Genomic DNA, 72089 nt, shown 5'->3' with positions numbered 1-72089 from the left:
AGAGCAATTCCCAAACCAGATGGTAATATTTCCGGACAAGATGCTTTCCACAGCCGCTCTGGAGGATCCTCGGAGACACTCTGAATTTCCTCAATTGCCTGAGGTGGTAAAGGCGCTGCCTTGCCTTACTCACGAGTGCTGCGGCGTGTGATGTCCATGTCATATCCTCAGAGATGTGGACTCCCAGATATTTAAAACAGCTCACCCTATCCACAGTATCCCCATTTATCCTCAATGGTGTGTACGATCTCGGATGATGTGCCCTCCTAAAGTCCCTGGGCCATTAGAACTCTAAATTCCTCAACTATCCACACAATATGAGAATGCTGTCATCCATACCACTGTAAAACAGACCACTCAGTTAATATTTCCTTTTTTTTTAAATCCTTTAAAGTATTTACCAAATTTAAAGTGTAATATTCTCCCAGTGCAAAATAACGTATTGAATGTATTGGATGTGACTTTGTCTTGTTTGGACTTGTTTTGGTTGCACTGATCAGAAGTAGCATTCCTAATTTTGTTGTATTTCTAAGTACAATGACAATATAGGCTTATTATTATTAAAATACTTTCAAACTATCCAGCAACTTAATTAAACGATTTGATTAGAGGTAGTTAAGTAAAAAAGCACATAGATTTCATATTCAACATTTATTTCCTGGGATTTCTGCATTGTATTCTACGATGTTGTGGATAATCATCAGGAAAATATGGTAAATTGTTAAATTTGTAACTTTTCTTTGAGTTCTCAATGAAATAAAAACTTTCGAATTCCTTCTCTTTGTTTTATAGATTTGAGAGATATGTGAGTAATAAAAAATGTAGTTTTTAGTTTAGAGATCAACAGTGTAGAAACAGGTCCTTCGGTCAACTGTCCGCTCTGATCAACAATCACCCCATCCTACATTCTAGGGACAATTTAAAGAAGCCATCAAACCGCAGAAAACCCACATGGTCACAGGGAGAATATACAAACTCCATATAGACAGGACCTCATAATCAGGATCAAACCCAGGCTTCTGGTGATTCAGACAATGATGAGAGGGCCTACCGGGAGGAGGTGGCTGATCTAGCACTTTGGTGCCAGGAGAACAGCCTCCTCTTGAACATCAAAAAAACGAAGGAGCTGATCATGGACTTTAGGAGGGCACATCATCCGAGGACGTACACTCCATTGAGTATAAATGGGGATCCTGTGGATAGGGTGAACTGTTTTAAATATCTGGGAGTCCACATCTCTGAGGATTTGACATGGTCATCACACGCCTCAGCACTGGTGAGTAAGGCAAGGCAGCGCCTTTACCACCTCAGGCAATTGAGGAAATTCAGAGTGTCTCCGAGGATCCTCCAGTGCTTCTACGCAGCGGCGGTGGAAAGCATCTTGTCCGGGAACATTACCATTTGGTTCGGGAATTGCTCTGCCAAGGACAAGAAGGCTCTGCAGAGAGTAGTGCGTTCAGCCGAACGCACTATGGGAACTTCACATACCCCCCTGCAGGAACTATACAACAGGAGGTGCAACTCCAAAGCAAACAAAATCATGAGAGACCTCTTCCACCCCTGCAACGGACTGTTCCAGCCGCTACGGTCAGGCAAACGCCTCCGTTGCCATGCAGTGAGAACGGAGAGGTTGAGAAGGAGTTTCTTCCCAGAGGCAATTCGGACTGTAAACGCCTTTCTCACCAGGGACTAACTGTACAGAACGTTTTTCCTTCTATTATTTAATATGTAAAATAATATGTGTGTTATGATTGTGTTAATAATTTGTTTGGTTGTTTTGTTGTTCCGCGAGCATTGCCACTTTCATTTCACTGCACATCTCGTATGTGTATGTGACAAATAAACTTGACTTGACTTGACTTGGTGCTGTAAACCAGTAGCTCCACCACTGTACTACTGTGCAATCATTTACAATTTTACAACAAATACCTGGCAATGATAACCTTTATCAAACTTCACAGGGACAATGTGTAGAATTACATTATTGGAAAAGAAATCATTCATCTGATGTACTTCATGAAAACCAAGTAACAAGTTTGGCCTTAAAATTGCAGCAACTCTTTAAATTAGATATCAAATTAATTTAAATTGACTGAATATTTCCAGTAGCATTTTGTCACTCATTGCTACATGCGTAGTAGTATTTTTTAAGTTTCTAACAGTCATTAACCTTTCAAAGTAATTTCCTCTGAAACGTCACTGCTTTTTTCCAGACCAATTGCATTTACAGCTGCCACAATGAACTGGAATGCACCCTTCACATACTCGTCTTGCCAGGTGCAGAGCTGGTCTACAGAACTCATTCCACACCACTTCCCACGGCTATGCTGCACTCATATTTCTCTGAGAGCCTTTCACTACATCAAACTACCTGTGGATTGATTGTAAAAACAAGTGAGATAGAATCTTTCAGCCTCAGTTTAACATGCTTTGTGCAATTAGGAAGTTTTGTCCCAAGGTCAAAAAGATGAGTGGAAAGGACTGAATATCCCCCAGATTTCACTCATTCATCAATCGTAAATTGACAATGCAAATCGATGTAAAAATTGGTATTGATTAATAGTATCTACACTTTCCAATACAATTCAAACCAGCCATTCAAAATACTTGGATGCTTTGTAAAAGCTAGTAATGTTTTCCAACGTCCTTTTCAAAGGATGTTGCAAGCTTTGTCTCCATGTGCTAGTACTTGTACTGAAAGTAAAAGTACAGTGTTAAATTAGGTGGAATGTGATCATCTGGATAGGGGGAAACTTTTTATACATTGTAAATCTAAGTGACCGTCATGTTAAAAGAAAATCAGAATACTTACAATATGAAATTTACAAATAGGTTGTAAGAAAATAATACTTTCCTCAAGCAGTTTTGTTACAATTGAATTAGCCTCATCATCTTTCTTTGTATTGATGGCATTTCTTCTTACAATTTTACATTAGACTTTTATCCACATAAAGCAACCCAAAATTAAGCCTTACCAAACCCAACTTGTCTCTGAGAATCAGAGAGATGTTAGAACGGGCAAACAGAGCCTTCGGCACAGTCAGGTTTCCTTTCTTTCAGAGCAGAGGTTTTTTAAACAGTCTTAAAGAATAATAATAATAATAATAATAATAATAATAATAATAAATAATAATAATAATAATAACTTTATTGATCCCCTCAGGGAAATTCAGATATCCAGAAGCCCCCAACCAACAAACCCACAAATTCAAAAAAACGACGGGAAAAAAAGACGACAAAACGAAACGGGAAAGAGAACACTGAACGCTGAACGCTGAGACCACACCCTGCTTGAAGTGGTCGGAATCTGCACTTGAATTTGGTGCCCTTGCACCCTGCTTGAAGTGGTCGGAATCTGCACTTGAATTCGGTGCCCTTGCAGCCTGCTTGAAATGGTAGGAAACTGCACCACTTGAATTTGGTGGCCTTGCACCCTGCTTTAAATGGAATTTCAAGGAATAGCCTTGAGTCACTGCCAGCCCACCAGCCGTGAGTGAGTGAGCTGCCAGGACATCAGGCTTGAGTGACTGAGCTGCCACCCCAAGAATCCATTTGGCCCACAATGTCCATACTAGCCCTCTGGAAACCAGTCCCTTCAGCCCACAACACCCATACTGGTGCTCCAGAAAGGCCCCTCCTCATAAACTGCTTTGCAAATTTAAAGTTTTCAGCAGTAACACTACTTGTGATTAGGATTTACAATCACATTGAGAGCGGGAATATTTTCCATATCATGTTACGTCAGTTGTTGGCAAGTGAGTGAGGTGGTGTAAGTCAGGCATTAAGTGACACCTTCAGCATTGAAACAGCATTACCTGCAGCCAAACAAGGAAAATGCAGAAGGTGTCATACCTTCTGCAAATAGGATTTCACTCAAGAACTTTACAGAGAAATTCATATTTGTGAACATCATCTGTAGAATTTAGTACATAACAGGTCAGATTTTGCAATCAGTGGCTAGCAAAATTGACTCACTGCTGGCGTTGTTTAAAAAACACCAACTCTCATTTGGCAGAGCTTGCAGAAACTGCTAAGAGAATTCTCCATGGTCATGTCCTAAACATTATAAGGGTCTTTCACATGAGATGCTCAAAATGCACTGCACATAACATTGGGGGGGGGGGGGGTGCATTGTCAATTAACTACACAATATCCGCAGGCATTAAGCACAAAAAAACACATTTTAACAAACAGTCTTCAAATTTTCTTGAGAAATTTAAAGAGTATTTTGAAAGTTACATAGAAACATAGAAAACAGGTGCAGGAGTAGGCCATTTGGCCCTTCAAGCCAGCACCGCTATTCAATATGATCATGGCTGATCATCCACAATCAGTACCATGTTTGAGCTTTTTCCCCATATCCCTTGATTCCCTTAGCCCTAAGAGCTGAATCTAAGTCTCTCTTGAAAACATCCAGTGAATTGGTCTCCACTGCCTTCTGTGGCAGAGAATTCCACAGATTCACAACTCTAGGTGAAAAAGTTTTTCCTCATCTCAGTACTAAATGGCCTATCACTTATTCTGAAACTGTGACCCCTGGTTCTGGATACCCCCAACATCGGGGACATTTTTCCTGCATCTACCCTGTCCAATCCTCTAAGAATTGTATATGTTTCTATAAGATACCCTCTCATCCTTATGAATTCCAGAGAATACAAGCCCAGTCAACCCATTCTTTCATCAATAGTCAGTCCCGCCATCCTGGGAATTAACCTGGTGAACCTACGCTGTACTCCCTCAATAGCAATAATGTCCTTCCTCAAATTAGGAGATCAAAACTGCACACAATACTCCAGGTGCGGTCTCACCAGGGCCCTGTACATCTGCAGTAGGACCTCCATGTTCTTCAACTCAAATCCTCTCGCAATGAAGGCCAGCATGCCATTAGCTTTCTTCACTGCCTGCTGTTCCTGCATACTTTCAGTGACTGATGTACAAGCACACCCAGGTCTCGTTGTACCTCCCCTTCTCCTCGTCTGACACCATTCAGATAATAATCTGCCTTCCTGCTCTTACCACCAAAGTGGATAACCTCACATTTATTCACATTATACTGCATCTGCCATGTTTCTGCCCACTCACCCAATCTATCTAAGTCTCCTTGCAGCCCCATAGCATCCTCCTCGCAGCTCCCACTGCCACCCATCTTTGTGTCATCTGCAAACTTAGAGATGTTAGAGGAAGTTGTTAAGCTCTCAGTCTCAGGCTGGAGGGAGGAAAGTTGGATAAAAGTGAAGTGGGAAACTGAGTGTGTGGAAAGGAACAAGCTTTACATTGGATTAAGCTGGTACTCACATGAAAGGCACAGCACTGCCAATGATATCAAGGAATACAATTCTTTTTATCAAAGATCTATTTTTTTTTCACTTAAGTATTAATTAATTTTTAAGAGATATTTCCAAAACAGTGCAACACCATCACCATAAATAAAACAAAGTAAGAAAAACAGCAATCAAAATTAAAAAAAAAAAGTAGATAGGGGAAAAAAAAGAAGTAAATAAATTTAAAAATTGGAATAAGACCGTGTGGTTCACTTACCAAATAAAAAAAATAAAAAACATTACATTGATTAGTTATCTGGAGATAATTCAATATTCATACAAACATACCATCTAGTTCTATATAACGCAATCTTCCCATATCTAGCTCGGCATTTATCTAGTTGGTGTCATGGCTCAAATAAACAGTCCATTTTTTCCCAGATCTTCTCAAATGAATTCTCCTTGACTCTCAAGGAATATGTCAATTTCTCCATATTAAAGATGTCTCGCACAATTTCTAACCACTGTTCCTGTTTGGGACTTTTTTCATTAAGCCACTGCCTGGTAATGGCCTTCTTACTTGCTGCAAGCAAAACTTTAATCAAATATGTATCTTCTATTTTTACGATATCTTTAATACGCCCCAGATACATGACAAGGCAGGTATTTGGGATTTTATAACCCAAGATATTTTTTACAGCTGCATTAACATTTCCCCAGTATGGTCTTATCTTTACACCCTTGCTTTTCGGCAGTTGAAGTGTTGTTAGTTTTATTCTTGGTTTTTTACTATTCCAAATGAATCTAGAGATCATTTTATCCCAGGCTATGAATTTATCTCGGGGGACATTCATTGGGAGAGATTGGAATAAACATAGTAGTTTAGGTAGGATATTCATTTTTACCGTTTGTATTCTGGCACTGAAGTCCAGAGGAAGGGTCGACCACCTTTCAACATACTTTTTGATGTTTTCTTCAATTTTGTTATAATTAGTTTCAAACAAGTTGAAAAGTGTTTTGGTTATAGTTACACCAAGATACTGCATCGTTTTAGAGTTCCATTTCAGATTATATGCATCTCTGATTTGTTGGGATGAAGAATAATTGAATGAAATAATTTGTGTTTTTGTTATATTCAGTTTATACCCTGAGTAGTATCAAAGATCTAATCAAGTTTTTACAACCTGGCTATTCAATTTATGTCTTTACCAGGTATGGACCCGTTGGGCATTGATTAATAGCTTATGCCTGGCAATTTTAAAAGCCAGCAAATTTTTGCAATATAGCCTGAAAGGTTAATAGCAACAATATTGACTTTCCATCCATCCCAACAAGCTTAAATTAAGGAATGTAATAATGTGTTAGAATTGAACGTTTCACTAAATATATTTTGTTCGTAGATAGATGCTGGAGGAAGCATCAGATCTATCTATCTATCTATCTATCTTTCTCTATCTATCTATCTATCTATCTATCTATCTATCTATCTATCTATCTATCTATCTATCTATCTGTCTGTCTGTCTGTCTGTCTATCTATCATATCTATATTACTAAAAGTCTGTTCTTGACCGGTTTTGGCCATCTGTGCTGCGATTTCCGAGAGAACGCCGCCACCTACGGCCGTCATTTTTGGCCACCTTGCTCAGAGCCCCCCTCCGCCACATGTGTGCCGAGGATTTTTCCCGTCGATTAAAAATGACAGAGATATTAATGTTTTTATAAAATTCCCCATTCTCTCTGCTGCCCCCGCTGGTGGCAGGGGGGAGGGACTATAAAACCAGGAAGTGGTGTGCCACACAGTCTCTTCAAGATGGAGGAAGTCAGAGGGTCACATTTCTCTGAGCTGTGAATAACACTGAACACATGTCTACTCAAATGTAAGTGCCCTTAGTGGTTCTAAAATGCTTGCAGAATGTGTCTATTGGTTCTAAAGCTTGCAAAAAAAAGCCTATTGGTTCTAAAGCTTGCAGAAAAATGCTTATTGGTTCTAAAGCTTGCAAAACAATGTCTATTGGTTCTAAAGCTTGCAAAAAATGTCTATTGGTTCCAAAGCTTGCAAAAAAATGACTATTAGTTCTAAAGCAGATTATTATCTAAACGGTGGCCGATTGGAAAAGGGGGAGATGCAGCGAGACCTGGGTGTTATGGTACACCAGTCATTGAAAGTAGGCATGCAGGTGCAGCAGGCAGTAAAGAAAGCGAATGGCATGTTGGCTTTCATAGCAAGAGGATTTGAGTATAGGAGCAGGGAGGTTCTACTGCAGTTGTATAGGGTCTTGGTGAGACCACACCTGGAGTATTGCGTGCAGTTTTGGTCTCCAAATCTGAGGAAGGACATTATTGCCATAGAGGGAGTGCAGAGAAGGTTCACCAGACTGATTCCTGGGATGTCAGGACTGTCTTATGAAGAAAGACTGGATAGACTTGGTTTATACTCTCTAGAGTTTAGGAGTTTGAGAGGGGATCTTATAGAAACTTACAAAATTCTTAAGGGGTTGGACAGGCTAGATGCAGGAAGATTGTTTCCGATGTTGGGGAAGTCCAGGACAAGGGGTCACAGCTTAAGGATAAGGGGGAAATCCTTTAAAACCGAGATGAGGAGAACTTTTTTCACACAGAGAGTGGTGAATCTCTGGAACTCTCTGCCACAGAGGGTAGTTGAGGCCAGTTCATTGGCTATATTTAAGAGGGAGTTAGATGTGGCCCTTGTGGCCAAGGGGATCAGAGGGTATGGAGAAAAGGCAGGTACGGGATACTGAGTTGGATGATCAGCCATGATCATATTAAATGGCGGTGCAGGCTCGAAGGGCCGAATGGCCTACTCCTGCACCTAATTTCTATGTTTCTATGTTTCTATGTTTCTAAAGCTTGCAAAAAAATGTATATTGGTTCTAAAGCTTACAAAAAAATGTCTATTGGTTTTCAAGCTTGCAAAGAAGGTTTATTGGTTCTAAAGCTTGCAAAAAAATGTCTATTTGTTCTAAAGCTTGCAAAAAGTGTCCCTATTGGTTCTCAAGCTTGCAAAAAAAAATGTTTATTGGTTCTAAAATGGTTCATACTAGCGCTCCAGAAAGCTCCCCCTCCCCTCCCCTGGTTGGCTTGGCTTGGGTGTGTCTTGAAATTGAAAGGCACTACTTACTGCAAATGATGGCATGAAGTTGAAAGGCACTACTTACTGCAAATGGTGGCTTGGTTGCTTTGGCTTGAAGTTGAAAGGCACTACTTACTGCAAATGGTGGCTTGAACTTGAAAGGCACTATTACTGCAAATGGTGGCTTGGTTGCTTTGGCTTGAAGTTGAAAGGCACTACTTACTGCAAATGGTGGCTTGGGTGTGGCTTGGCTGTGGCTTGAAGTTGAAAGACACCACACTGCAAATGGTGGCATGAAGTTGAAAGGCACTACTTACTGCAAATGGTGTATTGGTTGCTTTGGCTTGAAGTTGAAAGGCACTACTTACTGCAAATGGTGGCTTGGGTGTGGCTTGGTTGTGGCTTGAAGTTGAAAGACACCACTTACTGCAAATGGTGGCATGAAGTTGAAAGGCACTACTTACTGCAAATGGTGGCTTGGTTGCTTGGGCTTGAAGTTGAAAGGCACTACTTACTGCAAACGGTAGCTTGGGAGCTTCGACTTGAAGTTGAAAGGCACTACTTACTGCAAATGGTGGCGTGAGGTTGACAGGCACTACTTACTGCAAATGGTGGCTTGGGTGCATTGGTTTGAAGTTGAAAGACACCACTTACTGCAAATGGTGGCATGAAGTTGAAAGGCACTACTTACTGCAAATGGTGGCTTGGTTGCTTTGGCTTGAAGTTGAAAGGCACCTCTTACTGCTAATGGTGGCTTGGGTGTGGTTTGGGTGTGGTTTGAAGGTGAAAGCCACTACTTACTGCAAATGGTGGCTTGGATGTAATGGCTTGAAGTTAAAAGGCACTACTGTAAATGGTGGCTTGGGTGCATTGGCTTGAAGTTGAAAGGCACTACTTACTGCAAATGGTGGCTTGGGTGCATTGGCTTGAAGTTGAAAGGCACCACTTACTGCAAATGGTGGCTTGAAGTTGAAAGGTGCTACTTACTGCAAATGGTGGCTTGGGTGCTTTGGCTTGAAGTTAGAAGGCACTACTGTAAATGCACTTACTTCCTTTTGCTCTGTATATTGATTTTAAATAAAACTACCACTTACGGCTGTGATTTTTGGCCATCTCACTCAGTCCCCCTCCGCTGAGCAGGTGCTGAGAATTCTTCCCATCAATTAAAAATAAAAGTGTTCTTAGTTTTTAAAAAAATGTTGAGAATCTCTCTCCTGTCAATCACTCCATGAAAGCCACACATTTTCCGGTGGGGGGGGAGGGGGGAGGGGTTATAAAACCTGGAAATATGGGTGTGGCTCAGTCTCTGCAAGATGGAGGAGGGAGAGGTCACGACTCGCTGTCTTTAGTGGCTTTGCACCCTGCTAGAAGTGGTAAGAAACTGCACTTGAATTTGGTGGCCTTGCTCCCTGCTAGAAGTGGTAAGAAACTGCACTTGAATTTGGTGGCCTTATACCCTGCGTGAAATATAATTTCAAGGATTAGCCGTGAGTCAACTACCAGCCCACCAGCCGTGAGTTAGTGAGTTGCCGGCACAACAGGCTTGATTGACTGAGACGCCAGCCCAAGAATCCATTTGATGCACAATTTGCATACTAGCCCTCTGGAAACCAGTCCTTTCCACCCACAACACCCATACTGGTGCTCCAGAAAGCCCCCCCCCCCCCCCCCCCCCCCCCCCCCCCCCATTTGGTGGACTGGCCATCAATATTAGAATTGGTGGAGAGGTGGAATATTGCGTTGGATGACCAGCCCTCCTGTGTGATGCTGGGACCCAACGGGTCCCACTTAGTGTAGTACCTATTAAAACTCTGATCTTGTATGTGTGTTTTACATCTTGGCAAAAAAACTACGCGGTAACGATAAAATTTACATAGTCCAGTTGACATTTTTCTCCTCGGGTCCTCTCTGCCTCCCTCCTCCCTCTTTGCACCCCATCCCTCTCTGCCCCCCTCTCTCTGCCCACCCTCTATCTTCCCACCCCTCGCTCCCTGCCCCCCCCCCTTCCCTCCTCCCTCCCTGCCCCCACTCCCTCCCAGTACACCCTCCCTCCCTGCCCTCCGTCCTCCCTATCCCCCCCTCCCTCCCTGTCCCCCCCTCCCTCTCTGCCCCCCTCTCTGCCCCCTCTCCATCTCTCTTCCCCCCCCCTCCCTCTCTGCCCCCCACCCCCCTCTCTACCCCCTCCCCTCTACCCCCTCCCTCTATAGGGAGTGGTGAGTATTGGGACCTATGAGTGATTGATGGAGTATTGCGATTGGGAACCATCCCTCTACCGTGACGCTGCGTGCCCCACCCCCGTCCCTCTCCACCTCTCTACCCCTCTCCCTCTCTACCCACTCACCCTCTCTACCCCTCTCCCTCTCTACCACTCACCCTCTCTACCCCTCTCCCACTCCACCCCCCCCCCCCCCCCCTCACCCCCCCCCCCCCTCTCCCTCACAAGCCGCACCTGCGCAGTTGGGGGCTATGCATGAGTGGGTAGGGCGGGGGAAGGGGTAAAAGGAGCAAATGAATATATACATAACTAAAACTCTGTTCTTGTTATCTTCCAGTTTGGCGGTCTTTCTATTTGAGCAAAAACGGTTTGCGATAGCGCTACGATTTTTCACCGGTTCACTCACCGTTCTCCTGTGCTGCGAGAGCACCAACTTTTGTTCTGATTAGTTAAATGTCGTAAAAGTTAACGAGGTTTAAAAATCTTTAAAAACGCAGGTGCGCAGATCGAACTAACTAAATTGTAATTCAATTAACAATTCACAGAAGTTATTAAATGCAGTTTAATAACTGGATATTTAGTATTGATAAGCAATATTTGAATCCACATCTTAAATTGTGGTCAATTGAATTTTCATGAGAAGCAATCAGAAATATAATTGGGCTCAGCTTAAAATGAAAATAAAATATATTCATATGTCATGCCATTTGAATTGTAATTACATACCAGAATCTAAATGTCTACCACAAGGTGAAATAAATGTATCGGAAATGTAAAAAACATTGAAGAAGTTATTTTCACTCCCAAGTCAACAGTAAGTATTTGAGAAATATGGGGTAGAAAACCAGAGCACCCATGGGGAGGATTGAACCTGGGCCTCTGGTACTTTCAGGCTGCGGCACTACTGCCTGTAGCACCATACTTTTAAAGACGTGGTCAAAGTGGCACCTGTCTCTCTCTGAGAAGATGGGTGAACAAAGTACAGATGGCTTTGGAGATGGCTGAAAGATGGCAGTCATCCTGTAGAGGGTGCTATTGTACAGGCCACCACCGGGAGATCCTGTGACGTGTCAACTAACAAATAAAAACTCATATTGCATTTAAGAATTCTGATAGCTTTCTTTCAATTATGTGTTTATACAAAGGGAGGATGTCCAGTTCACATTTGTACTTTGAATGGAATCATAAGGAGGCTTTCTCATTGTAAAAAACATTTGCTTGTTTGTTCACTTAGCAAATAATGCTTCCAAATTTAATTAGTATTTCAATCTTGGAAAGAATTTCAGCCATCTATCTGCTAAATTCCAATTTTATAAATGTTTTGTGAAAACAACAAGCATATAAAAATTTGGGAAAGAATGGAAATTTTATATAACGTCTGAAGATGATGGCGAAGGTAGACACAAAATGCTGGAGTAACTCAGCGGGTGAAGCAGCATCTCTGGAGAGAAGGAATGGGTTAGGGGTCGAGACCCTTCTTCAGACTAATCGGCGATAATGGTGATATCCAAGAGGTCAGGTGGCATCTGTGACATTCTGGGGAGAAGCATGATTAATGTAATAGGGCAAAGGGTGGCACAGTGATGTAGCTACATGACCTGCTTCTTCGCAGCTCCAGCAACTTGGGTTCAATCTTGACTCCGCTCCATAGATGCTGCCGCACCCGCTGAGTTTCTCCAGCATTTTTGTCTACCTTTTGGCAGTCTGAAGAGCGACAACTGGGGTTTCCAACAGATCTTTATTCAAAAGTTCGATTTCCAGTATACAGGTTCTTTAGACATATCTGCCCACAACAGTAGTCATCGCTGAACTAACGCGCGCAAGCAAAAACTGCGCGAAACAAGCGGGCCCTCACGAGTCACATGACCGCGACTTCTGAACGCCAGGTTCGATCTCTGTGTACGCCAGCAGGCGCCGCTACAACCTTCGATTTTCCAGCATCTGCAGTTCCTTCTTGAACGCTTGACTAAGTAATATTATTTGTAATTATTTTCAATTCCTGTCTTTTCTTGTTGAGCTTTTTCAACATTTCCTGTTTTTGTTATGGTTTTCAGCATTTCAATATATATATATATTCTTACATAAAATGGAGACACAAGAAAGTGCAGATGCTGGAATCTTGAGTGAAAAGCTAAGTGTTGGAGGAACTCAGCAGGTCAGGCAACATCTGAGGAGGGAAATGATAATGTGATGTTTTGGAACGAGTCCCTTCTTCAAACTGAAACATCGTCTGTCTATTTCTCTTCACAAATGCTGTTCTTACAGCACTTTGTTTTTTTAATTCTTGTTTTCTGTGGTAGTCCTTCAGAAATTCAACGAGGAGATTTAATTTTCTATATTTCTATTGTGAATGGTGTTTAAGAAATTATGAGCCTTGGTTTCTTCTTCCCCCAATCTTGCTTTCCAAACGACGTGTGGTTTGAATAAATGTGCAATAATTCAATGGAATTGGAGCTAAATTTAGAATAGAATGTGAATACCATGAAGAAAGAGTAGTTGACTTGGAGGTGGGTCGATGATTCTAATCATGCAATTTGTTCTTGAAGTTCAGCGTTGCAGTGCATGAATCTACTTGAATGAAATATAAGGCCGATTCTTCATGCAATGTGACTCCATTGTACATTCTAATTCAGTTACTGAAAATTGAATGGAAAATGCATATTTCTCTAGCTTCTCTAATCTGTTGATTCTTATTAGTTATATTAATGTACTAAGAAGTTGGCAATGAATAAATTGTATTTATCTTGTTGCTGACATTCCCTCAGGAACCATAACTGCAGGTTCAACCCTTTCAAATGTTCTCTTTAACGTGAAGACTTGTAAGGCGTCCTTCAGCAAAGAAGGTCAAAAATGGAACAAACACAACAATAATATTGAACATGTAAACACGTTTTGGACAAAATGTATTTTTTTTTGCTTGGTGCCATCTGTGGTTTGGCTGGGAATTCTTCTGAACATTTTGAATATAATCACAAAAAAAGTGTGTACGCGTTCACAACTATTATTTTGAGCATTCGCTGTGCCTGTCATTTAAAAAATATTTTATAAATGAAACGATGGAGAACAGAGGTAGGTAATCACTGTTCTAAAGCTGCCAGATATCTCAAACCAATGCTGATTACTGTAGATTGATCTACAGAACTGAGATCTCTGCCATCACAGCATCTTATGTATATGTCATTCTACAATGCTAGAATCAGAGTGTAGCTACTAAAGGTAAGTTAATTAGATGCTGGCAAGTGAAATATAAGTACAGTTTGAGTCAAATCAGAAGATTTATAATGTTAAGGCATTTTCAACAGAAATTTAGATAAAGCAAGATCCCACCAAAGCCAGGAGATATGTTACCAAATAATCAGCATTCGTGGAGTTGATAGATGGATAAATAATAGTCAGATAGCATCTTATCCACCCTACTGAAAAGGTTGGCATTATATGGTAATCGGTACTCATCAAACATTGCCCAATATTTGAAACGTTTTCAAACTCCTTACATCTCCCCTAAATCCTCTTTAAGTTGTATTAAGTTAACCAAAGTATACTTGACCTACATTTTTAAGCATGCCAATGTTGGAGTCCAGTGTGCCAGTGATTTTAGAGGAAAACTATAGTCCCTCTGCGGGATCTGCTAGACCAATTGCTGCTTCAGAAAGTTCAGCTCACAATCCAAAACATTGAAAAATAGATATGAGCTATATTGCACCATTGTAGCATTTTTAGCTTCTTCTCTCTGTTGCGGTGAAGTGAGGCGAGTTATCAGAATAGAACTTACACCCATACATCCTTTATTAACAGTAAACAACAGTAGTTAATACAACAATGGATCACGTCATACTAAATGGTACACATTCTCAGTGCAGAAAAGGCAACCAACATATAGTAAGTATCCCATGTTATATCTGAAAAGATGACACTACTTGTAAGTTTCTCTCTCATAATTTGAAGTGTGTTATTTTAATGCATGGGTCCATTAATTGTAAAAAATAAACCGCCATTGAAAGCTTGCACAATATACTCAGTTTTGCTTTGTAGATGTTTGCATGACTGAATTACAAACACAAAATAATGTTTCAAAAATGGATCATGGAGAAGATCTTCACAGATAGTGAAGATGGTTGTGAAAGATTGCAGCGGGATCTTGATTGATTGGCCAGGTGGGCTGAGGAATGTGAGGTGTTGTATTTTGGGAAGTCTAACATGGGCAGGACCCACACAGTGAATGGTAGGTCTCTGGGAAATGTTGTAGAGCAGGTGGAGGGGGACTAACATCCTAGCGGGTAGGTTCAAACTAGATTGGCAGGGGGATGGGATCTCGTACAGGACAGTGTCACGGGAGAGGCTAGAAGTTGGTATGAAGGGTGGTAAGGGAAAGGTTAGTGGACAGAATAGGCAGGTGAAAGGTGGAGAGCGAGGAAGGAGGGTTGGTTTAAACTGCATGTATTTTAGTGCAAGATGTCTGACGGGAACGCAGATGAGCTTAGGGCATGGATAGGTACGAGTGTATGGGACGTTGTAGCCATGATTGAAAGCTGGTTAAGGGAGGGCAGGACTGGCAGCTCAATGTTCCGGGGTACAGGAGCTTCAGGAAATACAGGGGTGAGGGAAAAAGAGGAAGGTTAAGGAGGATTGTTGGTTAAGGAGGATGTCACAGCAGTGATCAGAGGTGACATTACGAACGGTTCATCTAATGGGGCTATATAGGTGGAACTGAGGCATAAGAAAGGGATGATCACCTTGTTGGGGCTGTACTACAGACCCCCGAATAGTCAATGGGGATTAGAAGATTGCTGACAGCTGCAGATCAAATAAGATTTTGCAGTAGGGGATATTAACTTTTCCAATATAGACTGGGGAAATCATAGTGTGAAGGGTTTAAATGAGGTGCAATCCCTCAAAAGTGTTCAGGAGGGTTTTCTTAAGCAGTATGTAGAACCCCCCACAGGTGAGATGGCAATGCTGGATCTAGTATTGGAAAATTGGGAGGGGCAAGTTAATAAAGTGTGTGTGGAGGAGCCTTTTGGGACCAGTGACCACAGTTCGATCAGGTTTAAGATAGTTATGGATAGGGACAGAGAGGGCCCACGTGTTAAAATGCTCAACTAGTGTAAGGCCAACTATGAGAGTATGAGAGAAGGTCTCGCTCAAGTTGACTGGAGCAGGTTATTTGAGGGGATAGGAACATTGGCCAAGTAGGATGTTTTTAAAAGTGTTCTGCCGACCGTTAGGGTGAAGGGCAAAGCAGGCAAATGTAAGGAAGATTGACTGATGAGGGAAATTGAGTCATTGGTCCAAAACAAGAAGGATGCTTGGGACAGGTATAGGCAGCTGGATCAAGTGCATCCCTGGAGGAGTTTTGGGAACTAAGGAGTAAACAAAATAAGGAAATCAGAAGGGCAAAAAGGGGCCAGGAGATAGCTCTGGCGGGTAACATTAAGGACAATCCCAAAAGATTTCATAAATACAAAAGGGGGAAAAGGGTTACTAGAGTGTGGGACCTCTCAGGAATCAAAGCGGTCACCTCTATGTGGAGCCACAGGAGATGGGCAAGGTCCTCAATTAAGGGGTTGTCCCACTTGGGCGACCTACGCTGCTAGTTTAGAAGAGTTTGCCCTGGACTCAAGCTCGCAGCATAGTCGACACGAGGTCCTAGGAGGTTGTATGGGGTGGCTGGAACTCTCCTTCATGCTCGAGGGAGGTTCCCACCTACTCGCGGCTTCAGCTAGATCGCGGAAAAATTTTCAGCATATTGAGTACCTTGGTTCAAATGTCACCAACAGTCTGTCCAGGAACAAACACATTCAGGCTCCAACCAAGAAAGCACACCAACGCCTGCACTTCCGCAGAAGATAAGAAAGTTTGGTATCTCCAATGACTCTCATTTCCCCTCTCCCACAGATGATACAAAAGCTTAAAACCACACATTACCACTTTCAAGAACAGCTTTTTCCACACTAATATCAAACTCTTGTGAAAATGTTCAGCGCACCTCCAGAGTCAGGGTTAATTTCTTCCCAGCTGTTATCAGGCAACTGAGCCATCCTACCAACAACTAGAGCAGTCCTGAACTACTATCTCCCTCATTGGAGATCCTTGGACTATCTTTGATTGGACTTTACTGCATTTATCTTGCACTAAATGTTATTCACATTATTCCCTTTATCTGTACACTGTGGGTGGCTCGATTGTAATCATGTATTGTCTTTCCACTGACTGGTTAGCGCGCATCAAAAGCTTTTCACTGTATCTTGCTATATATACATGGCAATAAACTAAACTCAAGCTAAACTTGAATGGATCTCTCACGTGCTAAGTATGGATTCCTGATCTTCCAGTCTACCATGTTGCAGCCCTTGCATTTTTTCTTAATCTAGTACCACTAACATTATATTCTACACTCTGTTTATTTTATCTTTTGTTCTCATGTGTAGTATGATCGGCATGGATAGCATGCAAAACAAAGCTTTTTATAGTATCACGGTACACATGAAAATAAGAACCCAGCACCAATAATAAACCCTCTATTGATCTAATTCTTTTGTGCCTTACTCCTTTTATTCCTATTTTGGGATGTATTAAAAGCACTAGGCTAGTCTTTGTAGTAATAGTTAACTGGGGTATGGCCACTCTCCAAGTTTTTCTCTTTTTTTAGAATATCTTTGCTCTTTTTTTAGAATATCTTATGCGTGCAAAAATAGATGGCGTGCATGCTCCATTGGCCCACTCCACTTTCAAGGTGGCGGTAATTTGAACACATTGTCCAATCTGTTATTCGTAAATTCTTTGGAGGAGTTCATTATTATATTTAATCAGTCCTTCTCTTATTATCTGATGCCTAGTCATAAGAAAATATTGTAAACATGTTCCATATTTCCTTATAATGTAAGAGGCCATTTCAGCTATTGGATCGCTATCGGCTCACTGAACAAATCTCTTCTTCACTAATTTGTCCTGTAACCTATTTTCACACATTCCAACCAATCCCATCCCCCCAGATTGTACCACACATCTACCTACTGAAGGCAATTTAATCTGGTCAATTAACCTACTAACCTACAAATCTACAACACGTGTGAGGGAAACAGAGAATCCAGGCAAAACCCAAGCAGCCACAGGGAGAACATGCAAACTCCACACAGACAATACTGGAAGTCAGGATTGAACCAAAGATGCCAGAGCTGTAAGACAGCAGCTTTATCTGCTATGCTAAGTGCTGTCCCAAACCAAGTTATTTTTTCCTCTGGTTAAGTTATCGAGTTGAAACATTGAAGCCTAAAATTGTATTAAGAATTGTCTATGTCATCATTAATTTCAACACTGTGGACAATAATGGCCTTTCCAATTGGATGCTCTGTGACTTGTGTCAGAACACTAATGCTCTATGCCCAGCAATCATATGGTAGCAATTAAAGATATAATTAGATTAAAAGCTTGTTTAAAAGGAATAGATTGGAATTCCAGTCCTCGAGTTCCCTGAGAGCTGGCACGAAGATAAAAAAATGTAGTTGAGAAGAGGAGAGTTTGAGAAACTGCAAGCTGGATCAAAGGTGAACATACAATAGTTCCTATGAGGAAATTGCTGTGGAGAGCATACATCCCTTGCAGAGCATACACCCCCTGCAGTTAGCCCAGAACAGGCAAAAAGATTAAAAATGCAGAATATCTCCACTGTTAGCACTTATGAGCCTACCTATTAAAGTAGCTCAATAGTATGGCCCAGGCCACTTAACACATTACATAATTATTGCAAATGCTTATTATTATTAAGAAATAGTTGTTAAATGGAGACACAAGAGAATCTGAGGCAACAATCTCATGGGTGCTGAAAAACAGTTTCACAGAATGGTGATTGAAGACGGGCACTAAAATGTTGTACCTGCTTTTGCTTTGAAGTTTACCAGGAACCTTTAATGGGCGGAACAGTAAGAGGTAAGTAAGCGATCCACCTTCAAAGCACAACTCATGGAAGACCTTGATAGAATAGATCAAATAGATTCTCTGAGTAATGTATGCCCTGGTCATTCCCTTTTCTCAAATTTTTCCCCAATGTAAGTGAACACAGTTTGACATTCAAAAATTAAAGCTTCCTAAACCAACGTGAATTTAAAGCTTTACATGTTATTTACATAATATAAAACATAGGAGTAACACCAGGGAAGAGTACTGGATAACCACTGCATAGCAATTGATATCAGTTGAACTAATGGAAGACTGGAATTGTAATGCTGGCCTTATCTTAAATTAATGTAGTTGAATTGATAAACAGTCTTTCAAAAAATAGCCATCTGAAATTGTGCTCACTTTTATGATTCATTGTTATTTAGTAAAACTGCTTAAAACGGTGCAATTTCCTACGTGTCTTCTAAACAGTGTCGTCCCCATCTTCCAGCCTACCTTATTGCGGACATTGGACTTTGCCCTGGAACTGTAAAGCTACAATACTGAAAACTATATCCTGCACTCTGGTATTTTTTCTCTTTGCTCTACCTGAATTTATTCATGTTTGGTATTATCAGATTTAATAGCATAGCATGCAAATAAAAAGCTTTTCACTGTGTCTCAGTACGTGACGATAATATACCAATGCCAAAAGTAAAAAGTACAATATTGTTGCCTTTTCTGGCATCAGCTACAAAGGAAACACAATCAAGATTTCCAACATTGAATGTTGGGTGGAAGGAATTGATTAGAATATTTTACTGTAGAGGTCCCTGAGAAATCATTGAACTTGACTAGCTGGTAGACTCTTGAGTCCAACTTCAGGAAAAGTCAACTCACATTTTCAGCAGACAAAATTCCTGTTCTATATAACATAGCCCAATAAGGAAACTACAGGCTCAAATGAACATTGGACATGAGATCACGACCACCCATTGTTACTATAACTTGCTTACATTACCTTTAAAGTATATTTTCACTTGTATCCTCGAGGGGGCGCTGTCCTGTGCATGGCTGCCCAGCCAGCAGCTGTCTGTCTCTTCATCTTTTTTTTATTTTATTTTAGTTAGTTAAGTGTTTTGTTTGGAGGTCTATAGACTTTTTTATGTGGGGGGTGAGGGGGGAAGGGGGAAACTATCCTTCAGGGTCCCTACCTGGTCGGAGAGGCAGCTTTTCTCTGGGCTGCAGCTTCGATCCATCCTCGCGGCCTACCAGCGGGCCTGGAGCGGCGTTTCCTGTCGGGGACCGCCCAGAACCTCGGCTTCGGCGGCGGCACAGCGCTGGAGTGCTATCGCGGAGCGGGCGATGCCTTGCCTGAGTCGCCGCGCTGGAGCTCCGGTGAGCTGAGACCGCCGGGTAAAACATCGCGGAGCTGCGGGACTGTGGAGCGACCAGCTGCGGGCGGCGGCGCTGAACTTTACACCAGGATCCTGGGATCTCTAGATGAGATCGCCAGTTGTGGAGCTCCAACCGGCGCGGCCTTGTTGGCTTCGGAAGCCGCGGCCTCCAGTGCGGAAGCGGCTGTTAGGAGGCCCAAGCCGCTAGGAGGACTCTCCCGACGCCAGAGCAACATCACCCAGCGAGAAAGGCCTGGAACATCGGGCCTCCGTAGAGGCAACTGTGGAGGCCTCAATGGGCCCGACTATGGGTGAACTGGGGTTGGGGACTGGACTTTGTGCCTTCCCTCATGGTGGGAGCCATTGTGGGGGGATGTTCTTTGTGTTTAACTCTTATTGGTGTTATGTCTGTATTCTTTTTTTGTGTGCTGCAAAATGGCAAAAAGCATTTCACTTCACTACACCTGGGTGTATGTGAATGTGAATAATAAAATACCTTTGACCTTTGGTATTCATCTTAAACATGGAAGCAAATGTTATCGGACAACCTTGAGTATTAAAATTTTAGATGGAGTGCATTGCAAGTAGCTGATGTGCCATTTCTGTTATATTGTATTTCTGTTAATTATTATAAATCATTTTGTGAAGTATAATGGCTTTCACAACTGGATTTGATTTCAAACAATAATAATGGAACCAGCAACATACAACAATGCACCTAAAGTTACCATCATGTGGATAGTATAAGGTTCTCACAGTGCCATCCCTAATTTTTGGGACAAAGACCGATCATTTATTTATTTGCCTCTGTCCTCCACAATTTGAGATTTGTAATAGAAAAAAATCACATGGTTAAAGTGCTCATTGTCAGATTTTAATAAAGGCCATTTTTATACATTTGGGGTTCACCATGTAGAAATTACAGCAGTGTTTAGCCATAGTCCCCCCCCCTCCCCCCCCATCCCCCCATTTCAGGGCTCCATAATGTTTGGGACAGAGCAATGGCATGTAATTGAAAGTAGTTATGTTTAAACTTTTGTTGCATATCCTTTGCCTCAATGACTGCTTTAAGTCTGTGATTCATGGACATCTCCAGTTGCTGGGTGTCTTCTCTGGTGATGCTCTGCCAGGCCTGTATTGCAGCTATCTTTAACTTATGCTTGTTTGGGAGGCTAGTCCCCTTCAGTTTTCTCTTCAGCATATAAAAGGCATGCCCAATTGGGTTCAGATCAGGTGATTGACTTGACTACTCAGGAATTGACCATTTTTTTAGCTTTGAAAAACTCATTTGTTGCTTTAGCAGCGTTTGGGACCATTGTCTTGCTGAAGAATGAACCGCCAGCCAATGTTTTGAGGTATTTGTTTGAACTTGAGCAGATAGGATGTGTCTATACACTTCAGAATTCATCATGCTACCATCAGCAGTTGTATCATCAATGAAGATAAGTGAGCCAGTACCTTCAGCAGCCATACATGCCCAGGCCATAACACCCCCACCACCGTGTTTCAGATGAGGTGGTATGCTTTGGATCTTGGGCAGTTCCTTCTCTCCTCCATACTTTGCTCTAGCCATCACTCTGATAGAAGTTAGTCTTCGTCTCATCTGGCCACAAGACCTTTTTTTTCAGAACTGTGGTTGCTCTTTTAAGTACTTCTTGGCAAACTGTAACCTGGTCATCCTATTTTTGTGGCTAACCAGTGGTTTGCATCTTGCAGTGTAGCCTCTGTATTTCTGTTCATGAAATCTTCTGCGGACAGTGGTCATTGACAAATACACACCTGACTCCTGAAGAGTGTTCCTGATCTGTCGGACAGGTGTGTGGGGATTTTTCTTTATTATAGAGAGAATTCTTGTCACCAGCTGTGGAGGTCTTCCTTGGCCTGCCAGTCCCTTTGCAATTAGTAAGCTCATCAGTGCTCTCTATCTTCTTAAAGATGTTCCAAACAGTTGATTTTGGTAAGCCTGTTTGGATGATGTCTCTGACTGTTTTATTCTTGTTCTCAGCCTCATAATGGCTTCTTTAGTCCTCAAGTTGATAAACAGCAATAAAAGTTTCCAAATGTGATGGAAAGACTGGAGGAAAGACTAGGTGCTGAGAGCTCTCTTATACCTGCATTAAGGAGGCATTTAAACACATCCGAGCAATTACAAACGCTTGTGAAGCCATGTGTCCCAAACATTATGGTGCCCTGAAATACACTCAGCTGTAATTTCTACATAGTGAAACCAAAATGTATAAAAATACCCTTTAATAAAATCTGACAATGTGCACTTTAACCACATGTGATATTTTTTATTACAAATCTCAAATTGTGGAGTACAGAGGCAAATAAATAATTGATGGGTCTTTGTCCCAAACATTATGGAGGGCATTGTATATTCCTTTCAGTGAGCAACAGCATTCCTCACTTTGACAAATACAATAAAACTGTACAAATAAATAACTCCAATGGTTCCTTATTTTGTCTTTGTGAATTTTTATGAACAAATCGTGTTTCACATCAGAGGAAAATGTTTCTTACAAAAGTATCTTGAAAGCAGATTTGCTATTATATTAATGTTACCATCTGCAATTTCTCCTCCATGCTCAAAAGTATTAATGTTTATGTTTTTTACATTACATCTCAGTTTACAGAATGTTAAACATATTCATAAACATCAATAATTTAGTCATCTCCCGTTAGGAAATAATAAAACTGGCAGAAAATTTAAGTTATCCCAGAACTCCATTTGACCATATGAACTGATAGCACAAATATAGTAAAATTATGATAAATGATCAATTAGCAATTGCACGTGTGGTTCGAAGTGACTTTGGCTGTGAATAGTTATTTAAGCATACATAACCTTTGAGAAAAATAGAAGAATTAAGTTACTTTGAACATTTCATCAAAGATTTTAACAAGAACACAATTGTTTTTTAGGATGAGATACTGTTAAAATAGCTAATGAATTACATTCTGCTGGCGGTTATGAAATGCAGATGCAAATGTTGACGAGGGAGGGAACCAATTGAAAAAATCCGATATCACAAACATGTTTCAGGTGTTATTACCTGCCATCCTATTAAAATCAAAAGGGAAGTTATTTCAAAGTAATTGTGAAAGATAGTTCATTCTGAATTTTCAGGATGAAAAACTTGACATTTACTGAGGAACTCATTGTTTTAGGTTTTTCTGGTAGTAAGACAGCACTGTGCAAAAGCCATCAGTCCTTCAAGCCCTGGTGATATTTGAATTAGTAAGGAGAAGGGTATAAACAGATACATATAGGTTGGTTGCATTACAGAATAAGAACCCATGCTCCAGACACCTATGCAATAGTTTTCCGAGTACACCATATCAATCAACATTGTTGTTTTGAGCCATTAACCAAACATGCAAAACACTTCTATTTCCAACAGAGCAAGAAGGCCTTACTTTATATCCAATTTCTTTGTAACTCGGTTAATCATTTGCATAATACAAAATAGTTTTAGCTTTGTATTTCAGATTTTATATTAAAACAACCCAGTTGTGGTTGTGCTTGAATTCAATTTGTTCATGCAGTGGTTAATCTTGCTTCAATCATGCAAAATAGAACCATTTTGGTTCAGTATTGTACTGCAATTTAACTAGCCTTTTGATCAATTTTGTGTTCGATGATTATAGGATGAACCTATATGGATGAACATATATGATTATAGGATGAATCTGTTAGGGCTGCACCACTGTAAACAGAATTCGGTCTCCATCTATAACTAGTTTTATTTTCATGTTCATTTCATTGTTCAAATAAGCCTTGGAAATGACAAAATAATGTCCGATGCCTATGTTACATAATATTTAAGTAGGTCTTTTGCATGTTTTGAGAAATAGAAATTCCTGAAAAACCTAAATATTGCGAGTGATTAAATGTGAGAATTTACAATTTAAGAAAGTAAGCCTTAAATTGCAGATGATCGAATATTCCTTATATAAATCCATAATCACAACCAGATAACTTAAAATTATCTTTCCAGGTCCCTTGTTTCCTTTTATGAGTTGTAAGAGATTCCATTTCTATTTTCACAATCCTGAGATAAATTACTTTTCCATTTACTTTTGCATTGTTAGGCTTTCTGCAAGGGTACAAAACCAAATGTTTAAACTATCATGGCATTGTTATCCATGTACAGACCTTCAAAAACGCAAAGCGGTGATAATATAGCATAAATATATTGGATTGTAAAACAACAGGTAAACACTTGTATTAGTGAATATAACAAAATAAACTGACAGTTATTTCACTTTGCTCTATCATTCAATTGACACAGCAAGAGCCCAGTGTTGAAAGAAAGGAGTGAGGCATAAGTGGTAAACAAAATTCACTGCTGGCACTTCAGTTTTATACAAAAATGTAAATTTGGACAGAAACTAATAGTTAAAAGAGTGCTTGAGCAAACTCGATAAAATAATTTGAGATGACAAGTTTCTAAGTGGAAAAGAGAACAGTCATTAATACTGTAAGATCAAACATAGATGGCAAACTTTTCAAAGGCTTTCTAGAAATTAGTACAACAATTTGTAGTTCAAGAAATTGATTTCCAATTGCATAGAACTAAAACCTATATTCCCATAAATGTATAACAAATATTATCTCACAAATTATGTGCATGCATGTTTCTACAGGTGATTTGAGATTAATCTTTCCCATTCGAGTCATATCATATTACGATTCAGAAGCAGCAATGAGTCAAAATGAAAACCAAAAAAATCAAAAATTGAAAATATTATTGAAGTAAATGTCCTCCCAAAAGCTTCAGCAGCTCAATCCAAATGGCTGTGTGCAACAATTAAACAATACATTCAATTGCAGACGTCACATTTACATCACCTTTGAAGCATGAAATGTGTTTGTGTGTGAGTGAGAGAAGAGAAAGAGAGGAGATACAGCAGAAAGAGAGGGGGGGGGGGGGGGGGGGGGCAGTGGCATGGGAAACCATAAAAATAAGCATTCACCATCAACAGTGAAACTTTATAAATAGAAAAATTCCAATAATGAGTATATATGTACAACTTAGAGCTACTTATACAAACATGGAAAAGTAACCATTAGTACTCCTTAAAACAAACATACACCATGAAAAGTGAAGCATTTGTCTTATAATATAAACTGTATGAATTCTATGAGTAAATATAGAAAATAAAACAGTAGCAAGTATTTCTCTTCCTGTGCTCAGAAAATGTTATTATTTTCAGTGTGCACTAATCTTGCGCACTAGCTTTTCTATAATCAAATGCTTGTCATTAACTGAACCCCATTCTTAAGCATGTTCACAGAAGTATGATATAGGTGGTCATGTGTTAAGAATATCTATTTGATACTGCAGCTGCACTGCATAAATGAGAAGGCTAGGATTTCTGAATATTTTAGTAATTTTGAATTAGGAAGTGACCTATGCACAGAGATCAATACACACTGTACTCTTTAAAAGGTGCAAAGCTATGTAACACATACCATGGTCATCGTAAATTTACTAGCCATTACATTTAACATCTTTGCAGAATAACTAAATAATTATAAATAGTGCATTTCGAAGCTGAATTGATTATACCTGTACATAGGAACTGTGCACTTACTTCAACAATGTAACTCAGGCTATCTTTAAATATTTATTACAGCTGTGTTTGGAAATGTTCTTTAAAAAAAATAATCTGCAAAAATGAGATGCAAGTATGCAACCTAGTAATCCATAACTCACTGGCTCATTAAATTTTACTAAAATACAGAAACACAAGGTATCACATTTTCACTATTGATATATATAAACTAATATTTCAATTTATATTTAGATTAGAGCAATGCAACAACATTCTTTATGAATATGACTGTGGGTCAGGTTACAGTTACATTGTACCATTAAGAGATTCCGTTTAACAGTTCTGCATGCTTCTAAAGGGATTATATTTTCAGATTAATTATGCATGAACAAATACAATGCCATAATTTTCACTAAACCTCAATGGTTTAATTTAGAAGCAAAAATCACGGGAAAACTGTGAGTGTAATTGTAAGGCTGAAAGTGTTTCTTGTGCAGATATTGGGTGCAAAAAAACAAAACTCCAAAGGGACAGTACAACCACAGGCAGTATTAACACACCCCAAAATATGCTCTTCAATTTTAAATTTAGATTAACACCTATGCATACGCAAGTTTCTTTTGAGTTTCAAAGTTGAAGTTTAGTGTAACTTTAAAATTGTATCTTCAAATGTACTTCTAATAGTTAATTATTGCAAAAATCAAAATATTTCCATCCATGCAGAACTGTTAATAAAGTAATTTTGTGGTTTCATTGAAATCCCTTAGCCCAGAACATAATCATGGTGATCCTTTTTGACATTATTTTCAGTATAGGTTTCTACAGTTGATCACATTCATACAACGTTCCTTCCGTATTACCAGTCAAGTGCAGAAAATTATGTCAGTGTTCAAGTAACAAAAGCCCAATTTAAGATGAAGATTCTGCGCAATCCTTTTGTTTGGGTGTTGCATCTTCTGAAGCTGTTTCACTATTTGTTCCTGCATCTCCGTTTAAAATGGCATCCAGAACTGGTTTCTGATCTGTGTTTTATCAAGAAAAATATTCAACATTAATATTGTATTCAAAAAAATCAAATGAGTGGTCATGTTGGCATGAAACATGCTTTATCAATTCTATGGACGTATTAGCAGGAAGAATTAATTACCAATTCAGAATTGCGAGGTGAAAGAAATGAAATATTCGCTCAATTGTTCAAACTGCTGATGGGAGAATGTAATATTTCACACAGAAAATAAGATCACAAATAAGTAAACACTCAGCAGTGAGTTGCAAAGCTCAGGCTGCAACCTGGCCAGTACACTGAGCACAGGTTATTATTGCAGACTGGCAATGGCTGTTCAACCTGTGGCTAGCCCTTCCAGATTCTAAGGGCTCTCTCAGCCACCCTTACAGAAAGACAGCAGTTTCTCTTAAAACAGTCTCAGATCCCGGATTTTAGTAAATAAACTAAGAAGAGCTGCAGATAAGGCTTTAAATAATAGAAGGATGGCTTCTGGTGAAGGGAATTATTATTTTTTTAAAGGCAAAGTTGAAAGCAATAATGAATTGTGCCACAATGACCAGTCAATCAAGAAAGGCTGTGTACACAAATTAAAAAAGTATATTCCTAATTGTTCAAAGCAGGGAAGGTTAGTGCAAAGTCAAAACTGAAGGTTTTTATCTGAATGTATGCAACATTCTTAACAAGGCAAGTATATGGTGCAACAATGGAATATATATAATCAAACAAAATTATACCACACTAAGGTACACAACAATGCTGGAGAAACTCAGCGGGTACAGCAGCATCTATGGAGCAAAGGAAATAGGCGACGTTTCGGGCCGAAACCCAATGGGGCTATGGACTAAGGACTAATTTATGGACAAAAAGCACTCTATATCAATAATTCAGATGATGGGATTAAGTGCAACATATCAAACCCTACGGTGTAGGCTGATAGAAAGTTCCACCAGGTGTAAAATGGTACAAGATAAACTGCTGGAACAACTCAGCAGACCAGACAGACTACATTTGTCTGTTTTCCCACACAGTTGCTGCCTGACTTGCTGAGTTCCTCCAGCAGTTGGTTTATTGCACAAGATTCCAGCATCTCCAATCTCTTGTGTCTACAGATGTAGAATGGTTAAGTGTACGACTTTGGACATAATAATTGGAAATAGAGAAACATGTGGACAAACCTAAGCAGAAGAAATAGAGGCACCAAGTATCTTTTAAAAAGTAAGAGTTTAAAAGTATAGGAAGGAACTGCAGCTGCTGGTTTAAACCAAAAATAGACGCAAAAAGCTGAAGTAACACAGCAGGTCAGATAGCACCTCTGGAGAAAAGGAATAGGTGACATTTCGGGTCGAGACCCTTCTTCAGACTAGTCCAACATTTTGTGCATATCTTCGAGAGTTTAAAAGTGTTGTTCTGGGAAAGTGCGTGAAGATGCACTGAGAATTAATAGATCCTTCAATCAATTAGGTTTGTTGGCTTTTAGTTCAATTCAATTAAACTAATTGAAATACCCAATGGGTTCATGCCATAGCTCAAGGAGCTGAGAGCACAATCGAATGCTGAGCAAGTGACACCTTTTAGGTAAACTCTTGACACTTAGCTTTTAGGATTAGAAAAAAAAACTTTATCAAAAAGAGATTAAAGGAGACTTCCATGTTCTTGGTCAATACATATTTATTTTCTAAACTCATAAAATTTGCTTCATTGCAGTTTGGATGTTAGAAACATAGAAACATAGAAATTAGGTGCAGGAGTAGGCCATTCGGCCCTTCGAGCCTGCACCGCCATTCAATATGATCATGGCTGATCATCCAACTCAGTATTCCGTACCTGCCTTCTCTCCATACCCCCTGATCCCCTTAGCCACAAGGGCCACATCTAACTCCCTCTTAAATATAGCCAATGAACTGGCCTCAACTACCCTCTGTGGCAGAGAGTTCCAGAGATTCACCACTCTCTGTTGCCTTTCTCTAAAATACAACAATGGATAGCCAATGAATCTTTTACCTGCCGGTTTGGCAACCCCACCCTCTGTGGCAGAGCTGCATTTCTGCTTTCCTCCAGATACAAACGATCACCACTCTCTGTTCATAATCCTTTCTCTAAAGTCAGGTGAGCAACAATGGATAAGACCACAAAATTGTGATTGCCAGTTGTTATCTTTTAAAACAATTCTGCTAGCGTTGATGTTGCATTAAAACATGCTGGATATTCATTTACTGCCAACAAAATTGCTGCATTTAAGACAATCTCACTAAGAAACTTCTATTCCAACTCATCAAGATACGTTCATATTTAATTTCTACTTTAGAACAAAACTGAACTCAAAAATAAACAGAAAAATAAAAATGTACAACTGCCCAAAAATTTATTATAGATCTGAACCATAATCCACATTTTCATCATCAGAGTCTATCTCTGGAGCAACATATACCACCTCAAACTCAATCTCTCCTCTCTTGAAAATAAACAAAATTGTGATCGTTTTAGTCCTTGTTGTAGTTGTTTAGCAATTGTTAAAACAATTCTATATCATGAGAAAAAAAAAGAACAAAAATTACAGTTGATGTTGAATTAAAATTGTAACATGCTGGAAATATTCAGTCTACTGAATAAAAAATTGTAGGTTTTATACTTTAAGACAATCTCACTAAGAAACATCTATTTTCTGAAAGAGTATTAAATTATGTTCACTCATATTTCGTTCATATTTAATTTCTATCTTTAGAACAAAACTGAACTCAAAAATAAACAGAAAAATAAAAATGTACAACTTCTATTTTGTAAAAAAATTTAATTATAGAAATACTGAACCACTGAATATTTTTATGCTCACAAAATTTAAACAGTTTAAATTTCTTTAAATATTCACTAAAACGTAACACATTTCTTTTATCACATTTATAAATATGAAGGGGCTAAATTTGAAAGTCACAAAAACAGGCAAAGGAATCACAGTTTGTTATAACCAGTCAACCTTGGGCTGCCTACTAATTTTATGGATCATCGTTTGCAGTTAGAGAAGATTTGATATTTGAATACAATTTCCTCACTCACCTACGAAACAAACTCTGAATCTGGATTCACACCAACATTACTGGATGCTCCACACTTACAGACCAAACACTTGATTGAAGTTACAAGCCCACATCTCTTGACACATAAACTTTGCCTGCCATTTCCAACAGGCATTCCATCTGAATGTGTCCCAAATATAATACTCCACCCCGGGACATTCCCTTTTGAACTGTTCTTAAAATGGCAAGGACAATAACTCAAAACAGCCCCAGCTATAAAAGCAATTATGTGACAGGGAACACGCCACAACAGACTAAACTGAAGTAGCGACAGGGATGGAGGGTTGGGTGTCACATGCGTGCCAATGGTAGCTTACTGAATTTTACCGTGGATGTTTCGTTAGCTTTAGAAATGTTTGAATGCTGCACTGACTGGCTGACATTTTAAATTTCGTTGTACATGGCCCATGTTACAATGACAATAAAGAAACTATTCTATTCTATATTCTACATTCAAGTATTGTCTGATAAGTGGCCAGTAAAGTTCACATAATAAAACAAGCATCATGGGTGGATAATTAAAACTTCTTTTGTGAGAAGTAACAATCTGTGCAACTGAAGTGCTGGGTAATGATTATCTCTAGCAAGGTAGGCTGATAGCAAGGTAGCAATTGGCTGGCTTTTTAGAAACAATTCCTCTTCCATGAAGGGAAATTAAAGCAACCACAAAATTTAGTTGGAATAAAAGTAGAAAATTGAAAATATGCTATAAGCAAATTGAAACGGTGAAGAAATAAGATACATTTACATTTCAATATATAGAATAAATTCAAACTCAAAATGTCAACATGCATAAGCATTGTTTTGATGACCATGTATACACATCTATACCACATTGGTCTATTTGATTACCTGCTGGGAGAGGATTGTAACAGCTTCTTTGTGCTTTGCATCTCTTAAATTTATTCCATTAACAGCTAGTATGGCATCTCCAACATGAAGGCCACCACATCGTTCAGCAGGCTGGCCTGGATGGATTTCTGATATTAAAATTGGGACTCCATGCTCCTTGCCACCCTATATTACAATTCAGTAATTCATTTTTAGTTAGCATCTAGAATTGTTAATGTCTAAACATGTTACTCAAGAATATGTTTTGAAATTGTGTCAGTTATAAACACTTTATCATATATCACCTATAAATAATGTGTTTTAATGTTTTTCTGTATTTTTTTAGAACAGCCAGACCATTAATCTGCCATATAAAATTATCACAGTGCAACAATTAGATACCACTTAAAAAAAGACAAAACATTTCCACCACAATCCAGCAATATTATGAAGTGAGTTTTAAGACTCTTTAATAGTTGTTTTATTATCAGAATGGCATCTCTTCAAACATAATATTGTGAATCTCCTAGATTGTAGATGTGACCGGCCTTAGAAGAATTATGCACCGTTCTGGTCGCTACATTATAGGAAGGGTATGTTGTGTTGGGAGAGAGTGCAGAAGAAATTCACCTGGATTTGATATAGGGAGAGGTTGAGTTTCTTTTGCCCGGATTGATAAAAGCTGGAAGGTGACCTATAAGGTGACTTATATGGAGGCATATAAAATAATAAGAGGCATAGATAGATAGAATCTACTTGCAAGGGAAACGGTGACAAAATTGAGAAGGCACCAACCGGTTTGAGGAGAGAAGGAGTTTAGTAAGGGATTTGAAGGGAAAGGTTTTTTTTTTTGGGTTTTTTTTACACAAAGAGTTTTTGGTATTGGTACAAAGAGTTCCAATGTAAAGCACTTTGGTCACCGAGAGTTGTTTTTTAAATGTGCTATAGAAATAAAAGTGACTTGACTTGACTTGGTATCTGGAACTGGTTGCCAGAGGAGGTGATGAAGTCAGACACAATCACCACATTTAAGACACATTTAGACAGGTACTTAAATTTATCAGACATAGAAATATATGAACCTAATATGGATTAGTGCAGATTGGCAAAAGGTGAGCACTCGCATAGTGATCTGAAGGGCCAATTTCTGTGCTGTACAACTCTATTACTCCGCAACTAGATCGTCTTCATTTGGGAAATGGAATGATGTTGCAGGTTCTCTATTAACTTGCACAAACAAATCTCAATGCATACATATTTTTGTAAATATTACCAAAGCTTCGAGAATTTGTCCATAGCAGCGATTTATCTACACTTGGGATCAGAGAATCCGTACAATATTTTCCAATCTGTATGTATAAGGTACTCGACAAAATGCCATTTACTCCAACTAAACTCGTTTAACTCTTCACTACAACCTTTGGCTCTTGGCTGATATTAGAATTGGGACTCCATGCCTAGTTTCTATTTTGAAGTGCAAAACCTCTAGCATCCTTCACTATTCAACAATCTTCGCAAGTTTCACATTCTTCCTGGAGTCACCGCGGAGCGGGCAATGCCTACCTGGGTCGCCTTTTGGAGCTCCGGAGCGTTGGGCCGCTGCTCCAACATCGTGGAGCTCTGGTGCGGAGAGCTTCCAACGCGGGCGGCGCTGAACAACATCGTGGAGTCCTGGGGCGCCTTGCAGAGGGTCTACAGCAGCAGTCTCCACTCAGCGCGGCCTGCGGACTTTGGAAGCAGCCGACTCCGGTAGGAGGGGGCCGACTCTGGTGTCCACGCCGCTGAGGACGTCCCGCAGCCCCGGCGTCGGACTTGTATCACCCCGGCAAGCGGTCCTGGACATCGGGCCGCCCGTAGCTGCAACTGCGGAGGGCTTGGGGAGGCCCTGACCACGAGGAACAGTGGAGGAAGAGACTGACTTTGGTGCCTTCCCACACAGTGGGAAACTTTGATTCTGCTGTGTGGGGATGTTTTATGTTAAATTCTATAGTGTGTGTTCTTTATACCCTTTCTGGCTTAATCCCTCCCTTCACCACCTCCAGTTTAAATTCCAGTTGGAATATTTTGAAGGACCCAAGAACCAAGAACCAAGTAAAGCCTAAGAATTTTGACTTTGTGGGCATCGCCTCTTATAAAGTTTAAATAACTTTCCTCATCAACTTAGACGTAGCTCAAGCTGTGGACAATAAAATTTAGGATAAATATGAGGTTTATCCATTAACAGATCCATGGATAGTCTTTCACAAACCTTCAGCCTATGATACTTCGTCAAGATACAATAGTTATACCGGAAATAGAAACCAAATTACCTGCGTCATATAACTTAGATTTCCAGGATTTGAGGCGAAAGGTGATAATTGGACACTAAAGTTATAGGCAATTAACTTTACACCTTACAACAATTAATGCTAGTCACCTCTATAAGAATTAAAAAGAATATATTAACATTAAACTAAATTCTGAGCGTTATATGGTACAACTCACACAGCCTGCAAATAGTTAAAGATCAGGATATGCCACATCATTTTTCATTCATTGAAATTAAATAAAATTAATCATTATCACAAATATAAAAAAAGAAGCTTCTATACTGAGCTGTAATGGAAACATAAATCCCCTCTAGATCCATGTCAATGTTTACATTACTACAACCAAATATACCCAAATAAGTGTTAAGGTAGACTCACTGTAATTGATATACCAAGTCCTTCATGATCCTCTTTAACCAAGAGTACCTTCCGAATTGGTCCAACCCCTTGGGTCTTCCGAATGATGTCTGGATCCTATTTCAGGAAGAAACAAAAGATCAATAAGTTGCGAATGTGAAAAGAAAAATCTTCATGGTTTTAAAATCTTATAAAGTTGTGCAATTGATAAAATAATCTTATTTCTTATTTTGTAAATTAATATTCCTATCCTTGTTTAACATGTGATGTGCTCAAATTAGCAAAAAAATGTTTTAAGGCAACAACATAGATAATTCTCTAATTGTCAGTTAATGGAACTTTAAGCATTAGAAAGTAAAACAGAGTTAATCAGTCAGAACAAAGATCCTTCATTAGTACTCTGGTGAAGGGTCTTCAACCTGAAATGCATGAACTCCCTGGTTACAGGCATTGCATACAACATTGCATAATCCTCTGACATTTTCACTACTTCCAACGTGTTCCCACCACTAGTCACATCTTCTAATCTCCACCCCTTTCCGCCTTCCGCAAAGACCATTCCCTCCACAACTTCCTGGTTATATCATCCCTTCCTACCCAAAACACCCCCTCCCTGGATACCTTCCCCAGCAACCGCAGGAGATGCAACATCTGTCCCAATACTTCCTCCCTCGACTCTGTCCAGGAACCCCGACAGTCCTTTCAGTTTAGGAAGAGGTTCACTGGCACCTCCCTCCAACCTCATCTACTGTATCCGTTGTTCAAGATGTGGACCCTTGTACATCGACGAAACCAAACGTAAACTGGGCGATAATTTCGCTGAACACCTTCACTCAGTCTGCTCGGATATACCAGATCTCCCGGTTGCCAAACACTTTAATTCCCCTTCCCATTCCCATACTGACCTTTCTGTACTAGGCCACCTCCATTGTCAGAGTGAGGCTAAATGCAAATTAGAGGTACTGTATCTCATATTTTGCTTGGGCAGCTTACAACTCATTGGTATGAATATTGACTTCTCTAACTTCAAGTAACCTCTGCATTCCCTCTCTCTCCATCCCTCCCCCACCCAAGTCGCACCAGCTTCAAAGTCGTCTTGTTGAGTCACATTGTCTGCACTCGTTCCCACCGAGCAAACAACTAACCATGGACTGTTCCCTTTATCATTGTTACTTTTTTTGCATATCTTTCATTCAGTTGTTCTATATCTCTCTACATCACCGTCTATATCTCTCGTTTCCCTTTCCCCTGACTCTCAGTCTAAAGAAGGGCCTCAACCCGAAATGTCACCTATTCCTTTTCTTCAGAGATGCTGTCTGACCTGCTGAGTTACTCCAGCATTTTGTGTCTATCTTCGGTTTAAACCAGTATCTGCAGTTTCTTTCTACACATGCTTGAACTGTTTCCATCTCTTTATGTTTTTATTTCTAATTTCCAGTATTTGCAGTGTTTTCGATTTTTATTACGAACAAAGGGTTCCTGTCAAATCTAATTTTGTTTCAATGCCAAAGATGACTTAAAATCTCACATTTTTATAGTATCACTAAAATGAATGCTTTGATTTTGTAAAAAGTTAAAAGTATGCACAACCATGATCCAAATTTCAGAACTCAAATTATTCAAATATTCCAGCAATGATACGAGTTCACAGAGGATCATTTATGTACGGCACTTTTTACTAATGTAACCTTCTTAAAATTCCACGTGGCTAAGCTAAGTTATGAATGTTTCCTCCAGGGTTTGTTAGAAATTCTTGGTGAGTAGTCATGAGTACAAGCCTGGATTTGCAGCCTAAAGCTGTAATCATTCAATTCCTGATTACATCTAAAGTATGTGTGTAGTATAATGCTTAATATATGTTGTAAAATTGCAGTTGGTCAATTTGAAATCAGTGAATTAAATGCCCATTATATATGATTGAAATTAAGTTTCTTCCATTCGTACCTGTGCTCCCCTCCATTCTCTATCAATCATTACTTGTCATTTAATCTCACCGATCATCAATTTTAACATACTTTCCTTTTGTTCTCTATCATCCTTTCCTTTCTCTGAATCTCATAATCTATTTTTTCCCCATTTTTGATGAAATATCATTAACATTATAACTGGTCTTTTGCTCAGGGTTTCAATATCAAATATTACACAGCAGAGGTTTAAGGTGAGTGGGGGTGATTTTAAGGAGGTTTGTGAAGCCAGCTTTTTTACCCAGAGAGTGTTAGGTTCCTGACACATGCTACCTAAGGGGTGATGGAAGCAGACCTGATAGTGACATGTTGAGGCATTTACACAGGCGCATGAACAGAAAAAGAATGGACGGATATTGATTATGGCAGATAGGATTTGTTTAATTTATCACGTTCAGCACACACACATCATTTGCCAAAGACTGTTTGCAATTTATGTTCAATGATATAGTACTTTTTTTTTAGAATTTCCAACATGACCTGTTTATATAACATTATGTATGTGCCAGTTGAGTGTAAATTTGAACATATATTATTTTCTGCTAAGTTTGCTGTGATTTCAGCGGCCTTGAGCCATCTTATGAAATTTACAAAACAGCATCAGTATAAAATGAATTGAAATGGGAAAATTAGTCAAGATCTTACACTATTTCCTATATGTTCACAGCAGCTGTCATCCATCATATGCAAAAACAACAAACAATTAAAATCTTTGAAGTACCATTGGGAATGCTGGCAGATCAATGCTGGCATCATTTGAAAACACTTCTAGAGACATTTGCAAGATCATGAACTGAAATAATACTTCAACCTAGAGACTTGTTTCAATCTTGAGCTCTGGACCTCTTATTGAGTAATTCTAGAATAATTTCATCACTTGGAAGGTTCTTACTAAAATAAACTAATATGAAAATAAACATTATCTTTAGTTAGAAGAGTGAAATTTGAAATTTTGTGTACATGTCCAGGTGGTGTGGGCAGCGGTCGTTTAGGGTCGTTGCGTCCTCGACATGCCCTAATAACAGTTTTATGTCTGTGAAGATGTATTTCTGCTTCAAGTTGGTTCCAGAGTTTATCATGAGCAGGTCCTTTCATATCCCGACCCAAAAGCTGGATTTGTTGAACCCTGCATAAAACATATTAATTAACAAAAAACAACGATTAAAAAAAAACAAAAAACAAATGCTGCCCCCTACATGAAATACTTAAATCAGATTCAAAATCTTTTACAGCAGAACAATTTCATTGATCCTATTCCTGCTCTGTTATCTCCCTGTGACTTATTCTCTGACAAATCCTGATCCTCACCTACAAAGCCCTCCACCATCTGCCCCCCCCATATCTCACTGACCTCCTCTCCCCCTACCAACCCTCACGGTCCCTCAGATCCACATCAGCCGGTCTCCTCTCCATCCACAAATCCAACCTCCGCAGTTTTGGGGACAGAGCCTTCTCCAGGGCAGCTCCCAGGCTCTGGAACTCCCTCCCCCAACTGATCCGCAATTCCGTGTCCCTCACCATCTTCCAGTCCCGCCTCAAGACCCATCTCTTCACCTCTGCCTATCCTTAGCCCCACGTCCCCCTCCCTTTTCATCCGTGCTTGAATTGCCTCATGTTGTGTTTTGAATTGAATTCTGTCTTTAATTTGTGTACTAGTCATGTCTCTACTATTTATTTAATTCCGCTTACATGTTTTTCCTCTACTTGCTAAATTTTTGTAAGGTGTCCTTGAGACTCTTGAAAGGCGCCCATAAATAAAATTTATTATTATTATTATTATTATTATTATTATTATTATTATTATATTTATTAGGTGAAAGAATAATTTACAATTGTTAATTAAACGACCAGTACATCTTTTGGACGTTGGACAAAACAAGAAGAGCTGGAAGAATCCCATGCACTTACAGACATTGCCGAAGGGTCCTGAGCTGCAAGGCAACACTATTACCTGCTATGTCATTGTGCTCCCCATGCCATAGCAGAAATAGTGAAAGAGTGAAATTCTAAACGTTTAAAAGTGAACTATTCAACAGAAAAGTTCTTATTTTTCCCATTATAAGCAAATTATTATAGATTTTTTCAAATGTTCTGTTAAGTTGCCCCATGTCTAACATTCACTATAAACTCTGAAATTTACCAGATGGATCAATGTAGAATTGTAATTATGGTAATTGCGTTAAACTGAAATTCTTAGGTTTATCCAGTGTCGAAATTTTGGCAGTGCTTTTATATTGCTGGAAACATTGCAAGAATCGTTAATTATGACCCATTGCTTACCTGCCTGCTAGCTCTTTATCCAGATACTTAGCTGCTAGCCTCGCACCATATACTTCAGCTTGTAGAACTGCTATATGTCGTCGCAGGGCTTCATTCTCTTTTCTCAGTAGTTTTACATCAGCTTCCAATTTAGCTTCCTTCACTTTTTCTTTTTTATTGGCTTCTAATTCTTTCTCCTTCCAGAAAAAAAAAAACACATTGTTTACGGATACATGTAATTTGTCTCATAAAAACAAAAGTCCCATACAGTGATAAGCAATTCCAAGCCCACAATGTCCCAACACCAAACAATATCAAGGCAAAAATTTGAAGAAGGATTGGAATAACGGGTGCAATATGGTGAGAGAGCCCCAGTACTAACAGCAGTGTACTGTTTGAATGATTCAAAGAATAAGAAAGATGGTATCTCAAGAAACTACCACATCATAATATTTACATAATGTTTACCTATTACCATATTCTGTTGTGCTACAGCAAGTAAGAATGTCATTGTCCCATCCTGCACATATGACAATAAAACACTTGACTCTTGACTAATGCAAGACATGGTTTCAAACTTGAAAACATAATATAGCAAAAGAAAGCAAGGGACAAGGAAATGTTATTTCATCTATCTTCCCTGTAATGCAATAAGAAGCTTTTTAATATTTAACTTGCAGATACAAATAATATATTTTAAATTAAAGCAAGGGTAGATAAAATATATACTTTAATTTGCTTCACGGTGCAATACTCCTAATGGCTCAAAGTTTATTTACTATAATGATCCAGTACATGAAGTTCTTAAAACAAAAAAAATATTCATAATACTTGGAAATATTTAATGATTGACTTTGTTCTGAGAAATTACAAAAATTATAAAATATATAGACATTGTTGTGCAACTTTCTAGATGCCTGCTTTGTAAAATCCAGAGCTATGCTTTCCTAATAGACATGTTGTATCTTGATTAAAACGTCCTGTAAAAATAACACAATACTAAAAAAAACACCAACGTAAAATACTCAACAACTTAAAAATTATAGAAACAGTGAACTAACTTACATTGAACTAATGTTGTTGAGGCCTAGTTTATTAACCAAAGGAAACACTATTCACTAACAGACAATCCTCCACTGCAGTTGTAAAATAATTCCAGCGTGATTTATACTGAAGTGCAAAGCTAATGGAAGGCAGCAACATTTGCCACAAATTCCACAAAACAAAACCACACTAGTGTACTCACTTACCATCTCATCCACTGAAAGGACAGACTTGGGACAGGAAAGAAAAGGTTAGGAAGTTAGCAGCCATTTAAATACAGAAAATAGTTAAGAAAGATTCATTCATTGTAAAAAAATTAAAGTCAATGAATTTTGGCAACAGCACCATTCATATATTAATGGCTATCTCACTGTACAGCGTAGCTATTTCAGTGAAAGGAACAGAATTTTAGATTAAAACAATCCATATATCTAAAAAGGTGCATATGGGCAACCAATGTGTGTACAGTACATGAGCATAACCAGTGGGATTCCACAAAGGTCAGTACCGAATCCTAAATGGAAGGCACATGACAAATAAGTTTCTGGTCGTTAGAAACATTTGTTATGTGGTTGTCAGTGAAGAGGGAAGCATAATACTGTACCAAGAAATAGATGGTCTGGTCAGTTCAGTAAATTAAATTACAATCTGGGAAGAATACAGAAATGCATTTGGGGAGGTACAACAATAAAATAAATTAGAAAAAAAGGAAAAGTAACAAGTTATGTGGAAGATCAATCAGACCTTGAAACATACACCCACAGGTCCTCAAAGACGAACGGAGAGATTGATAGTTAAAAAGATGTATGGGATGCTGAACCACAGAACATAACAGGAAAGTTACATAAAAACTCTAGTCAACAATAGTTAAACCACAATTTCAGTATAGCATATAGTCTACTCACTGCCATTTATAAAAGTTATATTATACTCTAAAGGGTCGAGGAAAGTTTAATGATAATTGTGCAGAAATAGAAACTATAGCTCTGAGAAAAGATTGAAAAAGTTCAAATTGATTTTTTTTTGCATGTGGGCAGGCTGGGAGGAAACATAACATGTGTATACAATTATAAAGGATCTAGATAAAGTCAATAGGAAGCATCTATTTCCTTTAAAAAGGTAAAAAACTAGGGAAATGGGTATAAGGTAATAGGTTTGGTGGAGCGAGGAAGGAATTGATTTTCACCTAGAGAGTGGCAGGATTGTGGAAATCATTGTCTGTAATGATGATAGTAGAAGTAAATCCTCATTACTTGTGTGTTGAACAGCAATGACCAACAAGGCTATGAATCATATGTTGAAAATTGGGATTAGACCTTTTTCTTGATTACCAGTTATATAAATAAATTGAATAGTTCCTCTCTTTGTACGTTCTTTATGAAATATGGAAATAGTGTGCACGAAAACAGCCCACAGGATTCTGAAACTAATAATATTTTATGCAAAGTAGACAAATTAGAAATTAATTTAATTTTGTTTTAATGATAACATACCAGCTTAGCCTTGATTGAGCCAGAGTCAACATTTTGCCCAGTCTTGGCATGCAACTGCAGTTGGACAGCATGAAGCTGCAGAAGCTGATCATGCACTTCCTTTTCTAACACAACCTTCTCAGCCTGAGTGTCAATTAGTTCCGACTTCAGGTCCAGAAGCTGAGCCTACAGAACAAATACAAATAAATTATTAGTAAGTGAAACCATTGTAATATTTCCATAAGATCACATCTTCATTTTATTCAGAATAGCATTTTAGGGTTTAATTTAATATATTTACAATACTTTATTCTACCAGTACCGGAGCGTGGTGACTCTTTACGTGCTGCTCCCAGAGGGGGAAGAACAATCACCCAATATAATCTCCCTAATCTTTTAAATCTTGTTTCTACCTATTGTACTTGAGTTTGGCTTGATTATATGTATGTATGTTATCAGATTCAAATGAATAGCACGCAAAACAAAGTTTTCCACTGCACCTCATTACACGTGGCAAAAATAAGCCAAAACCTCAACACTACACCTTTCTCTCAATGTCAGCATGACAAAGAAGATAGTGATCGACTTTGGGAAATGAAGCGGTAAATATACCCCACTGGTATTGACAGTGCCGAAGTAGAGATGGTTGAAAACTTCAAATTCCTAGGAGTCAATATCACCAACAACTTCTCCTGGACCACCCAAATTGAAGCAACAATCAAGAAAGCACACCAATGCCTCTACTTTCTTAGAAGGCTTAGGAAGGTTGGCATGTCCCCAACAACTCTCACCAACTTCTACTAATGCAACATAGACGGCATTTTATTAGGATGCATCACAGCTTGGTCTGGGAACAGCTCCATCCAAGACCACAAGAAATTGCAGTGAAATGTGGATGCAGCCCACACCATCACATAAACCAATCTCCTACTATTGACTCCATTTATACCTCATGCTGCCTCGGCAAGGCCAGCAGCATAATCAAGGTCGGATTGCGTCCTAGCCACTCCCTCCTCTTCCTCTCCCCTCAGGCAAAAAACGCAAACCTCCAGATTCGGGGACAGCTTCTAAACTTCAAGAGTTAGATTCTGCTCTTAAGGCTAAAGGAATCAAGGGATATGGGGAAAAAGCAGGAACAGGGTACGGATTTTAGATGATCAATCATGATATTGAATCATATTGAATGGTGGTGCTGGCTCGAAAAGCCGAATGGTCTACTCCAGCGCCTATTTTTTTCTGTTTCTGTTTCTAAACAACTAATTGTCCAAATTTGAACCATACAAACAACTATGAAGAAATTTCCAAACATATGTACTTATTTATGTCCTAAAATATTCCATAAAGGGCCAACAAATAACCAGAAAGGATGTAACTTGCCATAATATTCAGAAATGCACAACACCGTATATAACAAAGCATTCATTATTCTGCATATTCGGACAATATGAGGACCCATTTTATGAGTTACAAAAGTACAACCACCACATCATGTGGACTCATAGATAATGCTGGTAATCTGATCAATCTGATCATTGTGTCTATGAGCACATTTGTAAAACATTCCTGAGCACAATCTACATAGTCATCTACCTGGCACGATACTTTCGTGATCCTGCAGTTCAAACATTCACAGGTGCATACTTCCCTGTAGTTTAAAAATATCCCAGTCAGGCTGCATTGTACTGCGCCAGAAACCTGATCTGAACTTTTGCTCTCCTCTATTGCTCCTGCAGCAATTGAACAGTTATCTCATCACTGCTCAAATCAGTGTGAACCACTAAAGCAATGTGATGGCAGCCCTAAGACTGATGTTGAGGTGACTGAGGCAATCCCAACACTGAGAGGCACGGTGCAGGAATGCACCTTAGCTGGCTCAGCAAGTCCAGGCCAGTGCAGCAGACTGACAGTGGCTAATCTACACATTAACATGCCATCCAGTTGCTCTGCGTTTTCTCATCGCCTTCTATGGATGTGGTGAAAGGCTGCTGCATCCCCTTAACATTTGACTTCCCTAGACTAAGAAAGTCAACAGGGATCATTAGCCATTGAACTTGTTACTATGGAAAAATCTCCAGGATTGTGAGAACTATGCAGCCTGACTAAAAGTAGGTGTTGTGAGTAACTTACATTGGATCGGACAGCTCGTGATGAGAGACCATGGGTATGGATAGTCTGTCAACATGTGGAGCATCCACGATCAATCCCTAACAATGATTGCATTTATTCATGGTACCAGCTTGAATGCAGTTCTAAACTTTGCATCTCAGCACTGAGAAACCGCTACACTTACTCTGGCCCGCACAATGTCAGACTTTCTTCTTTTTGCGTATGGCGTGCACAGCCTAAAGTTGTAGGACAACTATTTGATCTTATTTGATTGTGCAAGCCAGGTTGATTGCATTCGTCTAAACAGGGCGGACCACGTGAAGGTTGGAATGTCCACCACATGTCAGACCTTACAGGCAGCCTCTGCACAGTGCCTCCATACCGAGCTATGCAGTGATGTTATCACTTTAATGGGCCTGTCCCACTTGGCGATTTTTTAGGCAACTGCCGGCGACTGTCATAGTCGTAGCAGGTCGCCGAAAAACAGGCAACAACCTACGTCATCCTGGCGACAACCTACGACAGCACCTACGTCAGGAGAAGTCAAGCTACACTCATTGGCGTCAAACCCACTGTTGCCGAAAAATGTTCAACATGTTGAAAATTCAGCAGCTACCAGAAACACACTACGACATTTTGCGCAACTGAGAACACTACTCCCGGCGACCACCGGTGAACATGTGGCAACAAACTAGTCGCCTGTAGTTGCCTAAAAAATCGCCTTAGTGGGACAGGCCCATAACTGTTTAATTGTTGCAAGTGTTCCAGAGAGCCAAGACCTCAACCAGATTACCAGCACTGCAGCGGGCAGCAACAAAGAGGCAGGAGTTTCCTTCAAGTTTATTGCACAGCAGCACTGAGAGTTATAAATCTCTCAATATCATGTTATCATGATCCCTTCTACCATTGATTCCACAATCAATGGTAGAAGGGATCATGATAACATGATATTGATTCCACAATCAATGGTAACATTGATTCTCTTTTTCTCTCTTTCCTATGGGAATGCATTTTGAGTGCAATGTAGGGTAGCAATATACTGGATCGTTTGGCCTAATTTCTACCAAGATGATTTCTCATTGCAAAGATATTCACTTTTACCTTGGGGGCTTGGTTTAAAAAACAATTTCAAATCCCATTATGCTGATTATTGTAAATGATGGAATATAGTTGTTTGAAACATAACAAATGTCACCAATAAATAGTAATGGTAACAAAGGAGAGCACAATTAATCTTCTCTAATTGCTCTTTGAAAAGATGCAACAGGCTCTACTTCAAGCACACTGTATCATGAGCCTATAATTCTCAGCACATCTTGTGAATCTCCATAAATCTCTCCCATAAACCTGTCTCCTCAATTTCTTAGTTTAAAATAAACGCTCCTCTTTATTAACACATTAACAAGAGGGAAACAAGTATTTCATCCAAAAGTCAAAATACTGGAGATGCTGGAAATATGAAATGCTTAACAATATGGATATCGTCTGTGTAACGATAAATAGAATTCATCATTCCAGTTGATATAAAAATGTTAGGGGTTATAGAGAAAATAATTCCAAGTTGCAGAGAAAAGGTGGAGAGAAAAACAACAAAGGAAAGTTCTGTGACATGATAGAGGCCATGAAATAATGAATGACACTTAAAAGTGACACTAGCTGAAGAGTGGTTAAAATTAAGTAACAATAGCATGGATTTCCTCCAATTTCCACGCACACTCCAAAGATATGTGGGCGATAGCCATAAGTTACCTCATATGTGTCAACGTGAAAGAATCTGAGGGAGTTGAAAAGAATGCAAGGAGAAAAATTAGATTAATATAAAATTAGTATAAATGGGTGGAAGTTGTGAACGGTGGGCATTTCCACCCACTGACTATCTACCCTATCCGTGCCTGGCAGGTACCCCTTAAGTCTCCAAAGCTCCAGAGAGCTCCAGCTTTGGGTGATACAGTGGCGCAGGTGCTGCCTCACAGCGCCAGAGACCCGGGTTCGATCGCAACCTCGGGTGCTATCTGTATGGAGTTTGCACATTTTCCTTGTTACAGCATGGATTTCATCTGGGTGCTCTGGTTAACTCTGTTTATACAGAAGCCATTTAACCTAAAGACTGTAGGTTAATTGTAAATTTCCTGTAGGGAAAGTGGGATAACATAAAACTTGTGTGAAAAGATGATCAATGGTCGGCGTGGACTTGGTGGGCCGAGAAGCCTTTGTAATTACTGTATCTATTTAACCAAAGGATACAGCATTCAATGTGCAGATTGTAAAATTTGTAGAAAGATGGTATAATGCTACAACAATGACTTTTTGGATATACCTCTGCCAGAAATAGCTCCAATTAATCAAGCATCTAAACATCACTAACTGCCGTAAAAACTTTTGAGAGGCTAATTGATAAAACTGAAAGTAGGGCATACAATATTTTTCCAATCATTCAGGCCATTGGGTTAACTATCGAGTTAAAATATACAAAGTACTATTCTAATCCAAATGTGGCATTTCCCACTAAAAGTATTGCATAGGTCAAAACAGCTTCACTGTAGTAACATCTATTGCTACTTAGTGATTTACATGAAACAACATTAAAGTAATTTAATTTGTTTTGCTGCAGCTTTATTTAAATGTACCACCACATTGATGATACAGATCATCCCTAATATGTTTTTATAGTAAATAGTCTGAAGAAGGGTTCTGACTGAAGTGCCGCCTATCTATGTTCTCCAGGAATGCTGCCTGACCAGGTGAGCTACTCATTCATTTGGTGTCTTCCTAATGTTTTTCTTGGGTGTACAAATCATTCAAAGAGAGTTGGTACACTCCTTTGTGGCTGCATTCTTAGTAATATCCAAAAACTTTACTTGCTCAACTTAACTTCCTGAGTTTTCGTTTCCTTGTATTTACTTTTCATCTCTAGCCCCCGTCGACCTTTACAAAAGTGATCAAACAAAATTTAACTCAAAATTTAAGAAGATATTTTGAAAAAAACTGGAAGTAAAAACTAAACTAAACTTTAAAACATCACAAATCCAAAACAATTAACCATAGAGCAGTGCAACACAAGAGCTGGCATTTCAGCCATGATTCTGGATTGAACATGATGCTAAATTGAACTAATTCCTTTTAATCCCTTTTACATTATCTATAGTTCCCCCACTCACTGCATATTCATATGCCTATCTAAAAGCAGCTTAAACGCCACAATTATACATGCTTCCACCATCACCCTTGGTCATGCATTCTACTACCGCTCTGGGTAAAAACAACGTGCTAAACATCTCCTTTGAACTTTCCCCCTCTTACCTTAAAACCATGCTCTCCGGGGCTAGACATTTCTATCCTGAGAAAAAATATTCTAACCGAGTACCTTATATATGCCTCATAATTTCATAAATTTCTATCAGATTTCCCCTCAGACACATGACAGGAAAAAACAATGTAAATTTGTGCAACCTCCCCTTATAGCTGATACCCTCTAGTCAAGTGTGTATGCCGGTAAACTTCTGCACCTTCTCCGAAGCCTCCACATATTTCCTGTAAAAGGACCACCTGAACGGCACACAATACTCTGAAAATCTGTGGCATTATCAAAAAAATATACAAGTTAGTATCATTCATATCTAGTGAAGGAAGACCATGGCTATTTTAAAGCAAATGAAAAAGTTGTGGGTTTTTTTTGGATTGCAAATGCATTCCAATAAAATATCAATAAATATAATTTGATTATTATCCTTCAAGATGTTACAGCAAATCACATGAAGATGCAGATCTAGTTCAGATTAATATATACTGAATACCTTTTGCTTGCAAGTTCCAAGTCTACAAAATGGAGTTTCTTTTATTCAGCTAAACCTTTCTCCTATTTAATGCCACCCATTGCACATCACTCTCTTGGTCAATCATTTTAATCCACCTACAATGACTTTCAGTGGTAATGACTAGAGCCTAAAATATCTGTTCTTAGTTGTTTATGTATTAAAAGCAATCAGCAAATGTTTTTGCAATCTATTCAAGTGGTTGATAGGCCTGATCAACAGGTTCTACTGGTACTTATCAGATCTTTATGCTTAAATAATCTTAGGTTCCAGAATAATTCACATCCCCTTACACATAAGATTATTACTGCTAAATGGGATGGATGGAGTCTCATGTTCCCCTCATTTTATACACCTCTGTAAGATCTCCTAAACCTTGGCACTCAAAGGAATAAAGTTCTAGTCTGCCAATCTTTCCCCGTAACTCAGGCCATTGAGTCCTGGCTATATCCTTGTAAATCTTCTCAGCACACTTCCTAGCTTCATGGCATCTTTACTACAATAAGGTGATCAAACTGAATATAATTGTCCAAGATCTCTTCCAAAATTCATGAGACAAGTTCTCCCACGCACAAATTCATCCCTAATCCACTCTTGTCTTTTTAAATGCATGTATGTCTTATCCTTCAGAATCCTCTCCAGTACCTTTTCTACCACAGATGTTAGGCTTACTGGTCTATTGTTCCCTGATATATTGTTGCATCACTTCTTGAATTGAGGCACAGCATATCCACCATCCAGTTCTCTGGTACTCCACCCGTTTCTAACAAAGATTAATTTATCTCCACCAGGACTCCTGCAATTTATTCCCTAGCCTCCCAGAGTGTCCTTGGATATATCTGATCAGGCTCAGGAGATTTATCAAACATCATACATCTTAGGACATCCTGTCCGAAGAAGGATCTCAACACAAAATGTCACCCATTCCTTCTCTCCAGAGATGCTATCTGTCCCGCTGAGTTACTCCAGCATTTTGTGTCTATCTTAGGACATCCTGCACCTTCTCGACTGTAATACAGACTGTCGACAAGACATCGACCCGAAACGTCACCTATTCCTTCTGCCATAGATACTGCCTCACCCGCTGAATTTTCCAGCATTTTTGTCTACACTCCATTAACTTCCCGTTCCCTCGTCTTCAGGTCCTTCTCCATAGTAAAAGCAGAGGAGAAATATTCATTGAGGATCTCGCCCAGCTCCTGCGGCTCCCTTATAAAATCTCTTTGAATTCTCCTTAATCCTAACTTTCAGAGTTATCTTATTCCTCCTTTTTGCCCTCCCGATTTCCTTCTTTTTTAAGCGCGCTTCAATCCTTTATAGTTCCCTAGGTATACACTGCCTGTACCTGGCCCATGCCTTCTTCTTTCTCCTGACCAGATCCTCAATTTCACACGTCATCCAGGGTTCTTTACTCCTCGTTATCTTGCCAAACACTAAGCAGCAACGTGTATACTTTGAACTCTCACTTTCACACTATCAATTTGCCTGCAAAGAAACCAAGTCCATAATAATTTTTAAGTTAATAGAACTGTGGTCACTGGCCCCAAAAGACTTGGTGACTGACAGATGTTGGCAATATGCTCCATCTCAATTAATGGACAGGTTTTTCAAGAGGTGGACTCGGTTGCTGGACTGTTTAATTCTCTTTCCCATTCCTACACTGACATTTCCACCCTTGGTCTCCTCCATTGTCAGAGTGAGGCTAAATGCAAATTGGAGGAATGGCATTTCATTTTTTGCTTGGGCAGCTAACAGCCCAGTGGTATGAATATTGGTTTCTCTCACTTAAGGAAGCCCCGTCATTCCCTCTCTCTATCCCTCCCCCACCCAAGTCACACTAGCTTGTCATTTTCATCCTGCAAACAGTTTACAATGGCCTGTTTCCTTTATCATCGTTACTTTTTTGGATAACTTTCATTCATTATTCTTTATCTCTCCACATCACCGTCTATATCTCGTTTCCCTTATCCCTAACCAGTTTGAAGAAGGGTCTCGACCCGAAACGTTGCCTATTCCTTCTGCCATAGATACTGCCTCACCCGCTGAATTTGTCTACACTCTGAAACCAATATCAGCCAAGCCTCAGTAATCGTGCTGCAGAATAGACTATGCAAGTATTTGCGTATCCTCAGAGGCCATAACAACTCCACCCCCCACCCCCGATATTAGTCTGAAGGTCTCGACCCGAAACGTCACCCTATTTCTTCTCTCCATAGATGATGCCTCACCTGCTGAGTTTCTCCAGCATTTTTGTCTACCTTCAATTTTCCAGCATCTGCAGTTCTTTCTTACACATTTGGTTTTAGAGTGTGGTCATCGTAGATTAAATACTTTTCTATTAATTCTGAAGATTAACCCTAATCCTACAGGAAGTTTGTAAGGAAGGGAAGTGCGCCTTTTCTACACGATTCGCAAGGTGTTGGCGAGTCACCTTCTTGAACCACAATAGGCAATCTCTTGAAGTACTTCACCAATTCCAGTGTTAGAGCCCCAGGATTTAGACCCAGCAACAATGTGGGAACAACAATACATTTCAAGATAGGGTGGTGTGCAACTTGGAGCAAAACGTGCAAGTGGTGGTGTTTCCATGTGCCAACTGTCTCCTTATCCTTCTTGGAGTGAGAGGTATTGTCAGGGTAACCAAGCCAAGCAGCCACAATGCATTTTGTACACCACCCATGGCGTAACCAGGTAGGGAATGAATGCTCAGGAGGATGTCTGGGATCCAATCAACTGGGTTGCCTTGCCCTAGACAGTGCTGGGCATATTGAAGTTGCAATCATGCAGGCATGAGGATATTAAATCACATTCTTACCTTGTGATTTTTAGGTGGTGGAAAGGATCTTAAGTGTCAGCAGGCAAATGGCTTACCGCAGGATATCCTGTCCCCAATCCGTTCTCACACATATTGCAACACAGTGTGCCGATTTTGGAGCATTGGAATACTTTGAGTGGTGGATGAAGTGACATCGAGCAAACCACTTTGTTCCACATGGTGTTAAGTTGGCACATCCAACAGGCATAAACCATTTTTTTGTGTGTTAGATTCAACTCCCGCCAGTGGAGAGTTCTCCTTTTGATTCGCAATTACCCTAGTTTAATTTAATCTGCATTAAGGCAAACATAAGATTGCTTCTGAAAATGGCACGATTTTTGGCATGTGCCATTGGAGGAAGATTTTCAATGGCATTTACAGTTCAACACTTCCAGAGCTTTTCTGCTGCAACACACGTAAACCATCGATAATTTCAGGAACCATTCTCAGCACTATAGGTGATCTAGCACCAATTGATAACAAACCTAAAGGATGTTTGGTAAAATGGCCAGGCAATTGTGGGACTGATCATATCATTTCTTCAATGGTGGCATCGACACTGTGGTGGAGGAATTGGACAACGGAAATATATTCCAATGCTGCAGATCAGCTTTCCTCATCAATGTCTGTTCTAACAGACACACCAACAACAGTGCAATAGTTATCCTTTTACATCATGTAGAAACATGACTAGATTCTTCCAGTGCATTACCTTCACAGTAGAATAGTGTTGTTTCATTATTAACACAAAATATACTAATATTCTGCTCATACAGGGCAGAATCAGGCCCTTTGACCTACTGCTAATCAAGTACCTATTTATACTAATCTCAATTTCCAGCAAATAGCCTGTAGCATTTTAAACCATGGAATCTCAATCCTCCTCAAAATACTTCTTACATGCCTGCCCCCACCACACTTCAAGAGTGTGTTCCAGATTTCAGCCACTCTTTTCCTCGAAATCCCAAGCTTGAAATTTAAACATTCTTCTCACTGATTACTAATTTATTAATTATTGATTATTTTATATTTCTTTGGGTGTTATTGCATTAGTGGACATAAAGACGCAGCAAGAATTGCATTGTTCTGTTGCCAGTACATATGACAATTAAACTCTCTTGACCTTTAACAGTTGATAATTAGGCTCTATAGTTGGACGGGACACAGCACACCTTCAGTCAAGTTTTGAATTTACACACTCTCATCATAATTATACAGTGCTCTCCATAATATTTGGGACAAAGACCCATAATTTATTTATTTGCCTCTGTACTCCACAATTTGAGATTTGTGATAGAAAAAAAATCACATGTGGTTAAAGTGCACATTGTCAGATTTTAATAAAGGCCATTTATATATGTTTTGGTTTCACCATGTAGAAATTACAGCAGTGTTTAGATATAGTCCCACCATGTCAGGGCACAATAATGTTAAGAACACATGGCTTCAAGAGTGTTTGTAATTGCTCAGGTGTGTTTAATTGCCTCCTTAATGCAGGTATAAGAGAACTCTCAGCATCTAGTCTTTCCTCCAGTCTTTCCATCACCTTTGGAAACTTGTTTTTGCTGTTTATCAGCATGAGGCACAAAGTTGTGCCAATGAAAGTCAAAGATGAGACTGAGAAACAAGAATACAACTGTTAAGAGACATCAGCCAAACCTTAGGCTTACCAAAATCAACTGTTGGGAACATCGTTAAGAAGAGAGCACTGGTGAGCTTACTAATCACAAAGGGACTGGCAGGCCAAGGAAGACCTCCACAGCTAATAGCAGAGAAGAATTCATTCTATAACAAAGAAAAATTCCCAAGCACCTCTCCGACAGATAAGAAACACTCTTCAGGAGTCAGGTATGGATTTGTCAATGGCCACTGTCTGCAGAAGACTTCATGAACAGAGATACAGAGGCTACACTGCAAGATGCAAACCACTGGTTAGCTACAAAAATAGGATGGCCTGGTTACAGTTTGCCAAGAGGTACTTAAAAGAACAAACAGAGTTCTGGAAAAAAGGTCTTGTGAACTGAGGAGACAAAGATTAACATATCAGAGTGATGGTAAGAGCACAGTCCCCCTAGTCCTCACCTTTCACCCCACCAGCCGTCACATACAAAAAGTAATCCTCCGTCAGTTTCGCCACCTCCAACGTGACCCCACCACTCGCCACATCTTCCCATCTCCCCCCATATCTGCCTTCCGCAAAGACCGCTCCCTCCATAACTCCCTTGTCAATTCTTCCCTTCCCTCTCGGTCCACCCCCTCCCCGGGCACTTTCCCTTGCAACCGCAAGAGATGCAACACTTGTCCCTTTACCTCCCCCCTCGACTCCGTTCAAGGACCCAAGCAATCGTTCCAGGTGCGACAGAGGTTTACCTGCATCTCTTCCAACCTCATCTATTGCGTCCGCTGCTCTAGATGTCAGCAGATCTATATCGGTGAGACCAAGCGGAGGTTGGGCGATCGTTTCGCCGAACACCTCCGCTCGGTCCGCAATAACCAAGCTGACCTCCCGGTGGCTCAGCACTTCAACTCTCCCTCCCACTCCGTCTCCGACCTCTCTGTCCTGGGTCTCCTCCATGGCCACAGCGAGCAGCACCGGAAATTGGAGGAACAGCACCTCATATTCCGTTTGGGGTCTGCACCCCGGGGGCATGAACATCAAATTCTCCCAATTTTGTTAGTCCTTGCTGTCTCCTCCCCTTCCTCAGCCCCCCTGCTGTCTCCTCCCATCCCCCAGCCTTCGGGCTACTCCTCCTTTTCCCTTTCTTGTCCCCACCCACCCCCGCCCCCGATCAGTCTGAAGAAGGGTATCGGCCCGAAACGTTGCCTATTTCCTTCGCTCCATAGATGCTGCTGCACCCGCTGAGTTTCTCCAGCTTTTTTGTGTAACCTGATGGTAAGAGCAAATGGAGAAGGGAAGAAACTGCCCAAGATTCAAATCATACCACCCTCATCTGCGAAACACGATGGTGGGGGTGTTAATGGCCTGGGCATGCATGGCTGCTGAAGGTACTGGCTCACTTACAGTATCTTCATTGATGATACAACTGCTGATGATAGTAGCATAATGAATTCTGAAGTGTACAGACACATCCTATCTGCTCAAGTTCAAATGAATATCTCAAAACTCATTGGCTGGCGGTTCATTCTACAGCAAGACAATGATCCCAAACATACTGCTAAAGTAACAAAGGAGTTTTCCAAAGCTAAAAAATGGTCAATTCTTGAGTGGCCAAGTCAATCACCCGATCTGAACCCAATTGAGCATGCCTTTTATATGCTGAAGAGAAAACTGAAGGGGACTAGCCCCCAAAACAAGCATGCTATAGATGGCTGCAATACAGGCCTGGCAGAGCATCACCAGAGAAGACACCCAGCAACTGGTGATGTCCATGAATCGCAGACTTCAAGCAGTTATTGCATGCAAAGGATATGCAACAAAATACTAAACATGACTACTTTTATTTACATGACATTGCTGTGTTCCAAACATTATTTTATGGTGTCCTGAAATGGGGGGGGGAACTATGTATAAACACTGCTGTAATTTCTACATGGTGAAACCAAAATGTATAAAAATGGCGTTAATTCAAATCTGACAATGTGCACTTTAACCACATGTGATTTTTTTCTATTACAAATCACAAATTGTGGAGTACAGAGGCAAATAAATAAATGATGGGTCTTTGTCCCAAACATTATGGAGGGCATTGTTTCTCTTATCTGCCCTCGCGTACGTATAAACAGTATTAAACATCACCCTACACCGGGTAACAATGATTTGGGGCAGGGTCTACACTGAGATATTGATATCTTGGCCTTCACCCTAAGTCGGGATGCACAGAGTATATTGTCATATTATTACACTGACAATCATCTGCAAGGTCTGTAGTCACAGATGCATTAAGTACACAACGCCATCCAGATGGAAATACACTTGCTCGCCCTCAGTTCGGGATGCTGTTGTGTACTGCCTTCATTTAGATATGAATACATTATCCTTGGCCCCCGGTCGGAGATGCAGTGTTGACACCGCCGCATTAAAACACTGCCCTCACCTCCAATTTGTGGTTGATCTGGAAGACGGTCTGCGCCTTGTGGCACAGCTGAGCGAAGCAAGAGCTGAGCGCCGTCATCTTCTGGCGGCCCTCATACGTGATCTCGGACTGATCGGGGTCGATCTCGCCCAGCAGCAGGTCCACGTCCACGAAGGCCTTGTCGAACTCCTTCTCCAACACTTCCAGCCAGCGGAACATGGAGGTGCCGGGGCCGGGGCCCGCCCCAACACCAGCCGCCGGTGCCTTCGTGCCCCCAGCCATAGAGGCCATGTTTGCCGCTGCGATGGGAAGAGAGCGCGGGCGGCGGTGGAAGGAAACCCTGATCCTGATCTCTCTCTCTCTCTTCCTCTCAGCGGCACCGCCTCCAGTTCCGGTTGTCAAGGGCCGGCGCTCGATTGCTCCCTCCTGCCACCTCGCCGCAGCCAGTGGCCGGCCGAGCAATCGAGCGGTTGCCGTGGAAACGGAGGACGGGGACGTGAGGGGAAGGGGCGGGGGTTGTGTGGCGTCACCAGACAGGGGGAGGGGCAAGGGTTGTGTGGCGTCACCAGACGGGGGGAGGGGCGGGGTTGTGTGACGTCACCAGACACGGGGGGGGGGCAAGGTTTGTGTGGCGTCACCAGACGGGGGGAGGGGCGGGGTTGTGTGACGTCACCAGACGGGGGGGAGGGGCAAGGGTTGTGTGGCGTCACCAGACGGGGGGAGGGGCAAGTGTTGTGTGACGTCACCAGACACGGCAGGAGGGGCAAGGGTTGTGTGACGTCACCAGACGGGGGGCGGGGCAAGGGTTGTGTGACGTCACCAGACACGGCAGGAGGGGCGGGGTTGTGTGACGTCACCAGACACGGCAGGAGGGGCGGGGTTGTGTGACGTCACCAGCAAAGATTATAGAGCATCTTTGCTCTTCACTACTCTCTGTCTCGAAGTTCCTTCCCTCACACGATGGTTGTAAAGGTTGTGTCTGATGCAAATGGTTTCTTCTGAAATAAATAAAATACGTGGGAGGATAAGCTGTCAGTAAAAACATGCCCAGGCAGTCCACATCTACTTACATCTCTGCTCTAAAGTTGCTCATAGGCAGGGTATCTCTCTGAAGAGGAGCAGAGTGTGAGAAAGAGAACAGCTGGACCAACACTGGAGAACAGAGTGCAGCCCTGAATAAGGTTTAGCTGGAAATCTAATCTACCATCTACCATCTGGAAAAATATCATTTCAAAGGACTGACTTGTAAGACCAATACTTCTGGAGCTACTCTCAACAGTTTGGTCAGCCTTCTTTCCGCCTCTTGTCATTACTTATTGGTCCCTCTTTGCCTGCCATTCTTGGAAATATTTCAGTGGAAATATTTCACAGCGCCGGCGACCCCAGGTTTGATCCTGACTACGGGTGCTGTATGTACAGTTTGTACGTTCTCCCCGTAACCTGTGTGGGTTCACTCTGAGATCTTTGGTTTCCTCCCATACTCCAAAGACGTACAGGTTTGTAAGTTAATTGGCTTGGTAAATTATCCCTAGTGTTAATGTGTGGGGATCACTGGTCGGCACAGACCCGGTGGGCCGAAGGACCCGTTTCCCCGCTGTATCTCTAAACTAAATAAAAAAATTAATGTACATATTTTCTTGGTTTCTACTTTTGTGTTTATTACCAATTCCCCTCCACACACATTGACTCACACACATGGACACACATGGACACACACACACACTGGCACCTCTGATTATGTTCCAAATTTGCATTGAGGAGCAGCAATATTTCACTGTCTAACAAAAGGTCCTGACCCAAAACATCTGCAGTTTCCTTGCTTCTTCAGCACGATGGCTGCACTCGCCAATGGTCTGTCTCCGTCTTTTTCCTTCATTGTGTTTTTAGTTTGTTATAATATGTATGTTTTAGTTCATCTTTAGTTTTGCATTAGGTGGGGGAAACTTTTCTTATCTCTGCCCTCGACAGAGATGCAACTTTTTCTGTGTCGTATCTCCATCCGCACTGCAGCCTAACATTGTGGTGTTTGCGGCCTCTTGCTAGGGGGTCTAAAACTGTGGAGCCTGTGGACTTGTAGCATCTTGGAGAGGACGATCCCTTTGCCAGGGGTCGGCCTTTGGTGCTCCACCCTGTGGGAACTGTGGACTTTAACATCACGGAGCTCACGGTCCCTGGTTAGTGACCGACTTTGAGTACTCCAAGCCCCAGGGGTTAGACCCCGCAGTGCGGGAGCTTCCGACGTGGGAGCTCGGCTGCGGATGGTTCGATACCCCCAGTCGCAGGAGGAAAGAAGACTTTATTGCCTTCCATCACAGTGAGGAATGTGGAGGAGCCACTGTGGTGGACGTAAATGTCAAGTTTTTATGTAGTTGTGTATCTTGGTGGGTTTTTTTATATATATGACCACGGCAAACCAAATTCTTCGTATGTTGCAGAACATACTTGGCTAATAAATTATGAATATGATTATGTATTTCAAGTGTTCTGGGAAACATCTAAAATGTGCTGACACTTGGTGATGGTAACTGTTTACTAATATTTTTGATAATGTACTTTTGAGCTGCCAGCCTATCTGAGCTTTACTTTTGTTTGCTGTTTTTCACTTGTAAGTTTGTGCAAGCTATTTTCCTGTCCATCGCTGCAGCTTTTGGTTAACTTAAAAGTACCAGCCCAGCTGTAAAAGTGGTAGGTGCGACACGGTGGCGCTGCATTAGAGCTACTGCCCTGCAGCGCCAGAGGCTCGGGTTTGATCCTGACTACACAGAAAATAGGTGCAGGAGTAGGCCATTCGGCCCTTCGAGCCTGCACCGCCATTCAATATGATCATGGCTGATCATCCAACTCAGTATCCTGTACCTGCCTTCTCTCCATACCCTGAACCCTTTAGATACAAGGGCCACATCTAACTCCCTCTTAAATATAGCCAATGAACTGGCCTCAATGAACTACGGGTGCTGTCTGTACGAAGTTTGTACGTTCTCTCTGTGTAGGTTTTCTCCAAGATATTTGGTTTCCTCCCATACTCGAAATACATACAGGTTTGTAGGTTAATTGTCGTGGTATGAATTAAATATTTTCCTAGTGTGTGGGATAGTGGTCGTGTGTGGGTATTGGTCCGGACTCGGTGAGCCAAAAGGGCCTGTTTCCTCACTATATCTCTAAACTAAAATTCCAGTAATTTTTATTATCCTCATGATCAGCAATAAAAAATTGGCAGATTTCAGCTCCTTTCATTAGATTTCTGCTGGTTACAAGCACTTGGGTTTATCAAGACCCAATATGTTTTCTGATTATTTAATAATGGTAAAAACATTTTTTTCACTCGTCTAATACACCATTTTGTCAAATTCTTGTTCAGTGTGGATAATTAAGTCTACTGTGCCATTTAATCGTGGCTTACTCTTCACAGTAAGATAGATAGATAGATAGATAGATCCTTTATTGTCATTCAGACCTTTCGGTCTGAACGAAATTATGTTGCCTGCAGTCATACACACAATCAATAATAACAAAACATACAATAAACACAAATTAAACATCCACCACAGTGAGTTCACCAAGCACATCCTCACTGTGATGGAGGCAAAGTCTTAGTCTCCGTCTCTTCCCTCCTTGTTCTCCCTCTGCGCCGAGGCGATCGATCCAGGCCGAAGATGCCGCCCTCCAGTCCAGCGGACCTCCGTGTTGATGTCGCCGCCGTCGAAAGCCAGAACGCCGTCTCCGCTCCGAGACGGCCCGCCACATCACAGTAATGAGGCACTATGATGATCATTTGGCGGCACTGGGCCTGTACTTGCTGGAGTTTAGAAGAATGAAGGGAGACCTCATTGATACATACAGAATAGGGAAAGGCTTGGATAGTGGATGTTGAGAGGATGTATCCACTAGTGCAAGAGTCTAGGACTAGAGGTCATTGACTCAGAATTAAATGACTTTTAGGTAGACCAGGAGAAATTTCTTTAGTCAGAGGGTGGTAAATCTGTGAAATTATTTGCGCCATAAGGTGGTGGCCGTGAGTGGATATTTAAGGCAGAGATAGAGATTTTTGATTAATACAGGTGTCAGAGGTTATGGGGAAAAGACAGAATGGGGTAGGAGGGAGATAGATCAGCCATGATTGAATGGCGGAGTAGACTTGATGGGCCAAACGGCCTAACAGTTTCAACCTCAGACTAATAATGTGCAGTTTCGAAGATGTTGTTAGCATTTCTAAATATTCCCATTTATCACAAAACAATGGCCCAATCTCCTCAAATATTTTGGGAGGTGGAGATGGTGCCTGATGAACTAAGTTATGGAATGAAAAAGTACAAATGTTGGCTGCTTTCCCAAAGGATTACAAGACAGCCGTAGACTTGCTAAAGTGATCAAAATGGACTAATTAAGCAGCCAAGTTGTAATGGAGTGGCCTTTTGGGACTGGGAGTCTGCAGATGGCACTAACGTGTGTGGTATCATAGACAGTGAAAATTGTTATCAAAAACAACAGTAGGATCTAAATCAGTTGGGCAAAAGGTCTGATCAATAGTTAATGGAATTTAATCCAGAAAAGTGCATAGTTAATTTTTTTGAAGATATTTGAGGATATGGTTGGTTAAATAGACAATGGCAGTGGTACATTTAGAACTTCAGAAGGTATGTGATTAGTGTAGTATACTGCTGGCTATTGAGAATTGGCTGACAGGCTGAAACCAAGGATTGGGAGTAAATAGGTGGGGTAACACAGGTCTTCTTCAACTAGTTGGATGACGCAGCCAAATATCGCACTTCCAGTTTTACTGATGATACAAAACTTGGGAAATGTTTGAACAGTGAGAAAGATGTAAAGAGTTTTTAAAGGGATAGAAACAAGCTGAGTGTGTGGGCCAGAACACAACAGAAATAATATAATATGGGCAATGTGAAGTCATCTACTGTTGCACACAAAACATGTTTAAATTGCTTTATTGTTGTGTACACTGATTTACAGTGAAAAGCTTTTTTTTGCATACTATCGAATTAAATCAGGTAATACTGTACATAAATACAATCAAGCCATACACAAGCACCATACGTAGAGAGAGGAGAAACATGCATAGTGCAGCATACAGTTTCTCAACATTGTGGCATAATCGTTTCTGAGAAAAAGTCCAATGTTCACAATGATGTTGGTTGGAAATTAGGAAAGTTATCTTAGCTTCTGGAAGGACCATTCAGAATTCAAATAACAGGGGAAGAAGCTGTTCCTGAGTCTGAAGGTATACACTTTCAGGCTTTTATATCATATCCTCTTTGTGGTGGAAGCAGGGAATAGTGGAAATGACAAGGGTGGAAAAGGTCTTTGATTATGTTGGCTGCTTTCCCAAGAGAGCGAAGTGTAGATGGAGTTAATGGTGGGAAGTCTGGCCCGTGTGCTGGAGAGATCCACAACTCTGCAATATCTTGTGGTCTTGGGCAAAGCTGTTCCCAAACTAAGTAGTGATACAACCCGGCAGTACGTTTTCTACAGTTCCAACTGCAGATGTTGGTAAGAGTCTTTAAATTAATGTCAAATATCCTGAGGAAGTAGAAACAATGGTATGCTTTTTTGGTGATGATGGAATTCAGGTACTCATATTATTTCCATTCATCTAAATCTATTCTGTGCTTTAACCCAATAAGGCGGTTTCAATGATGTCAATGTACAAATTGGAAGTCTGGACCATTGTCCTGGTGATTCCAGCTACCATCATCATAATGAGCTGCCCGATGGTACTGCAGACTGCTGTAGCGGTGATCTGGAGGATGAAGCGTACCACCACCATCTTGTTGGAGGGAGCAATAAGAAGCAGGATCCATCCATTCCTTTCAGAATACTTCAGATTATTTTCAACATGACATCAATCTCTAATGGTTAGGGCACTGCCTCGTACTCTGGATCAAACCCAGCTGTAAAAGATAGAATAGTTTATGGGCCATTCTTTGGAAACCAGATGGCATCACATAAAATAATACATTAAAAAATTATGGTATGATTAATCTTATTCATTGCTATTTTCTCACCGACAGAACTATAATGCATGTCTGCTAAAGATATGAACATTCATGCGTTTTAAAATTCACAGGGTTTGTGAGATAAAACTGAGTTATGAAAAAGAGGTTTCGTGAGGTCACACACATGACCAGTCATATTTGACCTCTGACCCTAAACAAACATTGTCAGCATAGCATAAAAATTTCTCTAGAAAAGATTCGAAAACAATATGACCAAGATGCCCCATCTCAACTAGTCCAATTTGCTTGCATTTAGCCCTTATCCCTCTAAACCTTTCCAATCCATGTACCTGTCCACATATCTTTTACACTATAGGTTTGTAGGTGAGAGGGGGAGAAGTAATAGGGAACTGAGGGGCAAGTCTTTCCACTTAGAGAGTGGATGGTATAAAGAATTTGTATTTGAGTTTGTATTCAAATACTTTCAAGTATTTGAGAGACAATAACAATATTTCAAAGATACTTGGACAGGTACATGGATAGAAAAGAATTAGAGGGATATGAACCAAACGCAAGTAATGAGACTAGTTTAGATGGGTCATCTTGGTTGACAGGGTTAAGTTGGGCCAAATGGCCTATTTCTGTGCTGCATGGCTCTTTAGAAAGTATTGTTAGCTGGTGCAAAGAAATAGGACATCCAGACAAAATAAATGTAAATGGCAGACTTGGGGAATACATTTTGTCTGGTGATTTTTAAAAGACTGTCAGTGAGGAATACATTACACTTTTTGGTAGCTCTTACCAGAGGCTTTATTGGATTGAGCGAGGGAAGTTTGCAGATGCTCTGGATCTCCTCAGGCAAGACGGCAACTGTCAGTGTGCAAATTGGCAATGTTAAGCTCATTGGCCCACAGAAAGTCCATGATAGCTAAGATCTGAGAGCACGGGTCCATCAATCTTTAATGAAGAAAAAAGTTTAAAAACAAAATCAACAGTAAATGCATCTAAATTAAACATTTTTTTTAATTGAAAAATCTATTTTTGAATGTAAATGTTAGCACTTACATAGACGACTGGTAACTTCTGCTTACCCAAGACAGCAGAGGAGGGTTGAGGAGGAAGGTTACTGGGAGTGGAGGTCCTCCGTATCCATTGGTGAAATCGGAGACAGAGACAGAGGCAAGGGCACAAGAGAGAGTGAATTAGTTTAGTTTAGAGATTCAGCACAAAAACAGGCCCTTCGGCTCACCGAGTCTATACAATAACTATCCCCGCACAGTAACACTATCACTATCACGCACTGGAGCAATTTATAATTTTACCGTACCCAATTAACCTACAAACCTGTACGCCTTGAGTGTGGGAGTTAACTGAACATCTCAGAAAACCGACACAAGTCACGGGGAGAACGAACAAATTCCATAGAGAGCCCCCGTAGTCAGGATCGAACCTGGGTCACAGCTTCAAACCAGGGGTAATTTTGTAAACTATCTTCAAGCGATCCATCAGATTCTCCATCACTCGTTCTTCAGTCAATCCATTACAAAAGTCTCAAACTCCTGCTCGATTTAATACCCAAGCCATTTAAAACATGTAAGTTATAGCTACTGAAGAGGCATTGCATCCATCTCAAAACAATATATGGATCCATCGCTAAAACAGCATCACACAAGAACAAGCCTTAACATATAGGAACTACAGATTCTGGTTTAAACAGGTGTCGCATTCTGCATTGTCAACTAACATTGGCACATGCTCCTCTTCAGCTGTCGAGTCCTCTCTGGGATGGCACCATCCGTCTTCCTCGCTCCCTGAGGGCCCAGCACACTCTCTTTAACCGTCTCGCTTGGCTGACGAAAGTGGGTCATTTGTCGTAACTCTTTGCCTCCTGCTCCTATTCATTTTCTCTCCGGCTGACGAATCTTCTCTTGGATGGCACACATTGATCTCTTCAACATCCTCGCTTGTGTTTCCCACTAATAAGCAGCGCAGTTGTGAAGCTCATGATCTTGTTTGGTCCTGGCTGGGTCTTTTCCTCCCCGTTATCACTGGTGCTGTCTTTAGTTCGGTGTTGAATTGGTGATGGCTCCATCTTCAATCAAAAAAATGCATCATTCCTGGAGATTCTGCCTTGCTAGCAGAGTCCTCCCAGAGCTGGTTAGGCTATTTGCCATTTTCCTTCTGGCTTTGCCCTAATGGTGAATCCAATGACACTGCGAAGAGACCAGCTTGGTTCCCCATCGACGTTAGCTCCAGCTACTTCTGGTCAGTTGTGATTCCTTGGTTTCCGAGTGACAATCCATGGTAGGGTTCTAATGCTTCTGTTCCTCCCCTGTATGTTTATTCCTCATTTTGTCCATTGTTGACTTAGGTGTGACTTCTGTCCTGTGACAAAGATAGGCTTCATTACCAGAGATTTCTTGGCATACAGGTGTCGCGTTCTGCAATTACCATTGGCACTTGCTCCTAGTCGCCTTCTCTCCAACCTCCAGCACCCACCGAGGGCCTCCCTTGGGCGGATCCATCCATCATCCTCACTCCCTGAGGGCCCAACTCACTCTCTTTAACCATCTTGCTTCGGTGACAAAAGTGGGTCATTTGTCGTAACTATCTTTGCTTCTTGCTTTTCTTCATCTTCTGTCCGGCACCCACCACGGTAACGTCCAACATCCGGCACCCACCGCGGGCCCGTCTTTAGCTGCTGAATCCTCTCTTGGACAACACAACTCTCTTCAACGTCCTTGCATGTGTTGCCCACCAACAAGCAGCATCATTTATGAAGCTCATGATTTCCTGTTTGGTCCTGGATGGGTCTTTTCCACCTCGACATCACTGGTGGTTTCTGTTGTTCAATGTTAAATTGGTGATGGCTCCATCTTCAGTCAAAGATGCATTATTCCAGGAGATTCTGCCTTGCTAGCAGAGCCCTCCCAGAGCTGGTCAGGCTATTTGCCATCTTTCTTCTGGCTTTGCCCTTCTGGTGAATCCAATGACACTTCAAAGAGGAGTCCAGCTTGGTTCTCAATCATAGTTACCTCCAGCTACTACTGGTCAGTTGTGATGCCTTAGTTTACAGTGACAATCCGTTGTCAGGTTCTGATGCTCCTGTTCCTCCCATGTATGTTCCTTCCTCATTTTGGCCAGTGTTGATTTGGGTGTGGGTTCTGTCCTGTTACAAGGATAGGCTTCTTTTCCAGAGATCCCTTGGCTTTCAGTGATCCTGTTCTGCATTTGTCATAACTACCATTGGCAGAAGCTTATCTTCATCCTCTCCGTCCTCCTGCACCCACCGAGGGCCCGTCTTCAGCTGCCAAGTCCTCTCTTGGACGGCTCTATCCATCTTCCTGGCTCCCTGAGGGCCCAGCTCACTCTCTTTAACCATCTTGCTTGGGTGACAAAAGTGGGTCATTTGTCGTAACTATCTTTGCTTCTTGATCCTCTTTTTCATCTTCTCTACGGCACCGACAACGGGGTCGTCTTCAGCTGTCGAATCCACTTTGACTGCACACCTTGCTCTCTTTAACATCCTCGTGTGTGTTTCCCACCAACAAACAATGTCAGTTGTGATGCTCATGATCTCCTGTTTGGTCCTAGCTGGATCTTTTCCTCCTCGTCATCACTGGTGGTTTCTGTTGTTCAGTGTTGAATTGGTGATGGCTCCATCTTCAGTCAAAGATGCACTTCACCGGAGATTCTCTGCCTTGCTAGTAGAGTCCTCCCAGAGCTGGCCAGGCTACTTGACATCTTGCCTCTGGCTTTGCCCTTCTGGTGAATCCAATGACACTGCGAAGAGGAGTCCAGCTTGGTTCTCAATCATCGTTAGCTCCAGCTGCTTCTGATCAGTTGTGATGCCTTGGTTTACACAGTGACAATCCGTTGTCATGTTCTGATGCTCCTGTTTCTCCCATGTATGTTCCTTCCTCATTTTGTCCAGTGTTGATTTGGGTGTGGGTTCTCTCCTGTGAAAAGGATAGGCTTCATTAACAGAGATCCCTTGGCTTTCATGTGTCCTGATGCTCCTCTTCGTCTTCTCTCCGTCCTCCTGCACCCACCGAGCACCCGTCTTCGTCCAACCTCCAGAACCCAACGCGGGCCCCGTCTTCAGCTGCTGAATCCTCTCCTGAACTGCACACCTTGCTCTCTTTAACCTCCTTACTTGTGTTTCCCAACACCAAGCAACCTCAGTTATGATGCTCATGCTCTCCTGTTAAGTCCTGGCTGTGTCTTTTCCTCTTCGTCATCACAGGTGTTTTTTTTTCTTCTTCCGTGTTGAATTGGTGATGGCTCCATCTTCAAGCAAACAGATGCATCATTCCTGGAGATTCTGTCTTGCTTGCAGAACCCTTTCAGTGTTGGTCAGGCTATTTGACATCTTTCTTCTGGCTTTCCTCTGGTGGTGAATCCAATGACACTGCAAAAAAGAGTGTCCCACCAACAATCGTCAGTTGTGATGCTCATGATCTCTTGTTTGGTCCTGGCTGGGTCTTTTCCTCCTCGTCATCACTGGTGATTTCTGTTAACATCTTTCTTCTGGCTTTGCCCTGATGGTGAATCCAATGACACTGCAAAGAAGAGTCCAGCTTGGTTCCCCATCAACGCTAGATCCAGCTACTTCTGGTTAGTTATGATGCCTTGGTTTTCCAAGAGACACTCTGTGTATGGTTCTGATGCTGCTGTTCTTACCATGTATGTTTTCTGCTTGGTTATTTCCGCTTCCTTTTGTCTAGTGTTGACTTGGATCGGGTGTTTGTCCTCTGACAAGGATAGGCCTCATTACAAGAGACCCCTTGGCTTTCAGGTGTCCCATTCAGCATTTCTTGTACCTACCATTGCCACAGGCTCCTCTTCTTTATCTTATCTCCGTCACCCACCGTGGGCCCATCCTCAGCCGCAAAGTCCTCTATTGCACGACAATGTAGGCTTTTCTCACCCCTCGACTGCCCACCTCACTCCCTTTAACAATTCAATGAAAGAAAGGCTTATTCCTCTCTTTGTATTGCAGCTAGATAGATTAATTATGATTCTTTCTACCCAGCCTGAAGAACAAATACTGGTCTAAATTACACTTGCAGTGTATGTAAGTAAGCAAATAGAGAAACAAGGCATCCAAACAAAATAAAATGCAAATTGCAGCTCTCGCTGTTGCCTCTTAAAAGATACTCAGCAACCTGACAATCATTCTCTCCAGGTTCAAGAACAACACCTTTCCACCTTTCCACCAACCATCAGTTTCTTGAACCACATTGCACCAGCAACACATTTCAGAACCGAAAGCACATTACTACTCACTTTTGCATTATGCTCATTATTTGGATCATCCATCAAAATAGCCGAAGCAATCTCAATTAACCAAATGCATCCGTCAACCATTTGGCTGTTAGATTTCAAAGAACTTCAACCTCCTCGACCTTCTCTACTTTATGTTCCCGCGCTTTTTAGGTCAAGCAAATCTTGGGGCAACAGTTCTCTTTAATGAGTCGAATAACTTCTGCATGTCTTCCAACTCACCTCTTCACAACCTACTTTCCAAGCCAAACTCAACCTTTTCCTCTGGTTTTACATAGACCATTACCAACCCTAAAACCTCTCAGGTCAGGCACTAGATGCTGGCACAGTTTTTATCAAACACCATTCACACACCAACCGTGTCCCATCGATCGCGAGCAAGCATTATGAAGTCTCTAATGTTAAAAGATTTTCTGAAATCTTTAACAGTCATTTTACAATCACCAGTAGCCTTTATTGCAGCATCAAATGTTTTGTTGAGATAATAAAAATTAAACATGCAAATCACAATATATCCAATATATGTCAATATAACAACTACTTTCTATGTTAGTTATTGCTTAGCATGTGCTTTTTGACTGTAGAATTGGTGAGGGCTCCGTTCATTGGTAAAAAGATGCATAATTCCTGGAGCTTCTGCCTTGGAGCAGAGCTGGTCAGGCTATTTGCCATTTTTCTTCGGGCTTTGCCCTGATGGTAAATCCAATGGCATTGCAAAGAGGAAGACAACTAGGTTCTCCATCGACGTTAGCTCCAGTTACTTCTGGTCAGTTGAGATGCCTTGGTTTTCCCAGTGACAATCCATGGTAGGGTTCTGATGCTTCTGTTCCTCCACTGTATGTTTCTTCCTCATTTTGTCCAGTGTTGACTTGGGAGTGACGTCTGTCCTGTGACAAAGATAAGCTTCATAACCAGAGATCCCTTGGCTTTCAGGTGTCGAGTTCTGCATTTGTCGTAATTACCATTGGTACTTGCTTCTAGTTGTCTTCTCTCCAACCTCCGGCACCCACCGAGGGCCCGTCTTCAGCTGCAGAGTCCTCTCTGGGACGGCTCCATCCGTCTTCCTCGCTCCAAGGGCCCAGCTCACTCTCTTTAACCATCTCGCTTGGGTGACGAAAGTGGGTCATTTGTCGTAACTATCTTGGCTTCTTGCTTTTCTTCATCTTCAGTACGGCACCCGCCATGGTAACGTCCAACCTCCGGCACCCACCGAGGGCCCGTCTTCAGCTGCGGAATCCTCTCTTCGACGGCACAACTTGCTTCAACATTCTCTCTTGTGTTTCCCACTAACAAGCAGCGCAGTTGTGATGCTCATGATCTCCTGTTTGGTCCTGGCTGGGGCTTTTCCTCCCTGTTATTACTGGTGCTTTCTTTAGTTCGGTGTTAAATTGGTGATGGCTCCATCTTCAGTCAAAAAGATGCATCGTTACTGGAGATTCTGCCTTGCTAGCAGAGTCCTGCCAGAGCTGGTCAGGCTATTTGCTATTTTTTCTTCTGGCTTTACCTAATGGTGAATCCAATGACACGGCATTAGGGTTCTGATGCTTCTGTTCCTCCACTGTATGTTTCTTCCTCATTTTGTCCAGTGCTGTGACAAAGATAAGCTTCATAACCAGAGATCCCTTGGCTTACAGGTGTCGGGTTCTGCATTTGTCGTAATTACAATTGGCACATGCTTCTAGTCGTCTTCTCTCCAACCTCCGGCACCCACCGAGGGCCCTTCTTCAACTGCTGACTCCTCTCTTGGGCGGCTCCATCCATCTTCCTCGCTCCCTGAGGGCCCAACTCACTGTCTTTAACCATCTTGCTTGGGTGACGAAAGTGGGTCATTTGTCATAACTATCTTTGCTTCTTGCTTTTCTTCATCTTCAGTACGGCACCTTCCACGGTAACGTCCAACCTCCGGCACCCACCGAGGGCCCGTCTTCAGCTGCGGAATCCTCTCTTGGACGACACAACTTGCTCTCTTCAACTTCCTTGCCTGTGATTCCCACCAACAAGCAGCATCAGTTATGAAGCTCATGGTCTCCTGTTTGGTCCTGGATGGGTCTTTTCCTCCTAGACATCACTACTATTTTCTTTCGTTCAGTGTTAAATTGGTGATGGCTCCATCTTAAGTCAAAGATGCTCATTCCTGGAGATTCTGCCTTGCTAGCAGAGTCCTCCCAGAGCTGGTCACGCTATTTGACATGTTTCTTCTGGCTTTGCCCTTCTGGTGAATCCAATGACACTGCAAAGAGGAGTCCAGCTTGGTTCTCAATCATTGTTAGCTCCACCTACTTCTGGTCAGTTGTGATGCCTTGGTTTACACAGTGATGATCCGTTGTCTGGTTCTGATGCTCCTGTTCCTCCCATGTATGTTCCTTCCTCATTTTGTCCAGTGTTGAATTTGGTGTAGGTTCTGTCCTGTGACAAGGATATACTTCATTACCAGAGATCTGTCTTTCAGGTGTTCTGTTCTGCATTTGTCGTAACCTCCATTGGCAGATGCTCCTCTTCCTCTTCTCTCTGTCCTCCGGCACCCACCGAGGGCCCGTCTTCGTCCAACCTCCAGTACACACCGAGGGCCCGTCTTCAGCAGCTGAATCCTCTCTTGGACGGCACACCTTGCTCTCTTTAACCTCCTCGCTTGTGTTTCCCAACAACAAGCAGAATCAGTTGTGATGCTCATGCTCTCCTGTTAAGTCCTGGCTGGGTCTTTTCCTCCTCCTCGTCATCACTAGTGCTTTCTTTTCTTCAGTGTTGAATTGGTGATGGCTCCTTCTTCAAGCAAATAGCTGCATAATTCCTGGAGATTCTGTCTTGCTTGCAGAGCCCTTTCAGAGCTGGTCAGGCTATTTGACATCTTTCTTCAGGCTTTGCCCCGATGGTGAATCCAATGACACTGCAAAGAAGAGTCCAGCTTGGTACCCCATCTACGTTAGCTCCAGCTACTTATGGTCAGTTATGATGCCTTGCTTTTCCCAGTGACAATCCATGGTAGGGTTCTGATGCTCCTGTTCCTCCCATGTATGTTCCTTCCTCATTTTGTCCAGTGTTGACTTGGGTGTGCCTTCTGTCTTGTGACAAAGATAAGCTTCATAACCAGAGATCCCTTGGCAAACAGGTGTCGCGTTCTGCATTTGTCGTAATTACCATTGGCACTTGCTTTCTAGTCGTCTTCTCTCCGACCTCTGGCACCCACCGAGGGCCCGCCTTCAGCTACCGAGTCCTCTCTTGGGCGGCTCCCACCAACAAGCAGCGTCAGTTATGATGCTCATGATCTCCTGTTTGGTCCTGGATGGGTCTTTTCCTCTTCGTCATCACTGGTGGTTTCTTTTCCTCCGTGTTGAATTGGTGATGACTCCAACTTCAAGCAAGTAGATGCATCATTCCTGGAGATTCTGTCTTGCTTGCAGACTCTTTTCAGAGTTGGTCAGACTATTTGACATCTTTCTTCTGGCTTTGCCCTGATGGTGAATCCAATGACATTGCAAAGAAGAGTCCAGCTTGCTTCCACATCGATGCTAGCTCCAGCTACTTCTGGTCAGATATGATGCCTTGGTTTTCCAAGAGACAATTTGTGGTAGGGTTTTGATGCTACTCCTCCCATGTATGTTTTCCCCTTGGTTATTTCCGCTTCCTTTTGTCTAGTGTTGACTTGGATCGGGTGTTTGTCCTCTGACAAGGATAGGCCTCATTACTAGAAACTCCTTGGCTTTCAGGTGTCACATTCAGCATTTGTTGTACCTACCATTGCCACAGGCTCCTCTTCTTTATCTTATCTCCGACACCCACCGTGGGCCCGTCCTCAGCCGCCAAGTCCTCTATTGGACAACAATGTTGGCCATTCTCACCTCTCAACAGCCCTCCTCGCTCCCTTCAATAGCCTTTAACAATTCAATCAAAGAAAGGCTTATTCCTCACTTTGTCTTGCAGCTAAATAGATTAATTATGACACTTTCTACCCAGCCTGAAGAACAAATACTGGTCTGAATTACACTTGCAGAGTATGTAAGTAAGCAAATAGAGAAATAAGGCATCCAGACAAAATAAAATGCAAATTGCAGCTCTAGCTGTTGCTTCTTAAAAGACTCAGCAACCTGACAATCATTCTCTCCAGGTTCAAGAACAACATCTTCCCACCAACCATCAGTTTCTTGAACCACATTGCACCAGCAACACATTTCAGAACCAAAAGCACATTACTACTCAATTTTGCATTATGCTCATTATTTGGATCATCCATCAAAATAGCCGAAGCAATCTCAATTAACCAAATGCATCTGTCAACCATTTGACTGCTAGTTTTCAAAGAACGTCAACCTCCTCTATCTTCTCTGCTTCATGTTCCAGCGCTTTTTAGGTCAAGCAAATCTTGGGGCGACAGTTCTCTTTAATGAGTCTAATAATTTCTGCATGTCTATTTGCTATTTTTTCTTCTGGCTTTACCTAATGGTGAATCCAATGACACTGCATTAGGGTTCTGATGCTTCTGTTCCTCCACTGTATGTTCCTTCCTCATTTTGTCCAGTCCTGTGACAAAGATAAGCTTCATAACCAGAGATCCCTTGGCAAACAGGTGTCGGGTTCTGCATTTGTCGTAATTACAATTGGCACATGCTTCTAGTCGTCTTCTCTCCAACCTCCAACTGCTGACTCCTCTCTTGGGCGGCTCCATCCATCATCCTCGCTCCCTGAGGGCCCAGCTCACTCTCTTTAACCATCTTGCTTGGGTGACGAAAGTGGGTCATTTGTCGTAACTATCTTTGCTTCTTGCTTTTCTTCATCTTCAGTACGGCACCTTCCACGGTAACGTCCAACCTCCGGCACCCACCGAGGGCCCGTCTTCAGCTGCGGAATCCTCTCTTGGACGACACAACTTGCTCTCTTCAACTTCCTTGCCTGTGATTCCCACCAACAAGCAGCGTCAGTTATGAAGCTCATGATCATCTGTTTGGTCCTGGATGGGTCTTTTCCTCCTAGACATCCCTACTATTTTCTTTCGTTCAGTGTTAAATTGGTGATGGCTCCATCTTCAGTCAAAAAGATGCATCATTCCTGGAGATTCTGCCTTGCTAGCAGAGTCCTCCCAGAGCTGGTCACGCTATTTGACATGTTTCTTCTGGCTTTGCCCTTCTGGTGAATCCAATGACACTGCAAAGAGGAGTCCAGCTTGGTTCTCAATCATTGTTAGCTCCAGCTACTTCTGGTCAGTTGTGATGCCTTGGTTTACACAGTGATGATCCGTTGTCTGGTTCTGATGCTCCTGTTCCTCCCATGTATGTTCCTTCCTCATTTTGTCCAGTGTTGAATTGGGTGTAGGTTCTGTCCTGTGACAAGGATATGCTTCATTACCAGAGATCTGTCTTTCAGGTGTCCTGTTCTGCATTTGTCGTAACCTCCATTGGCAGATGCTCCTCTTCCTCTTTCTCTCTGTCCTCCGGCACCCACCGAGGGCCCGTCTTCGTCCAACCTCCGGTACCCACCGAGGGCCCGTCTTCAGCTGCTGAATCCTCTCTTGGACGGCACACCTTGCTCTCTTTAACCTCCTCGCTTGTGTTTCCCAACAACAAGCAGAATCAGTTGTGATGCTCATGCTCTCCTGTTAAGTCCTGGCTGGGTCTTTTCCTCCTCCTCGTCATCACTAGTGCTTTCTTTTCTTCAGTGTTGAATTGGTGATGGCTCCTTCTTCAAGCAAATAGCTGCATAATTCCTGGAGATTCTGTCTTGCTTGCAGAGCCCTTTCAGAGCTGGTCAGGCTATTTGACATCTTTCTTCTGGCTTTGCCCCGATGGTGAATCCAATGACACTGCAAAGAAGAGTCCAGCTTGGTACCCCATCTACGTTAGCTCCAGCTACTTATGGTCAGTTATGATGCCTTGCTTTTCCCAGTGACAATCCATGGTAGGGTTCTGATGCTCCTGTTCCTCCCATATATGTTCCTTCCTCATTTTGTCCAGTGTTGACTTGGGTGTGCCTTCTGTCTTGTGACAAAGATAAGCTTCATAACCAGAGATCCCTTGGCAAACAGGTGTCGCGTTCTGCATTTGTCGTAATTACCATTGGCACTTGCTTTCTAGTCGTCTTCTCTCCGACCTCTGGCACCCACCGAGGGCCCGTCTTCAGCTACCGAGTCCTCTCTTGGGCGGCTCCCACCAACAAGCAGCGTCAGTTATGATGCTCATGATCTCCTGTTTGGTCCTGGATGGGTCTTTTCCTCTTCGTCATCACTGGTGGTTTCTTTTCCTCCGTGTTGAATTGGTGATGACTCCAACTTCAAGCAAGTAGATGCATCATTCCTGGAGATTCTGTCTTGCTTGCAGATCCCTTTCAGAGTTGGTCAGACTATTTGACATCTTTCTTCTGGCTTTGCCCTGATGGTGAATCCAATGACATTGCAAAGACGAGTCCAGATTGCTTCCACATCGACGCTATCTCCAGCTACTTCTGGTCAGTTATGATGCCTTGGTTTTCCAAGAGACAATTTGTGGTAGGGTTTTGATGCTACTCCTCCCATGTATGTTTTTCCCTTGGTTATTTCCGCTTCCTTTTGTCTAGTGTTGACTTGGATCGGGTGTTTGTCCTCTGACAAGGATAGGCCTCATTACTAGAAACTCCTTGGCTTTCAGGTGTCACATTCAGCATTTGTTGTACCTACCATTGCCACAGGCTCCTCTTCTTTATCTTATCTCCGACACCCACCGTGGGCCCGTCCTCAGCCGCCAAGTCCTCTATTGGACAACAATGTTGGCCATTCTCACCTCTCAACAGCCCTCCTCGCTCCCTTCAATAGCCTTTAACAATTCAATCAAAGAAAGGCTTATTCCTCACTTTGTCTTGCAGCTAAATAGATTAATTATGACACTTTCTACCCAGCCTGAAGAACAAATACTGGTCTGAATTACACTTGCAGAGTATGTAAGTAAGCAAATAGAGAAATAAGGCATCCAGACAAAATAAAATGCAAATTGCAGCTCTCGCTGTTGCTTCTTAAAAGACTCAGCAACCTGACAATCATTCTCTCCAGGTTCAAGAACAACATCTTCCCACCAACCATCAGTTTCTTGAACCACATTGCACCAGCAACACATTTCAGAACCGAAAGCACATTACTACTCACTTTTGCATTATGCTCATTATTTGGATCGTCCATCAAAATAACCGAAGCAATCTCAATTAACCAAATGCATCCGTCAACCATTTGGCTGCTAGTTTTCAAAGAACGTCAACCTCCTCTATCTTCTCTGCTTCATGTTCCAGCGCTTTTTAGGTCAAGCAAATCTTGGGGCGACAGTTCTCTTTAATGAGTCTAATAACTTCTGCATGTCTTCCAACTCACCTCTTCACAACCTACTTTCCAAGCCAAACTCAACCTTTTCCTCGGGTTTTACATAGACCATTACCAACCCTAAAACCTCTCAGGTCAGGCGTTAGATGCTGGCAGTTTTTATCAAACACCATTCACACACCAACCGTGTCCCATGGATCGCAAGCAAGCATTATGAAGTCTGTAATGTTAAAAGATTTTCAAAAATCTTTAAGTCATTTTACAATCACCAGTAGCCTTTATTACAGCATCAAATGTTTTGTTGAGATAATAAAAATTAAACATGCAAATCATAATATATCCAATATATGTCAATATAACAACTAATTTCTATAATTGTTACTGCTTAGCACGTGCTTTTTGATTGTTGAATTGATGACGGCTCGCTCAATTCATTGGTAAAAAGATGCATCATTCCTGTAGATTCTACCTTGGAGCAGAGTCCTCCCAGAGTTGGTCAGGCTATTTGCCATTTTTCTTCAGGCTTTGCCCTGACGGTGGATCCAATGACACTGCAAAGAGGTCAGCTTGGTACTCCATCAACGTTAGGCCCAGCTAATTCTGGTCAGTTGTAATGCCTTGGTTTTCCCAATGACAATCCATGGTAGGGTTCTGATGCTTCTGTTCCTCCCCTCTATGTTCCTTCCTCATTTTGGCCAGTGTTGACTTGGGTGTGGTTTCTGTCCTGTGACAAAGATAGGCTTCATTACCAGAGATCCCTTGGCTTTCAGGTGTCGCGTTCTGCATTTGTCCTAATTACCATTGGCACTTGCTCCTAGTCGTCTTCTCTCCGACCTCCGACACCCACCGAGGGCCAGTCTTCAGCTGCCGAGTCCTCTCTTGGGCGGCTCCATCCGTCTTCCTCGCTCCCTGAGGCCCAGCTCACTCTCTTTAACCGTCTTGCTTGGGTGACGAAAGTGGGTCAATTGTTGTAACTATCTTTACTTCGTGCTCACCTTCTTCATCTTCTGTCCGGCACCCACCGCAGTAAGGTCCAACCTCCAGCACCCACAGCAGGCCCGTCTTTAGCTGCCAAAACCTCTCTTGGATGAAACAACTC

General features: G+C 41.4%; 1 protein-coding gene and 1 long non-coding RNA gene across 2 annotated transcripts; both read right to left on the bottom strand.

The window, feature by feature from the left end:
• Window positions 1-22304: 22304 nt before the first annotated feature.
• gopc (golgi-associated PDZ and coiled-coil motif containing) lies at window positions 22305-52943 on the bottom strand. The gene is given in 10 exon segments (XM_055635761.1): window positions 22305-26427; window positions 26770-26777; window positions 28411-28483; window positions 28761-28861; window positions 30333-30497; window positions 32999-33094; window positions 35902-36067; window positions 37222-37397; window positions 39738-39902; window positions 52505-52943. Coding segments are annotated over 10 exon segments (1335 nt in total). The 5' UTR covers window positions 52775-52943; the 3' UTR covers window positions 22305-26312.
• A 4302-nt stretch (window positions 52944-57245) lies between these two features.
• Window positions 57246-59891, bottom strand: LOC129697316 (uncharacterized). Its single transcript, XR_008723491.1, has 3 exons — window positions 59500-59891; window positions 59237-59391; window positions 57246-58389 (listed from the first exon to the last, which is right to left on the bottom strand). It is a non-coding gene; the product is annotated as an uncharacterized LOC129697316 (long non-coding RNA).
• Window positions 59892-72089: the final 12198 nt, after the last annotated feature.

Source organism: Leucoraja erinacea, chromosome 5 (genome assembly GCF_028641065.1).
Source record: "Leucoraja erinacea ecotype New England chromosome 5, Leri_hhj_1, whole genome shotgun sequence".
Classification (NCBI taxonomy): domain Eukaryota; kingdom Metazoa; phylum Chordata; class Chondrichthyes; order Rajiformes; family Rajidae; genus Leucoraja; species Leucoraja erinaceus.
Note: the sequence above shows the minus strand (reverse complement) of the source record. Positions and strands in the feature narration are given on the sequence as shown.